Here is a 72,089-nt window from a genome sequence, read left to right as displayed (position 1 = left end):
AAAAATGTTTCCCCGAATAGTGCTTTCAAACAAAAGTTTTGCCAAAAATTAATGATAGATAATTAGAATATGGCTAATAATGTACCATTTAAGCAAATAAATTCTACTTTTTGTGAAAAATATTTTTTCACCCTTATTTTTGGCTGGTATTTGCCTAAAATTGACGTAAGATTTACAATGGGGTAGGGGTAGGTAATGTCAAATATCTATTAAAGTAGATTAGGTATGGTTTTGAAATTTTACTGAATGATACATATAATAATGAGCTATAATTGAAATAAAAGTTTTGAAGATAGCACATTATAGTATCTAGAAAACATATATTAAAACAAAAAGAACAAAAAATATCAAAATTCACCAATTTTTAACAGTTTTTTCTTAATAAATCTCTTAGATGCACGGTGACCCCAACTTTTTTTTCTTTCCATTTTGAAGCATTTTTCTGGGTCATTAAAGCTGCAAAATATTTTGAAAATCTAAACGTCAGAAATATTTTTGTAGATCTAAATACGTTTTTTCCATTGACAATAAAGTGGGTGGGGTAATTATGTCAATATGTGAAAATGAAAAGAATTGTTAGTGACATTTATGCTTATATAATACTGGCTTCACCTTGTATTCATATTAACCTGTAACACCTGAAATCCCTATAACATTAAGTGAGATATTATATGTTTCATAAAGTATCACCATTTTTCTAATTTTACAAAATTTCAGAAATGCTTAAGCAGTGGGTGAAGAAAATGCCCTATAAAATGAAAACGAGTTCGGTGACCTATGTTTTTTCTTCTCATGTTTGTCTTGGAAACTACTGTTCTTCAAGCTCACAGAGTATGAAAAAATTCTTTACGTTAGAAAAAATTCGCTCCTACATCCTTAACATATTGTTCTTGATATGCATTAATAAAAAATAACTTTCACGTTCAGAAACTATAAACCCTTTAAGTTAGATTCTGCTTGCATATATTCAACATGTTGAAAATTCTTAGCAGAGATATTGTTGCATTTTATTTGCAGTTAAAATAACGTATAAACAGTTCAGAAAAATAGCACTTCAAGTGAGCAAGACAGATAATGAAAGACTTGTAGCAGCTTTTCAGTGTTTTGATAAAGACAATAGTGGATATTTGAGTGAAGAAAAACTACGGCAAATTTTACGTCCAGCATTATGCAATGACTTTACAAAAAAGGACTTAGAGGAGCTTATTTCTGATTTTAGCGCCGACGGGAAAATCGATTTGGAAGGTAAATTATGCGGAAGTATTCGCTCTTTATTTCATCCATTCGCATGACAAATCAAACCGTATGCTATTCAGTTGATTGATTGTGTCCAAAACATTTTAAAAGTTCGAGGATCATATTGCTGTTTGATATCGTTCTGAAAACAAACCCCTGAAAAAATAAAAAAGAAGGTAAATATTGTATTTGCATTTTTCATATCTCACTAATTTATCATTATTACTTTTAGCTTTTTTCATAGCCTAAATATTGTGTAACGTGTACAAAGATAAACTTTACCAAGAATTCTTAAAAAGCTCTTTTAAGATGTTACACGAAATTGACACGGAAAGGATCTTCCATGGTTCGCCTTATCTCTGATTTAGTTTATTTACAGCATTGTGTAAACAAGTTCTATAAATTATAGAACATTTACTCATACTGTTATAACATTTTCAGTTTTTGTGGCATACCTGACGGGACAGGAGCAATATTTATCTACAGCAAAACGACCTAATATACACAAGACAGCTTTACAATTACCCTCGATATCAGAGGAGTTCTCGGTGTCTTCGGGACCAACAAAACTGAAACTGAAAAAAAAGTTAAAGTGATACAGGCGATATAATAATGTGCATTCAACATCCCGATGGACAGACCTAATGTAATAACTAGCACCCGCACATTCCTTCTCAACAAACTGACTGCTTTTTGTGTCTTTGTCAGGACTGTGTATACGTACAGCCAAAACAGTTGCATATGATGTTACATGTACTTAGACACCAATGAACATAAGACAGTAGTTTAATACAAATTACCTTCTTCTTTAAGGTAGCAGACTTCGAATAATTTGCCTCTCACCGATGATGGTTCGAAGCCACGCTTGGTGTATAAAATACTTCATGTGAAGAAATCATTCAGAGGGCTTACAGAGGATTTATTGTTGGACCATGAATAACCTTCCCTAAATATTTCTATAAACGGTGACGGAAACATAATATACGTGTAATATCTCAGCAATAAGATTCATTGAGAAAATATGACTGATGCACGGTGGAAGACAATTTATCATTTATTCAATATGCATAGTACCCGTTTGCCGAACTACGCGTTCAAGTGAGAAATGTGCAGTTGACACGGGCTAGAAAAATTTTCCCGTTGGTTACCAAGGCTTTCATAGTATAACTAGGGGTTGGGTGTAACATGTACAATGGCAATTTCTTTCTGGCCGGGTGTATCGGTTATATATCGTTTATTACATGTGTAGAAAGGCACTATATTTCGATTAGATAACACAATGTTATGATCTCAAATAGTGATGTAAATTGAGAATGGGTTCTGAACATCGTCTTTGTGAGTGAAACAGTTTAACTAAAATTCCTTCAAGTTGTTTAGAAGTTATGGAATGGACACAATATTCAAAACTCACTTGTTGCCTTGATATTGGGCTGTCGCAGGAACGGACACAATATTCAAAACTAACTTGTTGCCTTGATATTGGGCTGTCGCAATTATAACAATCATACTATATTTTATTAGATTATTTTGCACCCATCGCTTTAAATTAAAGGTGTCAGATACAGAACCATCAGACCGGAGGGATAGAGCGAGACAAATCCCATGAGAGAGAGAGAGAGAGAGAGAGAGAGAGAGAGAGAGATATGGGGGCTAACCCTACTTACTTATTACAGCTCTTTGTAAACAGACAGCCTGGTTCTTTAACGTTTCCGGTGTAGAGCATCGATATACGCGAAGCCTTTATTCCCTGGAAGAACCAGTGATGGCCTCTATGTTGGCTGGGAGACAATCAGGAGTATGCTAGAAATTACCAGTGCTTGGGCCGGGAATGAAACGCCGGACCTCTAGATTGACTATGTAACCAGTATACCACCGGGACAGTCATAACAACTCAACTATTGTCTTCATAATGTCACAGTCACACATACGGCTACGTCTAGCCACGGATAGAAACGTAGTAATCCGTATCGATCCGTAACGATCGATACCTGAGCCGTACCTTAAAGTAGTAACCCGTATTAGTCCGTAACAATCCGTACGGTTCAGGTACGGGCCAATACGAATTACTACGTTTCTATCCGTGGCTAGACGTAGCTATCCGCGCCGTATGAGTGACTGGGGTATAACGTCGTCTTGATGAGATATGCACATGTCATGTCTTATTCTTCCTTTGAGGTTAGATGAAATATTCACCAGACACAAAACTTGAAACTACGTCCTGTCGCCTTTGACAATAAATTATTGAATACACTAAGGGGTGAAAAACAATATCCATGAAATATATTTTTAAATAGTTTTTTTTTAACCTTTTTTAATACAGATAGAATCATTTGCATGACTGCAATAGAGAAACAGACTTCTAAAATATTCAATAATTCTATTTCGGTTTAGATTCATTTCTGTCAAACTATGATTGCGTTGCACTGTCTGCTTTTCGTGTCATGAGAATAGTTTATTGACGTGTAAATATGGAAATAATATTTTGAATTGTGGTTGTAGAAAGTGTAAATTTATTATTCGTTTGAGCACATATTGTTCATGTTGAAAATGTGTTTAAACATGAAAACACCGCGCAGTCTGGTCAGGATCCATGCTGTTCGCTTTTAAAGCCTATTGGAATTGGAGAAACTATTAGCGAACAGCATGGATCCTGACCAGACTGCGCGGATGCGCAGGCTGGTCTGGATCCATGCTGGTCGCAAACCCACTATGTTGGTTTTCTCATGGCACGGCTCATTTTAAGTCTATTCGTTGTCTAAAGCCGGTAAGCATTTTCTCACAAACAGCCACTCATAGTCACGGGCTCTTGAACATTTTAATTAGGCCTACTGTTTTTATAATCTTCGTCTTTATATTACTTTACATCTTTCACTAAATAACTTAAATGGTAAACTAATACGATGCGTGTTAATTATATAAGATCAAAATTTTATATATTTTATATAATTATACTGGACAACGTGCAAGAAAAACTTATTTTAGCATGCTTTTCAGAGTGTGACTTCCAGCTGTGTTCCTTAATTTCTTTGTTTTGTCCTCGTGTGTTTGCTTTGTATGTGAGTGCGTGTGTACATGTGTTAGAAGTGTGCACGTCTGCGTGCTGTGGGTTTTATGAATTGTCAGACTTATTCTTGCGCAAGTATATCGGAATTTCTTAGCCCGACTTCTGAAAATTTTCATGGGGAGAGTTTACCTAGGACTATTTAACATAAAAATTGTAAAGAGTTTTATAGGAGCTCATGCAAACTTTGTCAGGATGCGCAGGCTGATTTGGGCCCACACTGGTCGCAAAGCCTCATAGATTCCCGAAGGCCTATTTTCTCATGATGCGGCTGAAATAATTGACGTCACTGACGTCGACGACGACGACGCTAACTTGTGATGGTGCTTTTGGCAGTCATTTAATGATGTTGCGATGACAACCAACTGATTGAACATTTGCAGTATAAAACTCGACATGATACATATGTGATTCTCATGTCAACCTCCATGTTGGACAAACACATTCGTGACACATTTTACCTGTTACGAATGCGATTGCATACGTACGAAATTTGTTACAAATGCGAATGTGGTCCTACAGTGCATACTATGTCGCATTCAATGCTTTCACAAGATCTTTTCACATATTTCATCAGCAATTGTTTTCAAAGACACGATATGGCGCCATTTTGAAATAAAAGTCAGGAAATATGTCCAGCAACAGTTTATTTTAAAACTTACGTAATAAGCAAAATGTACTACATCCTAGATTTTGCCCTTTATTTCGCATTAAGACATGAGAAAACGTATAAGACAGAAAGTGTACGTGCTGAACATCTTGTAAAATCCGATTAGAATTATAATGCTATCAGTAAATGATATTTGTTATCCATAATTATTTAAGTAATAAGCTTATCATATGACCTAAATTATAGCTTATGGTAGATATTTCAATAATAAGATGGCTTAATCGGCCAGTCAAGCTAAAATCGACTTATTGTACACGTACATCCTATTGAATATCTAATTGTAAGTGGTAAAGGTTAAGTACTCAGTCAACAATTAACTGTTCTATTTTGTCTCGATTAGATTTCTACTTATTAAAAATACAAAGCTATGTATATTCTGCGAAAATAACGGTTGGCGCGCGGACCAGTAAGAGAACATTATGACGACAATAAATGACGTCAAATTGTCCTATGACGTCCGATTTAATTCTTCTCGGATTAATGAAGTGTAGCATAATTCTTATCAAAATAAATCAATGAGCGATTAAGTCAAAAACCGTTCTTATGGTTGAATGTCTAATTACCGCGGTTCATCGATCAGGCACTTAGATATTCAACTGCTCGGGCTAACGCCTACATGGTTCAATTCCTGTGCATCTGAACTCTGAATAAATCAGGAACCATTAGACCGACCATTAGACAGTTTTGTGTGCTTTACCGCGGCCGTAAAATATATTCCCGTTCTTAGGCCAAGTGTTGCCATATTATTTGGTTCTTTAGGCACACGAAGTCTTATCTTTTCAAAGGATCAATATTATAAATAGAATTCTGTTGAATTTGGTGATAGGGGCTTTAATAAAGGGTGAAGCATATTTTATTGTCTGTCCTGAAAGACAAAGTCGGGCCGAGTCTGTTGTTGTTATGCCTGATTTTATCTTATACTTCCAAAAATATTTTTGTTTTATTTTAATTACAAAACTGAATCAATGTAGCCTACCTGACAAAACAAAAACAATTTTTATCAAGGATACAGTGTACACAAAAATGCAAGACAGTTTTGTTTTGTGTTCTGGAGTGTTGTTCCGGTGGCTGCGTTTTGCGAGTGTTTTCCACTCAGGTAGTGGAATTAATTGAATATTCAGTTATAATAAATAATAATGAATTAAACAGAAGCAAACTAACGGACATCAAGAGAATGTCAACGAAAATGGCAATGAAATAACTAAACTAACATATATCGCCGTTTAAATTTTGGCCGAAATGGGTTGCATTTCTCATACAACACTTGAGAATTTTAGAACGCTAATTTTATTATTTCTACAACACAACTTACTCAATCGATACAGAAGACGTCTTTTTTGGTGCGTTTGAAATAATGTCCATAATATCCGAGTACTAAAACTGCTCATAACGAAGGTTATAACAGTTTTAAGCCAATATGACTGTGACTTTGTCCTTGAAAGGAGGGATTTGCAAAGAAGAATTTTAGCATGACAATGTATATGCTCTTTAATTTTCAGATTAGTTGGAGAAGAAAGTAGACCGCATTTCGCAAAAAAGTTTCAAACGTTGCTAAATGAAACCTCATCTGTACTCCCAATTACGATATATATCAATCTATCTGAGTAATGTACATCCAGTAACTGATAAACTTACTTGAACCCTAAGCTAGACGTTGCATATTGATGTCCAGCGATCGAATTAGGAATTTATTAGCGAAATACATAGTTTACAAATTGTATACAATGTAACAAGTCCTAAAATACGCTTAGGAAAGTATCGAAAGCCAAAGGCTTATATAGATCTTTTCCTGTAGTAAACAGTTAAACATTCAGGGTAGTATATAAGATTACTAATGTCAACTTTACATAAATTTCATGAAGTAAAATTATTGATTATAGATGCAGAAAAGAGAAAATAATAAGAGTGGTACACAATGGGCAGATGGTTGATATCAAGTATTATTCAAAACGTTTGGAAGACTCAATGAATCTGTAGACTGTTTATAGCGCATCTGTTAGGTATAGGGATTACCAAAGAGTAATAAATCAGTAGTGATATCAATATCCGAAGCAGCTGAATTTAACCCTCCAATAGAACATTTCTCTCATTAATGTAAAACGGACATGAGTAAAGGTAATGAAGATTTATTTCCTCACTAAGGATTTCTTCACAAATTCACTAGAAAGGAACATGTCTGTACACTCTTGCTAAAGCAACCTGTCCTGTTTTTGTTTTTGAATGGAAATCACCGGGAGTCACACTGACTGAAAACTGTGGTATGCTGTTTAATATTTATACAAAACAACGCTTTCAATATATTATTTGGTGATACTCGATTACATTTGATAAAAACGTCCATCTAAGTAAGTACAGTAGAAAGACACCATGGTCTATGTTCAAGTTCAGTCAAGTTCAGTCAAACACTTGTTCCACATGTAAAACTCAATCGTATTAATAGTCATGTTAGAAATGTTATAAGAAATGTAGTTCTTAAACAGCTTATTGGGCCAGGATCTTTTAGTTTATTGTTAATTTTTACGGACATTACACTGATATGTGCCATTTGTAGACAGTAAGCCCAAGAATAGCATGTTTTATGAAAACGGTTGATCAATTGGTTCATATCATGGCTTTTAAACGACTTTGGGCACTAGTATATATATATTTCTGCGTCAAGTCGCATTCTGAGAAGAAAAACGTAATAAAATACACTTACTGAAGTTCGATCAAATGTGAAGTAAGTTTTATGTCATGTTTCAAAATATCTGTTATATAAATGTAATAACTTAGCTATCTGATTGCAATATAATAGGTATAACCTTATTGTATGGTAGCTTATAAAAAGTTTAATGTACTTGAGTTTATAACCTTTTATCTTTTATATAGTAAGAAAATAAGTAAAAATGACAGACAAAAGCGAAAAATTTTAGCAGTCATAAAGGTCAAGGTTTTTAAATTACAGTTTGCCAAGTGTTTCTTTGTCATTTAAACTATAGACAGGTTAAAGACCGAGCATTCATGTTAAAATACTATTTCTGAACAAATAAGATTACCATGTTATTACGCGCAATTCGTGATTCTGTTACATTAATACCATATTATGTGTTTTTCTTCCTCTCCTCTCCCCCATGCAGTTTGTATTTGGTAGGCGCTTTATACAAAGAAATAGTCTGAATAACAAAGCCTTGAAAACTTCAACATTAAAACAAAATCGCATTACTTAAATGTCCATTACTAAGGGAAAGTGAGTTGGCAATTTTTTTCATAGCCAGTGTATAGACTTCTGCAAGACACTAAATAATGAAGATTGGCAGGTCAAAATTTACAGAAGGTCTTTGGAACTCAAAGAAATGTATGTGTATTATGTTGAAATTTCAATGAATCGACAGAATGACCCCCAGGTCTTTTTAACTTTCTTCATACTTCATAGAAAAATAATTGTACATATACTGCGATTTATTTCGAATTTCTACATACCAACTTTCATTTTCCAATAAAATGAAATAGTTTCTGTGCTTTTTAAAAGAAATTTAAAATGTTCACTTTCCTTAGTATTGGACCTTTAATTCGAGAATAGCAAACTTGTTTGTTTCAAAAGTATGGCCGACTAATTGAGCCTGAACTTGACATTTATCATACGAAGAAAACAAAAAGACGCGGATCGTTCAGAAAGGAAAGGAATCAGGACTGCTGGGGCCACTGGCACCAGACAAGAAAGAAATGCCAAATGTTGTACATGTTATACCTACCCTTAGCTAAACTACGAGAACCATAAATCGGGTCGTGTATATCTAAACGTACAGTCCGGCAAAGGGGTACTATGCACTTTGAACAATTGATAGAACAGCAATACCAATCAAAATATCTTCCGTTAAGGTCATTTTATTGCACATCTGTACCCTAAAACCTGTGCAAAAGACTACATGTGCATAGAAACAACCCTAGTCATAAGACTTTGCAGTACATTGTATATTCTAACGTTTGAATATTTAGGGTGCTCTGTTCTTCCGGTAAACCTACCCTTACCATTTATCTTTGGCATTTATTGACAGGTTTGACTGTATATGTTTCTGAATCTTTCATGCAAAATATGTCACTCACTATTAAGTCCATTTCGTGACGACAGTTTTTCTTCTTTTGTCTTTATATATTATAATATATAGGATCCAGTGGAAGCTGATTATATTCCATATTACATGTACTGTATTTGTAGTGTGATGATATAAGTACACGACCAACATTACATCTAGATGAATCCATTTATGAAGTCTGAGAATGGTTTTAACACCGGGTGTCTCTCTTGTTCTTTTGCTTGTTTGGGGTCCATGCTTCCAAAGGATCTAATGACGATTTATTAATGAACAAGATAATCACCAAATATGCCAGAATAAAGCATAAAAATCCAACAGTAAAAATTACATTGAAAGAAAAAGCCGTCCATGTAGCATTAACCATGGAAGTAAATAAGTAAGTAAGTAAATTTTTCATTATAGTGACATGTGCAATAATATACACACAAAAAAATATAGATGAAAGCATCCGGCCCAGTCGGCCTATATGTCACCTATGAGCCGCGCCATGAGAAAACCAACATAGTGGGTTTGCGACCAGCATGGATCCAGACCAGCCTGCGCATCCGCGCAGTCTGGTCAGGCTCCATGCTGTTCGCTTTTAAAGCCTATTGGAATTGGAGAAACTGTTAGCGAACAGCATGGAGCCTGACCAGACTGCGCGGATGCGCAGGCTGGTCTGGATCCATGCTGGTCGCAAACCCACTATGTTGGTTTTCTCATGGCACGGCTCATATATAGATAAATAAAAAGATGAGACCGTACATTTTACAAAAATGAATAACATTTACATTTATGTAATGAAATGGTTAAACATTTATGATATATCGGATTAATATTATCAATAATGCATTTAAAGTCACAGACTATTACAGATGTATTATGGCAGATTACTGTTCATTAAGATTAGGGGTTACCGTGAATTATACGGTTACTATTCAAATTGTAACAGTATATTATAATGTAACATTTTAATGTTTCTTCGATGCAAATAGCATGTCAATACACACTTAGCAGCTTTTCTAGGGTATGAATTCAGTAACTGTATATGCGCTACTATTGCCTCAAACCTCCATTCAGCTGATGTGTCAAGCCTGTCGTGTCTGTCACTGGCCATAGAAATGTTCAAAGGCTGGCATCATACATTAGGCCATCAGAAGAGGATCACAAGAGAATCAGTGGACATCTGTTAAATTTTGTCTGGTCATATAACCATAATCCAGAACAATTAATGTTATTATATACCGTGCGTTTTTTAACAGTTTATACTGCCAAAACGCCACAAAATGTACGATTTAAATCCCTATAGTTTCACGTGTTGTAACTTTACACGTAATGACTTGTTGTTCCAATATTTACATTCACTTTAAATTTTGTATGGAAAGAAAAAAGCATTTTTCGTATTAACAACATAATATCAAGGACGGCTGCTTGCGCGATCGGAGGTCATTCATAAAATAACAAAATGGCGTCGTTAGAAATATTCTTTCAAAATAGGTTGCCAAACTTTTCGAAAAGATCATTACTTTAAAGCTGAAACAAATTTTTCTGCCGGTAAAGATCAAAAGTAAATCGACATGACAGTATGATCTTTTATTAGAAATAACGATATTTTATTAAAACCAAGAACTGTATTTTTATCGGAAGGCGAATGACAATTAAACATTGGCGGGTCTTTTTGATTGTTCTACTTAGATGTAAAAATAGAACGCTATCCTGACAGTAATTTTGATTTTCTGATACAAATGGAAAGAAAAACACTTATTTTGTAGCCAGCTACCGTATAAATGTAAATAAATACGAACTGAATGCTCTTTTGTGTCTTTATACGGGTAAAAACCGCATTGGGCCTTCTTGCAAATACGTCAAGAATTATAACGCGATTTATGGATTTGCAAGAAATCCCAGTGTGGTTAATACCCGCAGAAACGCATAAAATAGCACTTAATTCTTAAAATAACGTCGTTCTAGTCACCCGTGTTTGGTTGTATTATTTCTGTAGTATTTCTTTTAGGGTATCAAAATGGACAATAACATATTTTTAAGATCTTCATTATTTTTATCTAAAACTATACAATTTTCCTAAAGCCATAGCACAAATTAAGTGCACATAGAGTTGCTGTTACGCAAGGGGTTAAAGCCATTTTTTAAATTCTAAACTGAAGGCTTACTTTTTATTTTTTTGTTAACGGAAAAATGATAAATAGTCGCACAAGAAGATCACAAGTGTCTCTGTTAATTAGAAAATTTTATAAAAATAAAATAAGACATACATTTCTAATATGGATCTTACGATATGAAATGTCTCCTTTCGGTCCGTAAATAAATCTCTAACAAAAATACTAAAAATGAAAAATGTCACAAAATGTTGCTCACGTGCGATTGACCACCTTTAAACAAAATCTTGTTTTGTGTGTGTTTGTTTCTTGTTCGTGCTAAGGACGTAATCTGTACGCTTCTGCTCGGTGCTCTAGCGGTTTGGGGTTTTCACTGCTTAATACGGCCACGCATCCTCGTGCTTGTCTTTATTTCCTCTGTTATATCCTCCTGTATATACTAGTATAGACTACAAGGGCTATCTATACAGCATGCATTAACCTAGTACATGTATTTCGTGTTTTTATCAACGCGGTTTCGACTTTTCATCGTTTTTTCTTTATTTTGACGTTTCGGCATCGTAATATCTTACTTTTGCTGTTTCGAACTTACAATATGCTGCGGTTGCCCTAACACCACATTGCAGTCCTAATATTAAAGCTTTTTTACTGCAATTCTTGAATTAGAACTGTACTAATTTACGTTTTACGTGACGTAATGACGGCTACAAGCAATGTTGGTTTGTTTTAACGATTTTATGTCATTTTATAGAATTAATGAAATGATAAAAAAAAATATTTCATGAGTGTCATTGTCTCAATAGTTTCCACAAATATATAAAATCAAAATAAGATTTGTACTTACGAAAGACTTTAACAACTAAATATGTAGCACTTGGTTTCTAAAACAAATTCAAGTTTGATGTAAAGAAGGCCTTTAAATATAAGTCGACAAAAATATGACAGTACGCAATTCACGATTTCATCTTCTTAAATTAATGCCCATTAACGTTCATCAAAACAGAAAATACACGTAATGAGTGCCGCGACCTTAGCAAGTTCTCTGTATTATCACGCTATTGCGTTCTTTGTTCCCAGCCTTGCTATTATTGATCCAGACAGTAATATCGTTTTTCCTTTTTTCTTAAAATAGCTCCATCGCAGCCAATGAAATCGCGGCGTGTTGCAAGCACACTCTGTTTAATGTGACAATAAACTTATATAAATAAATGGACGGTCGGAAATTACATGAAAACGCCAGAATGCCTTGGTAAGTAAATTGCATATGAAGAGCATTATTTTCAACTCTGCTTGTCATTTTGTAATTTAACGTTGGTTCGTTTTGTGCAAGGAAATATAGCGGATTGTCAGTTATTTAATTGCAATTTAATTCAATTCAGTTCAATATAATACAAGAAGAAATGCATTATGGACATGAAAGGTAAGATATATGCGCTACTTTCGTTAGCTAGTAGTATTTGGCTAGAATAGAAATTCAATATATTGAATAGATATATTAAATGAGTTTGATACGGAATTGTCTGCTGTGTAATCCACCATTTTGCCGAACAGTACATCGATATGACAAGACATTACGTAATGTCTATTGTTTCGCAACATTAAACACATTGTGGGTCAAGCTTAAGTGTTTAGGTCAAAATCGGAGAATGCTTTATGATGTTAAACTACACTTTGGCTGTTTTACAATGTTAAATGAAAGTTACAAGAGGTCGCACTATGAACTCATACAGCTGAGAACATACATTTCGTGAAATAAGAGATTAAACTTCTTACATTGTAGCTCAAGATCTCTGTTAAGTACGGTGCTGCAGGATAAAGCCCTCCGGGAGAAGGCGGAAGATGAATTACACGAAACAGCTGAATCCCGAGGGGAAGAATCACGTGATCTCATTTCTTGGATTGAAAAGGGGGAAGAGAAAGTACCAAAACTGACCGGTATGTTCAATTTGAAATGTTCTATTTTATAACCCTGCATTTTTTTTTATCTTATATGTCACAGTTATGTAAAAGTAAATATTTTATGTAACAGATTTAATGCTACGGCTTTTACGAGAGCTACTCTCCCGCATTAAATTCGCTTTATCTATTATTTTACCATTACTGCTTCACATTATTTTATTATTTGCGCTTTTATGAACCTTTGTAAGTAGATATTCTGGGATATATATATGTGCAGATTCTCACACTTAACGTAACAATTAAGATTTGTGTTACAAAACATCATATACAGATCAATGATTGTATAAGCAATACGAAATTTATACTTGTTGATGTACGAGTTGGTACAGTTTCACTATTTTGTGATTTGTCTTTCAATAAAACACCCGGGCTATTTTCAATTTTTATTCAAATAAATACCTGTACTGCAACAGAGTGTATGTTGTGCTAAGTAGGAAGCAGAGATGCAGCCTCCAATCAATGAACCGTGTCACACTACTTGCATTCTCTATAATGCGATGTCAATGAAGAAAGGTCCATTATAAGACAACGAATTTCCATATGTATTTGGAATGTGTCCATTTTAATGAGATCCTATTTTTTCAAAGAATTTTTTTGACTAATGCAGCTGAAATATTTAGTAAACACCAACGTCAGTTTATAAAGTTAAACCTATATTATAAAATTGAGTTTACGAGAAAAAGACCATAAAGTTTCTGTAAGCGTACTATAGCTGTATGAATATGTAAACAAGTCATTTCTGCTTTCGATCATGTACTTTTATCTAGCTCTATGAATCTGTAAACAAGACATATCTGCTTTAGATCATGTACTTCTATCTAGCTCTATGAATCTGTAAACGAGACAGTTCTGCTTTAGATCATGTACTTTTATCTAGCTCTATGAATATGTAAACAAGTCACTTCTGCTTTAGATCATGCCGGCATGTAATTTCATCTAGCTCCATGAATATGTAAACAATTCATTTCTGCTTTCGATCATGTACTTTTATCCAACTCTATGAATCTGTAAACAAGGCAGTTCTGCTATTGTTCATTAATTGAGCTCTTACTTGTAGTTAGGACAAGTCATTTCTGCTTTAGATTATGTAGCTTTATCTAGGCGCATGAATCTGTAAACACGACATTTTTGTGCTATAAAAGATCAGTAGCTCCTTTTTCTTTTTTGTTGTTAGAACATGTAAACAAGGTATTTCTGCTTTAGAACATGCATCTTTTCCTAATAGTGTGAATCTGTATACAAGACATTGTAGCTCTTCTGTATGTATATATCTAAGGAAAAAAAATTTCTACTTTAATTGATCATTTTTTTCTTGTTGTACGAACATATAAACAATACATTTATGCTGAAGAACGTTTAGCTTCTTGTTTTGTATGAATCTGTAAAAAGGACATCCTGCTTTAGGTAATTTAGTGTTTTCTGATTGTGTAAGACGTTTTGTTTTAAATAAATACGGTTTTGTCTATGCGTAGATATCTGTAAACAGGACTTTCTGCTCTAGGTAATTTAGCTTTCTTACTTGTACGAATCTGAAACAAGACATTCCTGATTTAGATATTTCATCCTGTTCTACTAATAGGAATCTGTAAACAAGACATTTTCATCGTTTTCTGTTTGTAGGAATCTGTAAACAAGACATTTCTGCTTTAGATATTTCATCCCTTTCTGTTAATAGGAACCTGTTAACATGACATTTTCATCGCTTAAGAAAGCTTATTCCAGTTGTTTGCATCAAGACATTTCTGCGCTGGAAACTGTACTTTTTTTCTAGTTCTATGAATCTGTTAACAAGACATTTTTGCTTTTGATCATGTAGCTTTATCTAGGCGTATGAATCTGTAAATAAGTCAGTTCTGCTATAGATCGTTAATTTAGCTCTTTCTTTTAGTAAGGACATGTAAACAACGCATTTCTGCTTTACTTTTCGTTAAGATTCTTACAAATGTATTTAACCGTGTATCCCTTTCTATTTTTTATGAATCTGTAAACGAGACATTTCTGCGCGAGATCATATACCATTTTCTATCTGTATGAATCTGTAAACAAAACATTTCTGTTAGATCATATCTCTTTTTCTATTTTGTGTGAAACTGTAAACAAGAACGTTTTTGCGCAAAATCTATGTACCTTCTTTCTAATTGTATGACTCTGTAAACAAGACATTTCTCTGCGATATCAAATATCTTTTTGTAGTATGAAATTGCCAATGGATCATACTTGGTTGAGATAATATAGCTTCTTCTGTTTGTACGAATCTGTGAAAAAGGCATCATTTAGCTTTTTCGTGTTGTAAAAACATGTAAACTGTTCGGCTTTAGATAATTCTATAAAGCTGTGAACAAGACATTTCTGCTTATGATTATTTAGCCTTTTCTATTTGTATAACAAGACATTTCTGCTTTAGGTCTTGCTGTATGAATCTGTTCACAAGAGATTACTGCTTCAGATAAATGCTATTCCATATTTAGCATTTTGTGTTTGTAGACACCATGTGGTCCATCCTATATTTGTAATTTTTAGAAGTATTGTTGTTTCCATGACAACGTGTCAATTTCTCCATTGAATCACAAACAATCAGTTAATGTCTGCGTTGAAAAGGAAATAGTTTGTTTAAGAGGACACTGTCTGCTATTACAAACGCAAATTACATCCTTTTTCTATATTATGAAGGACTCGCCAATAACAACTGTTTTTCCCCGCAGAATTCATTATTTATGTAGTGAACATCATAGTATCGTTACATGTAAAACGTTCAAACTTCTAGCTCGGAAAAAAATATTTATCATCAATGTTTTCGTGTCTATATCTAAATGGAATATTAACTTGTTTATTTCTAGATTCCTGTTACCTCTGGTCATTTTTGCGAACTTCCAAATTCCGCCAAGATGCGACACGTCAGCGGATGAGAAATTACTGGTATTCTAGGCGCAAGGCAATCATGCAGGTCATGAATGACATTGACCCGGCGTCCCCTGATATACTTAATATACTTAAAGGCCCAAAGTAAGTGATTTTCATGAAGTGTAAGCTATATTTACACTCTAGGCTGTACCTTTTGCATGCATACAAACGTGAAATGCCCAGTCAATCAGATCAAGACAAGCACAAATAAACTTATTAACCAAAATGTAGAATAGAATAAAACGATTTTCTAGTCGATAGCAAGGCTAAATGAAATTTAACAGGGAAAATTTTACATTAATCTTTATCTTTTTTATGTTTTTTGGTAATATTTGTTTAATATTTTGTTGTTTCAGCGCTGTTTACATACCATTGCCAGGATATGACAAAGAAGGCCGGAAAGTTATACTTGCACGATGGAGTGAGTATTTGGCTTTTGTTATTGCTAAGCCCGCCCACTTAGCTCAGTAGGGAGAGCGCTGATCTACGGATCGCGGGGTCGTGAGTTCGAGCCCTGGGCGAGGCGTATGTTCTCCGTGACGATTTGATGAAAGACAGTGTGTCTGAAATCATTCGTCCTCTACCTCTGATTCATGTTGGGAAGTTGGCAGTTACTTGCGGAGAATAGGTTTGTACTGGTACAGAATCCAGGGACACTGGTAAGGTTAACTGCCCGTCGTTACATAACTGAAATACTGTTGAAAAACGGCGTTAAACCCAAAACCAAACAAAAATGCTATTTCTAAGAATTATAGTTTTGCTGTATATTGCTCGGAATATTGGTATCGAACCAAGCTAAGAAGAACAATTTTGTTATAAAAGTATCTAGATATCAAGTAAATACATAGAACTTATGAGCATAAATCCCAACAAGAAACGCGGTGTTGCATTGACAGATTCAAATATCTCGTATTTCTTATATCATTGTACTTGGCATATGTCGTTATGATTCACAGTACATAGACGACTAAATCAGAATGACAAAGAACATAGAAACAAAGTTCTTACACACGATTGAAACTAAAGATTTCCTTGTAATTAAACGTTTAAGCAACAGATACATATATTCAGTTTTAAGCATCCTTAATTGCTGAATTGTTTTGAAACTGCTTTAGAAATGCATTATATTTGTTTACATGTAAACCATATCGTTGCACAAATTGATATAGAAGTAATTGCGGCGAACGGTTTAACTGAAGAAAAGTCTTTTGTGTTCTTCAAGTGAATAAACCACGATCATTGGTCTTTTCGCGAAAATCCCGCGAGGTAGTATCCAATCTGTTGAACCATGTTCGCGGCTAGTCGCAAATATCCCGTACAGACTTCCCAAATTCATATGTTCTCGGCGTCGTTTCGGCCATTTCAGAAGGGTACTAAAACTTGTGAACAAAATTGACTATATAATTTAGATAGTGTGAAAAATCGCACAGCTGGTGTAATATTTATTCTCTACTAAAATATTATAAATTATAAACGTATTAAAAGCAATATGTTTTTATTTCAGATCAGCTGGATGTAAGTGGCAGTGCGTACAGTTTTAACGACTGGTTTCGGGCAATTACTCTCGTGTTCGATGCCTTATGCTTCTTGGACGAAAAGGTTATGGTGAATGGAGTTACTTTCCTAATGGATGCTAAAGGTGTTGCTATGAAACACCTCATGTTTTTTGGTTTCAACAACTGTCGAAAACAATTTGCTGTGATGCAGGTAAGCGTCTACGCATTGTTGCAATTCTCTTTCTCAATTTAATATTGTTTCGTTTTTCAATGTTATTGACTTAAACCTAAGTCGTATTATTATTTGAAAGTGATTTTCAAACATATTAATAAAATTAGGGATTAATTTCGCTAATTAACTAATTAGTTGTAAAACGAATAAAACTTAAGTTTTGAACACTATACAAAATCTTAATTAGTTGGTGATTTGATGTTTTGATCGGACATTATGTGGCTGCATGCATGCACAGACTAAGGATTATTTTGGATATTTTTTTCAGAATGGATACCCCATTCGCATCAAGCAGGTCCATTACATAAACAATAATCGAGTTATAGCGTTCTTTCTTGGGGTTGTCAAATCAGTCGTCACGGCAAAACTTGCCAACAGGGTAAGAGGTCTTGCAAATCTCTATGTTAGTTTCAGAATGTCTAAAGTTCAGAAATTGTGATGTTTTACACTTGTTAACACGTTAAAAATGAACTTTTGTAAACGATATAAGACATTTTCCTTGAGTTTATTGTCGATAAAATTTCCTTTTCATTTCGTTCATTTCATCATAAACTTAACACGTTAAAAATGAACTTTTGTAAACGATATAAGACATTTTCCTTGAGTGTATTTTCGATAAAATTTCCTTTTCATTTCGTTCATTTCATCATAAACATTACCCTTATATCAGAATTTGTAGGAAACAATCGTCATAGAAAGCAGCAAAATATCGATCGTGTTTTGTCTGAGAACTGCAACGACAAAACGTCTTTCGGAAAACAATTAATTTTCACAAATAAATCTTGTTTTTAGATTCAACTGCATGGCTACCAATACGACACTGTATTTGATTATATTGACCAGTCAAGTCTTCCGGATGAGTACCTAGCGGCTGATTATTCCGGAGAAAGGGCGGGTACTTCACAAGAAATAATGGGTAACGATTATCTTTCTTTGATAGCTAATTTACATCTTAGCATAGAAAAGCTGCATAATGCTTGTTGGAGCATCAACAAATTTTACAGCCTGAAAACTTTTTAACGTAATTGTTCTAGAATTATATTACGCAGATATAGACAAATTCCTCGAGTAAGCGAAATCCTGCAGTAAAAGCATTTCCCGCAATGCAGATCAACATGTATCATTGTGTAAAGCTGATGAACCTGAATTTTGCATTTCATCGTTAATGTTTTTTATCAGTACCCTAGGAAATGAATCTCAGTTCCGTTTGTAGAATTAGTAAAATATATGTCATAAATTTTATTTCAGAACGGTTTATAAGGGAAAACATCTTAGAGCCTACAAAGCTTGACTTTCTACGAAGATTATACAGTGCCAACAACATTTCTGAAGACAGTGACACGGCGTCGAGTGAGGAAGACTTTGACGATGCCGTCGCCGAAGACAGTGATCACTTTTTTGAAGACGCGATGAATGAAGAAGAAGCCGAATCTTTCTTTGAAGAAAGCGTCACACAAAACACTGCTGCAAAAGAAGAATGAATTAAACGCGACTGAACTTGAAAATACTTTGAAAGAATTGATCTTTCTGAAGAAAGGTAAAAATATGTGAAGAAACAGAAAATCTGTCTTCATGAACAACGTCGATTGAAATGTACAGTCGTTACAGAATTGAGTGTTCCTCCTCCCAGTAAACACGTAATCAAATTGTTATAAGTAGCCGCAATAACATATCGATGTGTCGTGGGTTACGGCCACTCTAGAAGAAACATAAGTAATTTTCTTGCATGGTCTATACTTTTTCTTTACACTAACGGATATCACTATAAGTTGAAAAAAAACTTTCGCTACAGCAAGGCAAACTGTTTCGAATCCTTCGAGGTATTTGTCTTCATTGAATTTTTTTTTTTTGACTGTTTATAACTTTTTCCAACACAGATATGTTTGTACGAGAATGTTGTCGTACGCGGTGGGATCGGCACAAATGACTATCATAACACGGCACAGAACACGCATGTTATTTTATGACTTCACATCATATATCGCGGACATTCGAGTCATCTGCACACAATTCTATTTACAAATTTATTTTCAGAATTCATACATGTGCTGCTTTTTTCTAGCATACTCGCATGCATTTCATTGACATGTGTACATGTTCATTTTCGCATCATGACACCGACATGTTATATCATTACATAAACACTAGAATGATTGAATGTTTCATTTATTTCCAACATTTTTCCTTTTCAGTCTAATTGTTTTGGATGACATTTGCTGTTTACTAAGTGATACTTGCTGAAACCCTGTTGATGTACTCATTTACCATAATTGTTTAGTGTAATGATATTTAACCGGTGAGAAAGTATATTTGAGCCGTGCCATGGGAAAACCAACATAGTGGGTATGCGACCAGCATGGATCCAGACCAGCCTGCGCATCCGCGCAGTCTGGTCAGGCTCCATGCTGTTCGCTAACAGTTTCTCCAATTCCAATAGGCTTTAAAAGCGAACAGCATGGAGCCTGACCAGACTGCGCGGATGCGCAGGCTGGTCTGGATCCATGCTGGTCGCACACCCACTATGTTGGTTTTCTCACGGCACGGCTCATTTGTATGTTTGCGACAGTGAGAACAGTGCCATTAATTTTGTAGTAGTATATTTGCTTCCAGATTCGAAATTGTGTCTCCATTAAAACATTCTTCGCATGTATAAATGTTTCTTACAATCAGGAATCAGAGATGACGTGTGAAAGTACAGTATGTTGCTTTGGTTCGTGATGTGTGTTATAGCGTTGTACGACATAGTTATACTGACCATTGTTATATGTATGTTACGCTAACTTATTTTTATTTTTTAATAAATTTTGAAATCGAATGTCTTTGATTATTTCAGCTTGTAAGTTTCATCGTGAAGTTCTTTTTATCTGGTATCGATGTAACAAAATGCTGCTAATCCGTTGGGAGAAACACAATAGCTGCCATATTAAATGGACCAAAAGTCTATTTTTAACGATAAACTTTAAAGACCCTCCACGACCTAGTGCAAATCATTCTGATAATACTGGTATAATACAGCTATTCTATAAGATGACAGGTGGACAATTTAGGCCCTTCCGGAATTAATGTGTTTTTACAACTTCATCTGCAAATTTATTCAGTCATTCTCTTATAAACATAGAACAATAACTATCTTACACTGTAGGAACAAAATGTGGTCTATACTCGCCTTAATACACCAAGTACTGTGCATACTACAACATTAATTTAACAATATATTTAGACATTAAACACATTGTCTTGGCCATATATATGTCACTGTCAATTTGTAGCTAGACACTTGTCATTTCTCAGTTTCTTCATGCAAAGCATGTATTATTACCATCATTGAAATACAAAAGAATACAGTTATTTTGTGGCGCGTCATTAACCGCTTGAAAAGGTAGGCGCGACTCGAACTTTAAGCGTTGAGGCACTGGATATCGTGAGTTCGAGACCTAGCTGCTTTAACTAAATCTATCGGATTTGACGTAAACTCGAGATCACGTGATCATGCTCAATACCAATCCAATGGAATGTTCTTGAATTTGAATATCCTCTGTATTCTGCAATATCCCAAAAGCATGAAGATGCCCCCAAGGCTTATACATAACCAGCGGCAAGTACAAATAAACGTGGATCATGTAATATTAAGCATTACTAAATGGTGTTTCTTCTGTTGTCCTGCTTTCCGCAAAGGAAAAATAAAACGCACAGTAAACGGATGGACTGGTCGTCAAAATCAGGTATTACTGGTAGGTAAATATGAAGACGGACTTGGATAGGGATTTTTATCAGTCCTTGATAGCGACAGCCCTTGTTTGCTTGCTGATCTATCTGATCAAACCAATGATAATATATCTTGAAAAAGGACAAAGACACAGAGGAAGCTGCCACATTCAAAGAATGCATCTTACTAAAAACAAAACCTAACAAAGGTGTATATATTCACATGATGCAAACAACCATAATGAATACGTAAACAAAAACAAATCGACCTAGTGGAAATGGAGCGGATTATAACAGACGAATTGCGGTAAATGTGTGTAATAACTTGCACTAAAGTTTTGTCTGAAAGAGTTTATTCAGTTTGACTGCCACATACAATGATGTACAACAAATGAACACATACAATTATGTACAAATACTGAAGATATCAAAAGACAATTGAAAAGGTAGTGGTTCTTGGGCACTGCGCAACTCCTCACTGCTATCTAAAGTTGTATCAAGTTACACTAAATGTCCTATAGTGCAATCAAAGTTCTCGTTTAAAATATAAATTTTAAAAGTACGTTTATAATGGGAAGAACTGTAATAAATCTAAAATAAAGTTGTGCTCTCTGTACTTGAATTGCAATTTATCGTTACTTGAAGTTAAAGTCCCTTTTGCGGATTAAAAGAAATTGTCTTGTCCTACAAGTTAATAATATGGTCAGAAAAGGAAGGCAATTGTGTAAAATTAACAGTCATAGTTACGGGACCTGCTTTAATGTCAACTTGTTTCAGAGATATTCAATGAAACTTCCAGTGTTGTCACATTTCTTAAAACGGGCAATGATTTTGACAAAATTAGTTGCAGAGCTATTATACTTGATGTACGTTATAATCCGAAATGTTTGAGCTGATTTCCAAGTCAATGTATGAATTAAATTCAAGAAATTGTCAAGTTTAGGTTTGGAAAAAAAAAAACACAAGATAACTTCATTAACAGTCAATGATGTGGTTTATGCGCAGTTTCAATATAATGCCTTGATTGGTTTTAGAAATATTCACGATCTTATGCCATAGTTTGGAACAATTCTCCATTGAAAATGAAAGGAAGGAAATAATTTTGTTAGAACTGGAGCCCTAGACACAGAATTCAGTGTGTGAACCTGTCTTCTGATCCTTGAAACCCATCTTAGACAAAGTGATATACTTTACTAATTTGTAGTTGGAGGAGCGGGTGCTCAAACGCACGACCCCTTGCTTCCGGTAGTCAGACAGCGTTTCTACTGGATATAGAGAATCTGTCATTGGTCTTCGGTTAAGATCAGAAAATCCCAACTCGAGGGCGCACCCGGCTCAAGTCTTAAACGAGGCTGTGCCGAGTTTAAGACTTGAGCGGTGCGCCCGAGGGTTGGGATTTCCGATCTTCACCGAACACCAATGATGGATTCTATTTCTCACTTACCACAACAGAAACAATAAAAAAAGCATGAAAATATGAAACTATTTAAAACGCGGGAAATTGACGTCCGTAAGCAGAAGTGACGTCATGACATTTCAGTGACGCACAATAACAAAGTTCTGCTTTAGTTTTATCGTTTGTAGCGTAACGGTACGCTCTTATCATAAACTTATGAATTTTGAATCGAGAAATACACTATAAGGAACGGAGAGAAAAGATAAAGGTACCTGAACTTTAATTTTTTTACATAAATAGTATGTATATTCAGTGCATGAAGAAGTCCGTCACAGGAGTGTGGGATAACCCATACGTCGTACGTCGCACGCTATTTTGCACAAATGCGTAACGTTATTTTGACGTCAGTTTGACGTACAAATTACTAATTGAGAAAATAAATAGCTAAACATGCGTTGAGATAAATCTGCATATTCTTTAATGGTATCGTAATTTACAGTTATTGCTTTGAACACATTGTTATTGTTATTTATCTTTTTGTTTTGTTATATATGTTTTTATCATTAATTATTTCCGCCCGTTTCTTCAAATTAAATATATATGCATTTTGAACTGCAATTAATTTTATCATGTTGTACCGTGTTGATCGCAAACATAAATATCAACTTCCGGACGTTAACAAACCTAGCATCAACAGTGATCAGGATGATTATAACCGACAAAGAGGCAGTGCTGTCGCACGAAAATATTTGAAAAAAAATATTTTCATTAAACCGTAAAGCAGTTAATTTTAGATTTTTTTTTATGCATTTAAGAATATAATAGGTCCTGTGGATTTAAAACATTTTTCATGCAAAATTCAGTTTTGTTTTGTACTCTGATTTTTGTTTAAAAAACACCAAAAATTTAATTCTAACACGACCAACAAATAACCCTACAAATAGAAGAAAATCAGACAACGGTTATTTTGCGATAATCCTGTGCGTGCAGTGACGTCATCCGATCCAGGTGCGTAGCACAGTCGTAAAACGTAGTTACCATTTTTTTCTAACACTGTTAATACTAGTATGTCTTGTTAGAATCGAAATAACAAATTCGCAAGTGTGATTTATCATAGGATAACCTGATTTTTTCTTTCTTATGCGAAACAATATATCACTTAGTATGAACTGTGCCATGAGAAAACCAGCATAGTGCGTTTGCGACCAGCATGAATCCAGACCAGCCTGCACCTCCGCTCAGTCTGGTCGGGATCCATACTCTTCGCTTTCAAAGCCTATTGGAATTAGAGAAACTGTTAGCGAACAGAATGGATCCTGATGCGCAGGCTGGTCTGGATTCATGCTGGTTGCAACCGCTCTATGTTTGTTTTTCTCGTGGCGCGGCTCATATATTCGTATGCATAAGAAATCAAAAGACGTGTTATCTTACGTTAAACAACGACTGGGAAGTTATTATTTCATAAAGAAATTATTTAGGCCCTATAACCAGTTCTGAACCAGCTTAAGTACCGTTTAAATAACACCCTTTTTTATTCACATCATGTGCAACACTACAAATGAAAAATGTTTCGTGCTCAAAATGAAATAAACTGTTAAAAAAAAGTTTAATTATCTCAGTGCTTTGGACAAACTTACATAGGTCTATAGACATTGTGTGCACTATCATAATAAATTAATAAATAACGGCGTTATCGATTAAATTTTGTTCATTGTCTTTATTAAAGACCGCGTATTATCAGCAGGAAAAAAACATAGTTCGGTATCTAAGTTTGATGATTTCTTTATATCTATTCAAAATACATGTAAAGCATCAAAATGTCAAATCAGCTTTTTATATTTTATATTTGTGCGGAAAACCTTGAAACTTCACATCCGATACTATTCACAGTTCTGCATCTAGCGTTCACGTTTCTGTTCAAGTGGCCGTTTTCTTTTTCTTTTGGCGGTACCACTCTCGCCTCTCCGCAATGCTCAGGCAAGGGTTGGGTGGCGGATGTGGGGAGGGGGTATCACACTTCTTTTGTGGAAATATCAATAAGATAGAGTAATCATTGACAAAATTCATAACATTTGTATATCAATTACGTATAGATACTGACCGACATAATATCTAGTAAGACAGACAGATAAACGGACATACTGAAGGAACAAATCTTTCAGGCTGACTAAATGAATGATCGAGTAAATAATTACCAACTGGTCATGAATTCGTGCATACACATCGGCTATTCGACTGCCAAAAGACACACGGATGGATTGAATGGTCAATTGAATGTTGCGTTTCATTATTTGTTATGTATATTCATTTATATTTTTCGTAAGTATTGACCTGGCACTCATGAATATTCCGTATGTTTCCGTAAATTAATTTTCGGTGTCCGAACCCAAACAACGATATAACTATTGAAAAGCCGCCAGGTAATGTGCAGATATAGCTGTGCGGACAAAGCGTTTTGCCAGTAAACTCAGGGTTGAGTGTTCGAGCCCTCTGTCTGCCCATTTTTTTATCTGTAAAAGATTTTCCAGCATTTCTAAAAATAGAGATTTTTCTGTCTGATATGTGAGAAAACAGCGTCCGCTCTTATTTCATAAATCTTGTAAACCTTATAAACAATTTAAAGTACGCATGGTAATGTCACAGTGCTGGACATGATAATCAAAAGTGTAAGCAAACCTGATAGCTCATTAGGAAGAGCATCGAATCGTATTCCGGTCACGGTTCGGGTTCCAGGCTAACCAAACATTTTGTCTCACCTGGTTTCTGTAATACTGTAGTTAAAACCTTTGCACCATGACAAATAAAGCCTTATAGAAATAATTTTCAAATGATCATTGCTCAAATGCTAGGTGGTGTAAATTGCGTTTGTTTGCCTTTGAAAGTCTTACACACGTAAGGAAATGTCAAGAAGTTACATCCTGCATATTTCAATTCCATTCTAGTTTGATCTATTATATATTTCATTTATCAGTTCAATTAGTGTTCATCTACAAAATTTCGCAGTTGTTCACAAACACTTTGGGTTCAGACGGGCCATGTGAGCGGCTCTACACCTTATGAAACATCTTTTTTTCTTTAAAATTATATCATGGGACAAGTTTAATCAGTGTAGGACAATACTTGAAAAAATCAGACTATTCCTTTAAGTAACTTCAATTTAACATATAGTAATTTCTATACTAATGTCAAATACATATCTGAGCTTAGAAACAAACGGAAGTAACTCAGACTATCACGAACCAAAGTACAAGTACTATGTTGTGCACGGTCCTGTATTTATAAACGTATTTATACGTTGGCGCGTTTGAGATATCGCCGCATATTTCAAGCTCGAAACCACGATGGTGAAAACACGAAACTTCGATAATGATAAATCAAGAAAACAAATCTACGATGGTGAAAAGTCAAAACTTTTATTTCACCATCGTGGTTTCGTTGTGTTGACTTTTAAACGTCTCGACTTTTCACCATCCTAGCTTCGACTTTTCACCAACTCTTCACCATCGTGCTTCTGACTTTTCACCGTCGTATTATCGCGTTACGGTTTCTTGTGAGCAAAGGATTCAAACAACAGACAAATGCAGAGTAACAAAGTCCCTGCGTCTTCTGACGACATAATTAATTTCTACCGAAAAGTCTGAGAAGTAATGGATGCGAGTGCGAAATTCACGAATATAAAATTTACGAATACAACAATCTGTATTTATTTTAATTTACGTCTTTCGCTCAGTAGATGTTTCCAGTATTACTAAAATATAATTATATTCAATCGTGTGAATTATAAATTTGTGTACTTTTTATGTGGTGGAATAGAATGACAGGTACATAATTTTCAGTACGGAATATGTCGATCTTATTTTGCAATCAAATTTTCTTACAAAAGCTATTACTGTAACAGTACTTAATGTTTGTCGCAATGTACTTTTAAAAATCAAAAGATACAATATTGCAAGATGTCAAAATTGTGATGAACTATAGCTATCAGCTTGTAAATAATATGCTGTATATCTTTATAGCCTTATTTAACACATGTTATAATATGCATAACCCATTGAAATGTTACTTTGTACAAGGTTGAATATATCTTTCTCCGGTTTCATATCTAACCAGATCGTATTGTTACAAGGTATTTGACATTAGACAAGCTTGTCATTGTACATCCGCTTTATGTAAATTAGATTTATGTGATTGGAAGTGGAGGTCGATAGGTTATGCGATAATGTTGTCACATTACAAACTAGCACATCAAACTATTTAATTCGGTTTTGAGGCCATCTATGTTGTTGTACTTTCAATAATAATGAAACGGTCCGTTATTTAGGTAATGCTATTCAGTAAATAGCGCTTCTTACTTAAATAAGGCAAAGTAAACCATGCTGAATTCCCTAATCGTCAGACGAGTCTATAAATTGAACACTCAACTATACTTACACTTTTTGTATTTATTTTGAATAAAAAAATATTATCTTGTCCAACATTAACTTTAAAAAAGACAGCAAATTTATATCGGGACAACGAACCAAGGAATAAGCATACACATGAACCGAAATGTTAAACATGTATAAGATATTCGTAAAATTTCATTTTTATTACAGTTGCAAACTGACACTGGTATTTTAGTGGCTAAGACGAAATGTTCATTTTAACTAAGATTATATCAATGTCACAACATTTTTTTTTTGTAATTAAATATTGTTCCTACAAGTTCGAATTTATTTCACTCAAAACATAAACAGCTGGAAAAGTTGCCAGATCACATAAATTGTGTCGATGTGACACCAAACCAAACAAAAACAAAAAGAAAATATATTGTCAGTCATAACTATATTTTTTAACAGTGATTTTCATGCATAAAAGGTATGTTGTCCTATGTCTTTAATTCCACGAGCAAATGTATATGTACGTACTCTGATGATAGTGTCTCATTTCCTCTGACATTAATAAAAATACGAACATTTAACCTATCTGTACTGAAAGTATTAATAGCACTATGGGAACTGTACACTGCATCTCACCTGTCTTGCCGTCATAATGACATTATAAAAGGTACTATATGTACTGCAAGCAGCAGAGATGAGTAAGCCGAATGTCCTTTACGTTATTTTCTAGTCACTATTTGCACTTAGCAGAAATAGTATTGACATTGACACACAGCATTTAAACAATTTTCAAGTAATTAGGGAATTTTATAACCAAGCATAAAATTAATGAAATGAAGAGTTACTAAGTTTGGTTTCCAGTTACAATGTTTTACACCCCTATAAAGGTTTTTTCGCTAATAATTCCAAATCGTTGCAACAGTAAAACCACAAACAGTGTACATAACGTGCATCATCATCACAGGCGAGTCATTTGTATGTTGTATCGTTTCCGTGTTCGGGTCTTGGAATTGTACACTCACTTCCAGTATGTTTGCAGCTACAACAACGTTATCTTTCTCTTTGGCTGCGTTTTCTTCGTTGTATTTTACATCACTTGACTGCTTCTCCTGAAATGAACCATTTAGCTACATAAAATGAGCCGCGCCATGAGAAAACCAACATAGTGCATTTGCGACCAGCATAGATCCAGACCAGCCTGCGCGGTCAGGATCCATGCTGTTCGCTAACGGTTTCTCCAACTGCAATAGGTTTTGAAAGCGAGCAGCATGGATCCTGGATCCATGCTGGTCGCAAATGCACTATGTTGGTTTTCTCATGGTGCGGCTCATTTATATTCAAATTGTTTGTTTAAAATATTCATATACTGCATCTGAGACTAACTATTAAAACACTGATCTTTAACTTTATTTTACTGTCATAGCAGCAATTCTATATCAGATTATGGTATACTAGCATAAGATATTAATTATAAACACCTCACTGAAATGGTTCCTTCACACCTACAGTATTTTACTCCAATAGTTATAGAATAATATTTATTTTCAAATATACATGTACTTACGTTATGTAATTGTCTACACGTCAAACAGCAAACCGTATCTTCTGATTCGCACAAGGAGCTTCTCAAATTATACAGGTCTGAATTTGCATTGCCCAGTTCACTGCAGTCGTATGCCCTTTTGTCAACCATAATGTGAGAATCTGTGCAGTCTGAAGAAATCATTAACTGTCTGTGTAACAAAAGCTTAACGGCGAAGATTGTTTCAATTGAAAGTCCAGTACAATAAGGCAGAAAAAGAAAATTTAATAAGCATTAACTATACCATTCAGGTATAACATAACTATTTGTTAAAATTTTAAACGTAGTTATTATTAATAATTTAAAGTTTTAAGTATTTCTGATTAAAGCATTCTAAATGTTGAAAATAGCTTTACTGACATTAAAATTAACAAAAAAATCCCGAATTCCAACACCGATTATGAGAATGTTTCAGACAAACCCAAGTGAGATGTGTTTACTCAACAGAATATTTATTTCTTGCTTGAAGAAAGAAGCTCTAAATTAATGTCAAAAAACTATGGCAATGTTTAATGTCTACTGTTGTGTTATTTCATTATACAATAATGTTATCTATCGTCAGTTGACTATCTAAGGCTAATTTAGACGAAACGTTACGACAGTTTTCAATGAAGTCGCCAATACATAACGATCTCTTTTAAAGACATTCTGCCAGTTAGTTGCACTATGCGACGTACGCCGTTTCGCCGCTGGCAATCGGTTAGGCAATAGCACTGCCCGTGTCTATCCGACGTAAGCCGATATGCACCGCTCTTGCGAAACAGGCTAAACGGCAAATCATGAATATTTAGAAAGCGGTTAATACTAGTTAGACAGAAACAGATCATATGAAAAATTTTGCTCACTTATTCGGTGCAGAACACAGAAGAAAATCATAACAAATTAGAAATGTGCTACTTTTCGCTTGCAGCTAAAGTGGCCAGCGTACGCCGCGGGGCGTTCCGGGTTGAAGCTCACGTGACCGATGAATTCCGGGTTGAGTGAAATAAAAGGGTACACTATCGCAAACATTTTGTGCATATTCATGATATCTTTATGTTATAACAGTTGTGACCTGATTTTTATCTGTTTATCTTTAAATGTATTTTTAAGTGCCATGATGTCAAATAAACCTGGAAATCGTGTCTACAATCTTTCTAGTTAATAGTTTTTACTGTTCTTTCCTAAAATATTACGAAAAATGTATAATTCTTTACTATAAACTTGAAGAAAAAGCTCATTACCAAAGCAGAATATCTTTTTGCATGGAAATTTGATGAGCTCATAAACCTTATGAAATAGTAAAATAATATCTTGCATATTTAATAAGATTTAACCTATTTGTCCAAAAATTGACTTTTTGTAAAGAAAGTAAAACTTTGTTGGTGTATTATCATGATTATATTATAACAGATCTGGTGATGATTTCAGTCGCTTTTTTAATAAAACTGGGTATATATGTGTTGGATATACGTTTGAAATACCCGATACTTTAAAAATGTCACACTACGTTTCAAAATGTTTTGTGAAACAAAATGAAATAATTGTATTACTTTAGAGAAACACTGGTGGGCAATTTGTTCATTGTACCGTGAGTTTTTATGATAATGCATGGTACATTATTATTGAAAGTTAAATGTTTTCTTTACCTCTGTTAATTCCCTCTATAAAAAACTGGGATCATTTGATATAGAATTTCGAAAATAATCGACAGGAATAGAATTTCTTCTCATTTACCTAGCATGTGGATTGATTACTACGGTCATATCGTGCTACATGTGTCACGGCACGAGTTTTGTCAAAATTAGCAGTCACTTCAGGGCTCGAACCCATGACCCATCGCATACTGGGTGAGTGCTCTATCGACTGAGCTAACCGGCTGCTTGTCATATATACTACCAACTGTGACAAGTTTGTGCCGGATATACTCCATCGCTATCAGTGAAATCCGTCCTCTATAGTTATTTATGGGAAAGAGAACATAGCGAACGTGATCTCAGAGTATATACAGTCATGGCACCAGGTTTGGCGCCAAATGTTACAGGGCAAAATAATGTACAATCAGTCCGGGGCTCGAACCCGCAACCCCTCGCAGACAGGGCGAGATCTACCGACTTAGCTTACAGGCCGCCTGTGACTAAGTTCTTATCGTTACATAGGGTAGACTGCTTTTCATATCAATATTAATTTACGAACTTTAAAATTTTCATTTGATTTCTAAAACCACATTCAGCCAAAGCATGTGCGATTTTGATAAAGTTACATACCAGCCTCTGTTACAGCAGCCTTTTCGACAGTCGTTATTGTCGTGTCCGTAACGCCCTGGATACATACAAACAATTATATCGTTATACGTTTCTGTTCACTTTTATTTATATGACAACATGTAAAGTATCATAGGAAATAAAAAAAAATACTCCAGCGGTTACATGCATCTTCAAAATAAAATCTTTAGATGTCCCGAGAAAACTTGGTTTATTATCTGATAATTATGACAACTTCGCCGCACTGTTTGAAATAGAATAACAAATACTGTGTTAGACAAGTTACCCTTAGAATAGCTCCGCATGTTCGTTTGCATCCCTCAGCAAAACCTTGGGTACAGATATATACTCTGACATTGTATTCTGACCGCTTCGGATCCAGTAACCACTCACATCTTCCATGCAGTCCATCAACCAACCAGATACAGTTATTTTTACAGTCATCTAAAGGAAGACCAGCATTTAGTTGGTTAAATTAATATTGTTAAAATCAAGTTTTGTGAAAATATTAAAAAAAATATATATAGGCAGGGCATTCTGTATTTTCAGCATATATTTAAATCATGAAAGAAGTTGAGAAAACACAACTGCCAGTACTCGAACCTTTGACCGAAGATGTTAGAATTCAACTTTGTACTAATACACCAATCTTCCAGCAAAACATTGAGGCTTGAACTGTGTGTGCATACGTCAAGACCATTTTATACTATATCTCAATATCATGATAAAAGAACATTAAATACACACTTTAAGGCGGACCTTTTAAAAGTTCTTGAAGGAGAGATTCATTAATTCATTAAACTGTCTCTCCGAAACACAAACCTTGCAGTTCTTCGGGGTGCGTTATTTCTGTGACGACATTGGCAGATGTTGTTGTTGTCCTTGTTGTTGTTGTTGTTGTGTCAGTTGTATCTGGTGTACCTTCTGGTGTAAACATGGCAGGTGACGTGGTTCCTTTGAACTGAAATACAGAACATTTGGTCATTTCCTAATTATCATACTTTCATATCTATGAGACATTCTTTCAAATGACAAAAAAAGCCCACTGCGACTATCAAACAATTCACTATGTTTCCTTTGTTGTTGGCCCTTTATTTTTTATGGTTCAGTTTTCAGCTACATACAGGATAAAATAGACACACGAACATAACTCCGGAATATTAAATGCTCATAACGGATGGCATAGGCTATAACGCATCAATATAATACCAGTTGATATTGTACTTTGGCATGATTACTATGCAGATAATTATTTGCTGTCGTTCCATTCTAAATTTCGGACATTTTGAATACCAAAATCTTAGCATAAAAGCAACATTTTCTTGCAAAAGTGTTGTAAAATTTCAAAAAAAAAAAAAAAAAAAAAAAAAAAAAAAAAAAATCGAAATTGCAATTTTGTTCGAGTTTTACGGTGTGAAAACATTCACCTTTTACCATAAAATTGACATTCCCAAAGATATTCTAAAAATATCTTACGTTCGGAGACCTTTAGAATGATATATAAATAGTTTATGTCTGGATCTTGCAAAATAAAGTTCTACGGATTAGGTGGATAAAACAATAGTAGGTATAGTCTAATCAATTTACCTTACTGTTTACTACCTTGCAGCTCTCACAACATTGTGTTGTTGTCATCTTGCAGATCCATTCCCGGTTTGAGTAAATCCCTAAACCTGCATCCTCTGAACCATTAAGCAAATGCGAACATTCGTATTGCCCATCACCTAGCCATATACTAACGTCTTGGCACTCGTTTTCGTGTTGTTGAATTCTTGAAAACAAATCATTAAAATTCTTAAGGGTAATTAACTCTCGAAAGAAAGGTATTCATAAAGTAAAATTTTTCATAGCTCTTCTTTCGTAAAGACTTATATGGTGAATACTGCATAATTTTGTAACAAATTACAGTGGGCCCGTCTTATCAACATACTTACGAGAATTCTATTTCTAAGACTGGCCCAATGATATCCAATATAGGCTACAGTATCTTAATTCCGCTGTTCCGAAAATCAAGTTTATGTTAACGTGTTTAGGATTAACAAAACTAAATATAGTGTAGAAATTCTTGCATAAATAGAATCCGCATCATTATTTGGTTTCCTTTAGAATCGAGTTGAAGGACATAGATACTCGTTTAAGACCGAAACGAGCAAACAAATTTTGAACATTTTAGCTCGTGGTAATATCCGTTACATTTAATTCAGTCTCGCTTCTGTTGGCCATTTGGACAAGTTAATCCTTTATTTCAAAATAGTATGTAAATTTTTATATTTGTAAACTGATGTCTTCACATGATTTATCATATTTTTCACATACGCTTCCTTTTAACAGGTGTAAACAAATAGAAAACCTAATTTTGACAGTAAAATTCCATTCGTACTAAGTTCAATCCTCTCACCTTAAAATTGATGCACACGTTTCGCAGCAGTCAGTCGTTAGACGCTTGCAGTATTCCTCTTTGTCGGCATAAATTCCAAGGTATTCAGCCCCAGGATACGTCTTATTCTTTAGATACTCGCATTCATAATATGTCTGTACTGCGCTGATAAACACACCCTTCCCGTCGGTAAGTTTATCATCGTCACATGTAACTATATCTGGAAGACAAAAAAGAAACGATTAAATTCATTCGCTCCAGTTGCACCACATTGCTAAGTGCCTGGTGAATACGGTATTTTAAACCGATTATGAATAAAATAATTATATTACTGCAATCTGTTTTTTTTTATTTATTTAATAGATGCAGAATGGTCAGCAACTGCATTGAAGTTATCTGCCATAATAACTGATGTTGTGCGATAGGTATACATGTATCTGGGTAATACGTTTTCATATTACCACAACATTAGCGTTCAAGCCCCCACTGGCGGCCGTTAAAATCTCTCCGCACTTTGATTCGGTTTTTGCTATACTTTCGATCCTTTTAGATCATGCTGTCCATTCAATGTATCTGAATAATATATGAGTATCGCCAAGCCGGTGCGAGGGGGTGATACTCCGCAATTCCTTACCTCTCGTGGACAGATTCAGTTAAACCAAGTCTACATTTAATTTGCTTCGTTTGGTTCTGTGCTTGAGAATAATCTTCCAAGTTTTATTAGTTTTATTCGTTTATTTTAGTCTCATCCAATACATTACAAATACATGAATATATATTTTAAAAACATATAGTACAAATACTACAAATAGTTCTAAAGCTTTGGAATGCCCTCCCAGCAAGCATCAGAGATTCAAGCTCACTGTCCGCATTTAAAAAATCTTTGAAAACGCATCTCTTTCACACATGTTATATAAATAACAGAATCTGAAATACTGTTGAAAATGGCGTTAAACCCAAAACAAACCATTGTGTTGAGAAGGGGACTGCTCTCGTATGGTGGCTGATTTCTGCCATTTCGTGTTTTCGTGTCGGCGGGGCGAAAACACGACAACACGAAAACTCGACAAAAACCTAATTTGTCGAGTCTTCGTGTTTTCTTGTTGTCGTGTCGGCGGGGCGAAAACACAAAAACACGACAAATTATTTATCTGTCGAGTTTTCGTGCTGGCGGGTATAAATTTGTCGTGTCAGCGCCCTTTATTTGTCGTGTTTTCGTGTCGGCGGGGCGAAAACACGACAACATGAAAACTCGACAAATTAGGTATTTGTTGTGTTTCGTGTTTTCGCCCCGCCGACACGAAAACACGACAACGACACGAAAACACAACAAATACATTATTTGTCGAGTTTTCGTGTTGTCGTGTTTTCGGCCCGCAGACACGACAACACGACAAATTCTTTTCAGACATCTCTTATAAAATGTAGAGTAAATCCATTTATGTTGCAATCTTGCTTAATAAATTTTGTTATTTTTCATGGACCCACTATTCTACGTGAAAGTCGTGATGATAACGATATAACGATATTAAGCTTTCGTCAATAATTACTCCCCTTGATTTGTCTCGTACAAAAAAATCTGTCATTTCATTCTTTGACAGCGTGTGAACAACATCATGTCTCTTCAAATAATTCTTAACCCGCCCACCCACCACTTTGTTATATATTTTGCGTATGGGTACGTTTGCTGCGTTTGCTTGCATATTTCAGATATTTCATCACCCTATTAAAGAGATGATATGGCTCACAGATCATAATATGACATTCAGGTGACAGGGCCAAGACGGAATGTTCCGTGGAAACAGCCGTTGTCGTTAAAAGACAGTCAATGTAAATTATGAGTGTGCGTGTGTGTAATTCCTTTCTAAATGAACTGCACTAAGGTGCCGAATAGTTTGATGTGAATTCAGTATTGTTTTATTTATATTGTGTATTGTTATGAAGACATTTTCTTGAGCAATGTGTGTAATGAATATTGCCTAATGAGTGACTAAGTCACATGACAGTCAGCTGACTTATACATTGTACGTCGCGGCTTTAAAGTATCATGGCTTTCAATTGATTTTATGTCATGCATGCCACGTGAACGCTTGGTTGGGAATTTATGCGGCCATATGTAACTGACAAATTCTGCCGCTCGTTGGTAATGGCAGCTTTTAAAATATGTAATACAAATAACGTAAGTTGATTATAAGCGTGTGTTTGGCAGAAATAATGCCTGCGGTCATGACTTCATAATGTGTACAGCTATGTACTTCTGTTGTGGGGGCACAAGTACATGCTTTATATTGGTTTAAGGGGTAAAATAAATAAAAGGAAATCCCTTTAACTGTTAGAGGTAGCCTTGACTATAAAAAATGTCGGCTAGTGCCGTCTCTTACGGCTCCCTTTTCACAGGCCTGCACTTATATACTTCAAGGTAAAGTAAGCTTCTCATCGGCCGTCCCCAACGTCCAACGTCGAGAGTTGCAAAGTATAAAAAAAATCAAACAAACATGTCTTTGCTGTTCCTCTAACAACCTGGGTCCCACAAAAGTGGACCCCCTTGAAGAGTTCCCGTCTATTTGGTTAGTGCAGGTTTGTGCTTAGGATATAACTCTATTTACAGTGCAAAAACGTACTGTTTTCCTTTTGTCTTGAACAATTAATTTGTTTAAAAGTAGCCGATTACAAAATCAACATTTTTGTTTTTGTTTTAACAATTCGGATTCATCTTTGAATAGTTATACGTTTTAGTAAAAAAAAAAAAAAAAAAAAAAAAAAAAAAAAATATATAATAATAAAAGTAAATGAATAAATGAATTTTGATGGGTTCTTGACTTGGCGTTCATGTGCGTTGTGTAGTATATTGTATATACTTGTACGGAACTACTGTTGTATTTTCTCCGAAACTTAAGTAATATATTAAGTTTTCAAATGATTTCATACTTAGTTAAATTGTCGGAGAAAGTTCCGCTTCTTTTGGAATTTAAATTTTTGCTATTAATTTGTACCTTTACAGTGTCGTTTGGGCAAATTGTTAGCATCAATTTTTGTTCTCTGTTTTTATGTGAAACTTGATAATTTCATAATATTTTGATATGATTATAGGATATTATGACATGATGATAATTTCCATTCTTGCCATATGCCATGATTTATAGTATTCACGTTAAAATAAAGTCGCGGCCTTATTCCATTTTATAATGTCTTATAGTTGGTTTTTAGTAAAGCATCCAGTGCCTACTAAGAAGTTGGCGGTAGCGATGCGTTTGCGGGAAGTCTATTCATGAGCTACTATTATAAATCCAGAAAGTTTATTAAATGAATTTTACCAAGTAATGGCTCATGCGTTGGCAATCCGCTATCATCTTCGCTAATTCTTACCTGCTGTCCGTCTATGGCTTCGGCCAGTTAATGATTACCAATGTGAGGAATTGAATAGTCTGGTACTGGTGTGGAATCCAGGAACAGTCGGGTTGTCTGAATGCAGTTTGCAGTAAGAAATAATATACTTACATGTCCTTGATAAAATAATATGAATTGTATGTATAATTGACATGGTTCCAGAAATATTTCATTGGGTGCGGGGAGCGGCAACAGTTAGAGAATGAAGGCGGAATCGGCGAGTCGAGTGGGGTTAGGTACGGAAAGGGTTAAACCCTCAAGTTAGGTGGGTCAGGGCGTATCTGCCTTTAAATGTTTGAAATATATGTATAAAATGGTGGCCTCTGCTGCATTTTTGAATCCAAATTTTGAGGTACGGGGGTTGGGTATTTCAAAATTTGCAGCAGAAGCCAACATTTTATATATGTATTTCAAACATTTAAAAGTAGACACGCCCTGACCCACCTACACAACTCGGCTCGCCGATGCCGTTTTCATTCTTTAACTATTGCCGCTCCCCGCACCCCAATGAAATATTTCTGGAACCGGGTCAGTAATACATACACTTCGTATGCTTAAAACGATAACTGACATCTGACATATTATTGTACTGTTTTATAATCTCAAATCTCCTAATGCAGCTTTAAGGAATATAAATAAATTTCGAATTGGCGGTTCGTTCGAATAAAAAGAAAAATACTTCTAAAACCCTTTACCACTGGCTTCAGAATAACTCTACATTTTATAAGAGATGTCTACAAAGAATTTGCCGTGTTTTCGTGTTGTCATGTCGGCGGGGTGAAAACACGACAACACGAAAACTCGACAGATACCTAATTTGTCAAGTTTTCGTGTCGGCGGGGCGAAAACACGACAACACGAAAACTCGACAATAATGTATTTGTCGTGTTTTCGTGTCGGTGGGGCGAAAACACGACAACACGACAAATACCTAATTTGTCGAGTTTTTGTGTTGTCGTATCGGCGGGGCGAAAACACGACAAATAAAGGGCGCCGACACGACAAATTTATACCCGCCAACACGAAAACTCGACAGATATATCTGTCGTGTCGGCGCCCTTTAAACGTCGAGTTTTCGCATAAAATTTGTCGTGTTTTCGTGTTTTCTCCCCGTCGACACGACAACTCGACAAATTAGGTATTTGTCGTGTTTTCGTGCTTCGTGTTGTCGTGTTTTTGCCCCGCCGACACGACAACATGAAATTGCAAAAATCAGCCACCATACTCTCGTAATGTAATTTAACGTTGAACATAATTTATGGATGATCTTGTTTTAATTCCTATTCCTTTTAATCTTTTACCAATATATTTACATGTATGTATATGTATGTATGTGTTCTTTATGTTTTTGTAAAGCACTTTTGAACGTACATATTTTGTATGAAAAGAGTGCTATATAAGTGTGGTATAATAATAAAAATAAATAATAATACATAGTATTGGCCATTCTTGATATAGAATTATAAGAGACCATAATTATAACAATTAGCCTATCAATGAGAAAAGCCATAATCGTGTCGCTCACTCAAATGACAGACCAAGTCAATGATACTGACTGAGGTAAGAATGGCAAACAGTAGTCTATCCTGATCAAACCACACAGACATACAATTCTATCAGGATCCATGCAAGTGTTAAGCGTCACAAAGCTGGTATTCTCATGATGCTATCAATTTATGACATTATATAGACAGAAGTTACAATTTTTTTACACTGTTTTACACAACATCATCTTAAAAATCAGCTTACCATTGTTAACCTTTTTTAAACTGCAATAAGTATTAAAATACTGAAAACTGTAAATCGTGGCACTAGCGCGCGTAATAAGACATAATTGAGCCGTGCCACGAGAAAACCAACATAGTGGGTTTGCGACCAGCATGGATCCAGACCAGCCTGCGCATCCGCGCAGTCTGGTCAGGCTCCATGCTGTTCGCTTTTAAAGCCTATTGGAATTGGAGAAACTGTTAGCGAACAGCATGGATCCTGACCAGACTGCGCGGATGCGCAGGCTGGTCTGGATCCATGCTGGTCGCAAACCCACTATGTTGGTTTTCTCATGGCACGGCTCATATTTTAAAAGAGCTATTACCCTCCATGATCAGATCATGAGGAGACTGGTTAGCAATGATAATCTGCACTGTCATAAAAAAGTATACATTTGTATTTAGGTTACCATATAAGAATTTAACTTATAATATTTTTACATAGTAAAATTTGGTTTACTCTTTAAACAAGTAATGCTTTCATACACATGTAGTACCAGTTCATAAAAATTGCAAAATGAGACCAGTCGGACACACTCCAACACACAAGATTTACAAAGTTCCTAGACCGGACTCAAATATATTAGCACACAATTATTTGCCACAGCGCCTGTGTAGGAGTTTGCCAGACATGGCTCACCCTGTATAACATACAGAAACCACCACTTGTAAACCCATAACTCCTCAAAATATTAGTGCAACAGAAATGCTACTGTCGGCAAATGTATTAAGGAATGACTTTGCACAAAACAGTCAATGTTTTACCACTATCGCTCGACAAATGTACATGTCCACAATTAGTAACAAGTGAGCTATACCACGATTAGACCAGCACAAAAACATCCACGACAAGAACAGGCAACAATCAATGTGCCCCAGGATCCACACCGCTTACCGAACATTCAGCAAAACATGCGCCAAATGTCCAACAAACGGTACAGTTACCCAATCAGTCCTATATCACAGTAAAAGTATTTATGACCATCCCTATCCCTTCCCCCGTGTTTCCCTGTACCGGGTACCAGTAATGTTATGTTTTAAGTGTCTGATCAGGATGTTGATAGCTTACGTTTAAATGTAATTATCATCGCTTAAGATTTCTCCTTCATTAGTTTTATACTTTATGTATTTAGGCGTTTTTGTTTTGTTTTTGTTTTTGATTTAAATTTACCGTGGTAACAAGACAACCTTTCTCCTACCCTGAACTCAAGGTTGTCAGTAAACGCAGTTTAGGCGGACCCTCCCTCCAAGTTATATAGAATTACTTGGAACATTTGCAAGATGATTTCTATAAGAAAGAACCGTTTTTATCTTACTTATTCATTTATTTCAGAAATGATATCTAGCGGAACCATGTTTCAACATATCGAAATAATACGAAAAGGTTTTGCGCCTGCGGAATAATTTCTCAAGGGCCTAGACCACAAGTACCTTCCCTGTTATACGTGAGAACTTTTCAATACAAGGGAAACGAAAAACATGACCTGTTCCATTGTCCACTATGTTTTCAATTTAAGAAGGGATAGAACTATTTCTTGTAATTTTGACAGTTCAAAATAACTGTAGACGCTCTTTACAAATCATTGCACGAGTAAGTTTACAGACAAAACTTGTTTTAGAAGTTTTGAGCTTATCGTTTTACATAATTCGAATTTCCGTTGAAAACGACGTACTGTACTTTTATATGATTTTATTTTGTTATCTTTATTTATTTATCTATTTATTTTGGTTTTGTTTACGAATATTTAACTATATGAATTTTAAATAAAACTTAATTATTTCCTGAAAATTAGTCTTTGCATAAAGTTTAATCAAATTGAACTAGAAAATGCTTTTGTAAAAAAGCGCATGTCTCCCCCAATGCAAAGTCCTATAGGCAAGAAGTCAATAGGGGTCAGGAGCGAAAGTCAAAGAGACACTGATGGTTGGCTGCAATAGGGATCATCTACTTGGCATGTCCAGTCATCCCGCTAAATTTCAACACTCTTGGCCTAGTGGTTCTCAAGTCACTGTTCAGGCTCCTGTGACCTTGACCTTTGATCAAGTGACCTCAAAATAAATAGGGGTCATCTACTCTGCATGTCCAATCATCCTATGAAGTTTCAACATTGTAGGTCAAGTGGTTCTCAAGTTATTTCCAAAAAATTATTTTACATGAACAGACCACTGTGACCTTGACCTTTAATTGACTGACCCCAAAATCAATAGGGGTCATCTACTCTGCATGTTCAATCATCCTATGAAGTTTCAACATTCTGGGTCAAGTGGTTCTCAAGTTATTGATCGGAACTGGTTATCAATGTTCAGGCCCCTGTGACCTTGACCTTTAACGGACTGACCCCAAAAACAATAGGGGTCATTTACTCTGCATGAACAATCATCCTATGAAGTTTCAACATTCTGGGTCGAGAGGTTCTCAAGTTATTGATTGGAAATGGTTTTCCATGTTCAGGCCCCTGTGGCCTTGACCTTTAACAGAGTAATCCCAAAATCGTTAGAGGTCATCTACTCTGCATGACCAATCATCCTATGAAGTTTCATCATTCTGGGTCAAGTGGTTCTCAAGTTACTGACCGAAAATGGTTTTCAATGTTCAGGCCCCTGTGACCTTGACCTTTGATGGAGTGACCCCAAAATTGATAGGAGTCATCTACTTTGCATGTACAATCATCCTATGAAGTTTCAACATTCTTGGTCAAGTGGTTCTCTAGTTATTTTTCGAAAATGGTTTTTCATGTTCAGACCCCTGTGACCTTGACCTTTGACGGAGTGACCTCAAAATCAATAGGGGTCATCTACTCTTCATGACCAATCATCGTATGAAGTTTCACCATTCTGGGTCAAGTGGTTCTCTAGTTATTGATCGGAAATGGTTTTCAATGTTCAGGCCCCTTTGACCTTGACCTTTGACGGAGTGACCCCAAAATCAATAGGGGTCGTCTACTCTAGCAGCCCTACAACTCTATAAAGTTTGAAGGTTCTAGGTCAAATGGTTCTCCAGTTATTGCTCGGAAATGAAGTGTGACGTACCGACGGACGGACGGACGGACGGACGGACAGGGCAAAAACAATATGTCTCCTGGGGGAGACATAATTATTAAATAATTTCAATTACTTTTTACGGACTTTGCGGCCTTTAAGCGAGTGTTGAACATCGCGTTATTGGAGCGCTTTTCTTTATTGCGCGAAAATATATCTATATGCTAAAATCAACCATATATTATTTAGTTAGTATAATGCATTTTTGCAATTTTTTGAAATGAATCTACGTATTTCAACCACTAGCAGCTTGACATAAATAATTTAATTCATTTGATTTAAATAAATTCAATTTGCTTAAGTTTCAACATGTTTATATTTCATAAATATCTTAATTAAAAATATAAAAAAGGGAAAATGCCCACTTACCCGGAGATGCATGACACCTATATAATACAGTAAGAATTACTACGCTAGTGAGTATATAACCATCCCTCGAAATATCCATCTTTAAATCAGAACGTAGATTATTTATCAAATGATCAGGTTCTGTTTAGGTTGCATTATATTATAGGTCTGTTGTACTTAATTCAAATAACATCGTCACATATAAACGGGTCACTGACCGCACTATATTAAATTTTTTAAAGATCAAATAACCACCTATTTGCTTAATTTTAAGTAGGTAAAATGTTAAATAGGTATCTTTATGGTCCACTAGCGAAAGTAACCGTTTGAGGACATTCATATCAAACTGAAATATATTTCATATAAATATCAATCTGCTGATGGCAATAAAATGTTAGTTTATAAAAATGTTATATCTTTTCCTACCGACTGATTTCGGCAATGATAAACGCCGGACCAAATTTCAGGCTTTTTTTATATTTATTCATTATAGTAGTAACTGTGCCTGTTTCATTGTCAAGTATATATGAGCCGTGCCATGGGAAAACCAACATAGTGGCTTTGCGACCAGCATGGATCCAGACCAGCCTGCGCATCCGCGCAGTCTGGTCAGGATCCATGCTGTTCGCTTTCAAAGCCTATTGGAATTGGAGAAACTGTAAGCGAACAGCATGGATCCTGACCAGACTGCGCGGATGCGCAGGCTGGTCTGGATCCATGCTGGTCGCACACCCATTATGTTGGTTCTCTCATGGCACGGCTCATATATAATCTTCTGATACAGACCCCATGACCATGGTTTCAGCTTAATTAAGGCATCGTCGTAATATCACATATCATACACAAGCTTATTATTCGACGCCGCCTTTTATTTTGGACAATGTAAAGATGGTTATGAATAGTTTCGAAACGATAAATAGAACACAGGGATTTTTGGTACGGCCGGAATGCAGAGACAGCTTCAAGAAACAATATAGTAACTCCATTACATAAATGTATTCTTTGGTATGTTTTTTTCCTCTCTTGTGTTATTGTATTTTTTTTGTTCATTATTTTTTCTCTCAAGTAACTTGCTCACATTAAATCGGTTTAGTAGAGTATAACATCACTAAACTTACCGAACACAGTGTGCTGATGTGAATAAGATGCTAAAACAAACTCGTGCTGAATATTATACAAACAAAATTGACTCATGTGGGAGTGACCATAGAAGTCTACCTAAGAATGGGGTGATTTTGTCACCACATTCGTCTCCACAGTATCTCGCACAAGATATCGGTGACTTCTTTATTGGAAAGACCGAAACAATCAGAAACAATATAACATCGCAAACACAATATGTATCTGATTTAGATAATATAGAAACTGAATACACAGCTGTCAATTATGTTGAGTTTTTTCAAACCTCAGAAGACGAAGTGAAATAAGTAATTAAAAAGTCAGCAAACAAATCTTGAGAACTACATCCAGTCCCAACATGGTTATTAAAAAGATGTCTTGACGAACTAACACCAGTGATAACAATTGTAAATGCATCTCTAGACGCTGCGTATGTGCACAAAGCGTTCACATATCCACGAATAAGACCTCTTCTAAAAAAGCCAAGCCTAGATGCTAATATCTGCCTTTTCTGTCTAAAATCTTAGAAATAGTGGTAGATGTTCAAATTGAAAATCATGTAAGGAACAATGAACTCTATGAAGTCAACCAATCTGCGTATAAGAAATTCCACTCAACCGAAACCGCCCCATTAAAAGTCCAAAATGACATTCTTCAATCGTTGCATAAGCAAAATGTGACTATTCTTGTGATGCCCGATCTCTCTGCAGCATTTGACACTATCGACCACGCGACGTTGATTCATCGTCTAGAACGTCACTTTGGTATTACAGGCAATCCACTCGCATGGATGATGTCATACCTTAGTGACCGGTACCAGACCGTATGCTTAGACCACGATAATCCGTAAATAGCCAATCGCAAAGCAGTGTTGTACCCGTCTATGTATAGGGTAGACAACGAGTGACCGTGTCTATTCGATATATGCCCGAGCGCAGCGAGGGTATATATCGAATAGACACGGTCACGAGTTTGTCTATCCGACTTAGACCACGTGACATAAAAGCTGTAATCACAAAACTGTGCCGTATAGCTTCTATTTCCGTAAGAGTAATATTATGTTTGTACCGTTAGCGCTTACTTACCAGTTGCCTATATGAATGTATGCATGTTAGTTTTCAAAAATTCTGTGTTCTCCAAATACATGTACCGGATTTACTAAAATCTGACGCTCATATACACTTTGAGTCAGCTGCAGTCGTTAGTGATGAGCACTTAAAATGTGAAAATACTCTAAATTAAAACTGCTAGACAATATTTTTTGTTAGGTGTGGGCATATTTGCGAAAATTATATAATTTTCACACGTACAATGTATTAGTTATTCTAAGTTTCGTATTTCTGTCATGTCACCTCTTTTTATTGATATAAAGTAACCTGAGCCGTTTTAACAATATTATTTTATTTTACCCTCAGGTCATATGTTTTTATGAGACGTTTATGCTAATCTTCTTTTTAAACCCATAAATAACTAGTGAGAATATTGCAAAGTCTTTTTACCCATTAACCTGTATTGTTAGATAGCAAACTGACACGTAACCTGCGCGTTTAATGCTCCAGGTTCGCCCATTTCCTTTTCAATTTAATGTAATAATGCGAATAATTGTAATGACGCTCCGTACAGCCGAACTCAAATAAAATGGAATGATGACCTACGTGATAGTTTTAGACGTGGTTTGATTTCAAAATTGCCTGCTTTGAATGATATTACTCGAGATGTTAACTTTACATGTAGAAATGAAGCAAATTTATGTATTGTCAATTTTACAAATATTATAAAATGTGTTGCTGAACCATTATTTTGCAAACATGTAGTAGTTTCAAACAGGCCAAGGCCGAGTGTTTCTTTATGTAAAAAAGCTGAATGGTTTGACAACGAGTGTCTAAATGCAAAAACAGATTTATGTGTCGTCTGTTAATAAATATAATATGTGTAAAAACGATGCCAATAGGATAGAAATGTGTACTTATAAAACAACTTATAAAAATCTTATTAAGACTAAGAAACGGAGATATAAATTAAATAAAATGAGAAATATTGAAAGATTACGCCATTGCAATCCGAGAGAATTCTGGAAACATTTTTCACGTAAAAATACGTCTAATATAAACAGCAGTATTAGTATAGATGAATTTTACAATTTTTTTTCGGGTCTAAATGCACAGTTGCCTAACGATAGAAATATTGATGCTGAGCAATTCTGCGATAATCATGACTTTGGAGGTAATGACTGTGTATATGATGAATTAGATATGCCAATTACTGCGTCCGAGATACAGGCGGTGATAAGTAATCTAAAAAGGAATAAGTCGTTTGCTGGTGACCAGTTATTGAATGAATATTTTATTGAATCTTGCGACATTTTGTTGTCTCATCTTGCTGACATATTTAACGGTATTTTAGGCAGTGGCTTTTTCCCAGACAGTTGGATGGAAGGTATTATTGTGCCATTATTTAAGAAGAATGATCCTTCAGATGTTAATAATTATTGGGGTATTACCTTAGTTAATTGTTTCTCTAAAATATTCACAGGTGTTTTAAACAAAAGAATAATCAATTGGATTGAAAGTAATAATATAATTAGTGATGCGCAGTTTGGTTTCAGAAAAGGGTGTTCAACTGTTGACGCAATTTTTGTATTGAATGCTATAATAAGTAAAGTTCTTAGTGAAAATGGACGATTAGCATGTGCATTTATTGATTTTAGTAAAGCGTTTGACAGTATCTATCGCAATGGTTTATGGTACAAACTACATCAGTTAGGTATTACTGGTAACACTTTAAGATTATCCGTATATGATTCCAAGGTGAAAGCTTGTATAGAGGTTGTAAGTCATACTCAGATTTTTTTGAATGTTCAATGGGCTTTTAACAAGGGAGGTAATTTCTCCTCTATTATTTTCACTCTTCCTTGAGGATTTAGAGTTTATTTACTTGAGGGTGTAACAGTGGTTTAACCTTGGATGACATATCATTTATTTGATGCTGTTTGCTGACGATATGGTTATCCTTGGTAAAACTCCATCTGATCTCCAACGAAGTTTAGATCTTTTAAATGTGTATTGTAAAAATTGGAATCTACAAGTCAATCCAGAGAAAAGTAAGATTGTTGTATTTAGGAAGAGGGGTCCATTGAAATTAACCGAACAATGGAAAGTATAATAATATGCCCTTAGAAATTGTCGATAACTTCAATTATTTAGGGACCGTATTTAATTACACTGGTACGTTTTTATTAAATCAAGAAACGCTAGCAGGAAGGATTAAAGCTTTAAATGTTTGTTAGCGAATAAAAGTAAATTTTCCTTAGAACCTAAACTCTATGTCATGTTATTTGACGCTTTGTTGGGTCTACCTAAACTATGCATGCGAAGTCTGGGGTTTTGGTAAATTCAAGAGATTGAACGAATACATCTTAAGTTTTGCAAAACTATTGTTACATGTTAAAACATCATCTTGCAATATGGGTGTATATGGGAACTGGGAAGGGATCCGCTATTTATTAATAGATATGTACGCATAATTAAATATTGTGCAAAATTATTCATTCTAAAAACATTATTGTTAAGTATTTATATGAAGCAAATGTTGGATGGTTGTAATAGAGGAGTTAAAAATTGGGCTAGTAATGTTAAGATGCTGTTAGATACCTATGGTTTTTCATATATTTGGAATAATCCATTATATTATAACTTGAAATCTTTCTACTTACAGTTTAAACAACGAATAATCGACCTTTTTGTTCAAAATTGGAACAATAGCCTTTCCAACAGTCGTTCTTTTTTGCATATAGAACTTTAAATGTGTTTTGAGTTTGAAAAATATTTAGATCTATTACCTAATAAATATAGATTGCTATGTCAAGATTGAGATTATCTTCCCATCAATTACGTATTGAATCTGGACGTTATGGTGCTGATAGAATGACCGCAATTTACGTATTGTAACTTTTGTCTACTGGTTGATATTGAAGATGAATATCATTTATAATAATTGTCCTTTTTACAGAGATATCAGAAAGATGTATATCAAACCATATTTCTATGTAAGACCAAGTGTTTTGAAATTTACTGAACTTATGAGCACTACACAACATTCAGCGCTCTTGAAACTTGGAAAGTTTGTATATCATGCCTTCTTATTACGTCAGTCGAAGGTACTAGCTGTTTCATAGTTTCTTAGCATTATGTACGATATTGTCTTTATATAATATAACAATAACCAATAAGGATACCTATACAATGATTATTTCTTAGTTCACAATATTGTCAATCATATATCTTGTTCCATGTTATGTTATTCCAGTTCAAGAAATGCTTAATTACTTACATCAATATATAATTAAATATTTTGAGTTTCAACCTCACGTATTGTTAGCTTCAGCATATTTTGAAGGTTTACGATATTTATGATGTTCTATGTGTAAACTTGTCACTATAATTATGTTTATATGTTTTCATGTATGTAACTAGAAACAGTATCTGTTTACGTTACAAATAATAAAACAAATTGAATTAAATTGAATTGAATATATATACGACGTTACTGTTGTATATGAAATATAGACGGTGAGCTATCACAACCAGTGCTCATGAAGTACAGTGTACCCCAAGGGTCTGTCCTGGGGCCAAAGAACTACACAATGTACACAAAACCAGTCGGAGCTATCTGCAGAAACACGGACTGAACAATAATTTCTATGCGGAGGATTCGCAGTTATATCAATCCTTCAAACCGATAAACAGAATGTCTGTTGAAGAGACCATTCATCTGTCTGCGAGCTCCTGTCACCAAATCGCACTGTCCGACATTTGGGCACCACTAGGCTTAATGCATTATTTTGGGATCTCAGATTTCTGGATGGCGTATGTATTTCTAACATGTTCACTGCATAAGCTGGTGATTGACCATCAATATGTTGATATTTTGTAACCAGTCAGTCTTATACAGTGATTAGGTAATTTCTCATATTGCAGTAAATGTACTTCTGACACAACAATTTGCGGCGTCTTTGATGCTTGCATCAGTGAGTTTCCTTGTTTACTAGATTATATCATTCATTCTGATTAGTATTTTTTGTTTACCGTGTACGTCTAAATTTGTTCATTATTACATACTCGTTTCTAAATTCCGTTGACTTACAATGGGACCTAAAACGATGATAGTTTTCGATATCGGAAAGGTCTAGATGTAAAATCTTTGATAAGATCCTGTTGAAGCACAGAACGCAACCAAAACGCTCGGTTTGAGCAAGTCTTATTATGAGAGGAAATGAAATATGCAAGACACTTCACAACCCCAAGAAAATGCTTAAGCGGAATTCTATTATAGTAAAAATGAATGTACTCCATGATCTAAAAGAACCTGAAAATATAATAACACCGGTCCAAGTACTGGGAAACTTTACAACCGCCACACGGCACATAAAGACTGCTGTTGTGATACTGAAATCTGTGAAAAGATCCTTTGGAAGACTAGAATGCAACAATGCAACACAATAGCTGAGTCTGTTCATAAGAGGTAGAGGTAATGAAATGTAACAGCCTTCACGCCGCCTAGCATCGGCTTCAGCAGAATTCTGTTATTATAGTAAAAGTAAAATAAGTTTAATTTACGTCGTCATGTTAATTAAACAGTTCATTATAACACGACCCGAGTATTTAAACAAAGAAGTTATTGTGTTATTATGCAACACATGCACCAGTTGTACGTCACAATTATTACGTCATAGCGTATAATGGAAAAAAGCACACCAAGTAGACAAATTATCGTCCAATGCGCAGGTGCCCTCAGGACGGATATTTCTATTTGATTCGTAAACACATGACTGATATTTTTTCTTGCATATCGTATACATGCTAGCATTTCATTCTGCCAGATTATTTTTCTTGCATACCGTATTTTACAAATAATAGGTAGAAGTATTTAAGTAGCACTCTTTCTTATAGTAGAGAATGAACACAAAGCGCGGGAAATTAACGTCCGTAAGCAGAAGTGACGTCATGATGTTTTGCGTTACGCACAATAACAAAGTTCCACATTAGTTTTATCGTTTGTAGCGTAAAGTTATGTTCTTATTGTAAACTAAAGTATTTTGAATCGAGAAATAAAGTATAATGAACGGAGAGAAACTATCAAGGTACCTGCTTTTTTCGTATTTTACATAAACAATATATTATCAGTGCATGAATCACTAGTTGTCATTAACAGCACGAGAGTCACCTGGCATGGGGGTGCCGGATGGGTTTTGCCGGCATGGGTAAAATCACCGAAAACGCCAGTCCGGTGTGCAAGAAATGGCGAATATCTTCCAACCTGTAAAAAAAAAATATAAGAAAAAATGTATAGAAAAATCGTGTGTTAACGTTATTAATATTATTGAAAACGAGGTTATACCTCCGCGGAATAATTTCACGAGGGTGTAGCCCGAGAAAATTATTCTGGCGACGTATAACCGATGTTGAGGGTATTATTTTAAAGTGAAACACGATTTTGGTATACATTTTTTCTATTCTACTTTATTATAAAAGCACTTAAAATAAGAAATAACCTGATTAATGTTGATGTTTAAAGTGTATGATATGTGCCTTCTATGTAAACTTAGATATTTTGCCATTTTCATGTGCATGCCACTGTAATATATTTTCATGTCAAAATAAATATTCTGTTCTGAAGATAAAGTATATTTGTTACCATTAGGAATATTGACAAATTCTAAATTATATGTTTCCTTTAACTAGCTTATATGATGGCAAATGTTGATTGTTAGTTACCGTCTTTCTTCACATGAATAAGAATGCTTTCAAGACTGTACGTGGATTTAAATATGCTCACTTCTTTGATTTGTGTGAAACTTTATTTGTACGTTATATATGTTATTTCATAATTTGTCCATAGAATTCTTCTCAATCTTAACGTAGTGCCGAAACAGCATTCGCTTCAGCAATAACACTGCGACCAGATAATAAGTCTGAATAAAATTGTTCTTACCATTTTACCAAAACGACGTTTTCAAGGGGGCCTGCTTTCAATACTAGAGTTTTCCCTCATTGATAACATTTCATCTACTACTTCTTCATAAATATGCTTCTATTTTTCTGTACACTTTTTCTTACTTGCCTCAGGTACATAACTCCTGTCACATGCTTCCTTATCCTTTATGTCTCTTTCGGGGTTGTAAGCTATAAAAGTTATCCTGATTTCATCCACATTTCTATGACGGCTTTTCTTGAATTCATACTATCCACCCTTTCAATCACATGACCACGAAATCATTGCCAAAACACGCCGTCACGTACACGTATCGATACCACGGTTTCCTACCAGTTTTATCCCACTTCCTTCTATTCGTAAGTATTTATAGTTGTCCGGAGTACGTCCTGTCACTGCACAACTCTTTGCTAGCGAATGCTTTTATTTGCAACGATATAAAATATCCTCGAAGAACCATGCAGCCGAACATGAACCGACTACTTGATAATCGCTTGTTTATTATGCGTATTTTGAGTTCCTTATTTGTTGTCACATTCTCATTATGGCTTACATGCCTCCTACTTACCGCTGGAGATGTCCACAGGAATCCAGGTCCAGAATCAACTTCTTCTGTATCATCTCAGTCAAATACATCACTGTATGCACAAGCGATATCAAACCATCTTTCTTTCATACATTTAAACGTTCAGAGTATACAACACAAACTCGATATCTTACAGCAGAACTTTCTGAATTTGATATCTTAGCCTTTTCTGAGACTTGGTTAAATCGTTCAGTTACTTCTGAAGACTTAGTGCTGCACTCTTATCATAAACCTGAACGAAAAGATCGTGATGGCGATTCTCATGGAGGAGTTATTTTGTATGTTAGAGAGAATATGCATTACTTGCGTAGATCAGATTTTGTGATCAATCGTCTCGGATGTCTATGGGTGGAAATAGTTCTTTGTAATAATAAACATATACTTTTTGGAGTCTTCTACCGACCTCCTAGTTCTGACACCATATACAATAACCTGACTGAGGATTCTATTGGTCTTGCAGTTGATACAAACATCTCGGATAAATAATCACTGGAGATTTCAACTACAATGCTCTATGTCCAACTCCACACAGAAACATTCTTTCCATCACGCAACAGTTTAATCTAGAACAGCTTATTGAAGAACCAACCCATTTCACTGAACACTCGGCATCCATTTTAGACCTTATTTTCGCGACAAACAGAAATAACATTCTTCTTTCAGGTGTTGGGGAACACTTTCTTGAACAAGGTCAACGGTACCACGTTCCAGTCTTCAGGCTTCTCAAATTTAATAAACTGAAACAAAAATGCTTTGACAGACTGATATGGAAATATGATCGGGGTGACTGACAGCCTAAGAGCAGAAATCAACAATTTTAATTGGAATAGCTGTATCGATCCAGACATCAATATATACGCCTCCAATATAACCAATCAAATCACAGTCATTTCAAAACATAACATTCCTAATAAAAATGTCACAATTAGACCCTCAGACGTCCCTTGGATGAACAATAATATAAGGAAGAACATACGAAAGCGTAAGCGTATCTACAGAAAAGTTAAGAGAACAAATTCACCTCATCACTGGCAAAAGTTTCGACAAGTCCGAAATGAAACTGTTTTGCTTACGTCAAGCTAAATCACAATACTTCATCAAACTTTCAGACAAACTTAAAAACGGATCACTCTCTTCAAAAGATTGGTGGACTACCTTAGAATCCTTCATATCTAGAACGAACAACAATGTTATTCCTCCACTATATAACTCCAACACTCGACAAACTACATCTTCTGATTTTGAAAAAGCTAACCTTTTAAATGATTACTTCCAAGAGCAGGCATACATTGATGACGAAAATATAGAGATACCTAATCTTGGTCCAACGAATTCTACCACTATTTTAAATGAAATTCATCTTTCTCCGGCAGAAACTGAAGATGTCTTGAAGTCTCTACCAGTTCACAAGGCTGCAGGTCCTGATGGTATAAGTAACAGAATTCTGCTTGAGGCTTCTCATGAACTATCTTTTCCTCTTTGTGACCATTTCAATGCTGCACTTCAATCTTCTACTGTTCCAGTCACATGGAAAGAAGCCCATGTTAGCGCAATCTTCAAGAAGGATGATGCCACTCTTCCAAATAACTATCGACCAATATCACTCTTAAATACTATTGAAAAAGTTCTTGAACGCCTTATTTTCAAGCATGTTTATAAACATCTTCATGATTCTCGCTTTCTAACTCCTGTACAGTCTGGTTTCATACCGAGTGACTCCACAGTTAATCAACTTGTTTTCATATACTATACTCTCCGTAAGGCTCTGGATAACGGTCTAGAGGTTTGTGCGGTATTTTTTGACATAAGTAAGGCCTTTGACAAAGTTATTATCTCTTACATAGACGTCAACGTGTTGTACTGCCAGGTGTCAAATCGAACTGGGCTTTTCTCAAAGCTGGAGTTTCACAGGGTTCAATTCACGGGCCTCTTCTTTTCCTTATCTTTATCAATGACATCGTTGATGAAATCAGATCATGTATCAACCTGTTTGCTGATGATACAAGTCTTTACATTATAGTTCAGCAACCGGACATTACGGCAAATCTTCTCCAGTCTGATATCCAAACAATTTCATCTTAGGCAGATAAATGGCTTGTCAAATTTAATCCCTCCAAATCAGAAGCAAGAAATTTCCAACTACACCCTCCTCTTCGAATGTTTAACCAGATTATTCCAGAGGTACTCAATCATAAACATCTCGGTGTATTCCTGTCAAATGATTGTTGCTGGCATTCTCATATCAACTACATTGTAGCAAAGGCTTGGAAGAGGGTTAATATAATGCGTAAATTGAAATTCTCACTTGACCGCCGCACTCTTGAAACTATTAATATTTCTTTCATAAGGCCAATACTCGAATATGCAGACGTGGTGTGGGGTAACTGTACAAAGTATGAAATGGATAAACTCGACAAAATTCAAAATGAATGTGCGCGAATAGTCTCCGGAGCTACCAAACTTGTTTCCTTGGAAAACCTAAAGAGAGAAGTACCCTGGGAGCCACTCTCCGATAGACGTTACAAACATCGACTTCTTATGTTCTTTAAAATGAAATCTAACCAGACTCCAGCATATCTATCCTCTCTAGTTCCTGACTCAGGTGATACTCGCTACAACCTAAGAAACTCTGAAAATATTCATGCTGTACCTGCAAGAACATTTTTTATATTTCATTTCGTTTTTGCCTTCCGTTGTACGTGATTGGAATTTATTGAGACCAGATATCCGTAATTCTGAAACACTTTCATCATTCAAAAGTATTCTAAATAAAAACAAGCAGCGTACTCCAGCCTATTACTGCACCGGAATCAGAAAACTCCAGGTGCTCCATACACGGCTAAGAAATAAGTGCAGTGCATTGAATCAACATCTTTACCTAAAAATTTAAAGTATTTCTCCCACACCATTATGTGTGGACAGATGGAAACTAATTTCCATTTCTTTTTTGAATGCAGAAACTTTGATCTTTGTCGGAAAGATCTTCTTAGTAATCTGCGGAATTTCGAAATTGACTTGGATACTATTCTGTTTGGAAACCCAGCCCTATCTGATCAGGATAACATGACTATATTTACTCATGTACAGTCATATATTTCCGAAAGTAAGAGATTTGGTTAGCAACCCTAAGACATTCTCATTTCTTCCCACTTTCTATCTTCTATTCTACCTTTGACTTGTTTTAATCTCTACATTTATATGAATAATTTCCTTCTACCATATACATTGTCCCCTTTCCATTTTTTACATTCACAGCGATTTATTATTTCTTTTTGTTCATATATCTTTTTTTTCATATTTTTTATTTTTTTTCATATCTTTAGACCATATTTCTAGCCCCATTACAGATTAAAGCTCGATATGCCCATACAGTTATATTTTGTCCGCAAAGGAGAAGAATTCTATAAGACTTGTCTTTCATTCTTATCCTTTCCTGTTTTGTCTTCACTACAGTATGTCATATGTATAAATACATGTACTCTATTTTGGGAATAAATATGTTTAAAAAAAAAAAAAAAAAAAAAATATGTATATATATATATATATATATATATATATATATATATATATATTATATATATATATATATATATTTATATATATATATATATATATATATATATAGAAGCACGCATTCTTGGTCGTAACAAAAACATTGATATCATCACCCGTTAACGTGATGTCAGTTTAGCGCAAGCGTGTTATAACAAAAAATCTAGCATAAAACTGCTGTTATTGTCACTTTTTTTTTTGGGGGGGGGGGGGGGGGGGGTGTTTTAACAGGAGAGAAAACGTGTGTTAACAAAGAGATTCTCGCGCTCACGTGCTGTTATAACACCTTTTTATATATGCACATTCCGTGGCAAAGCGTAAAATTCATGTGGGGAAGTTGGCAGTTACTTGCGGAGAACAGGTTTGTACTGGTACAGAATCCAGGAACACTGGTTAGGTTAACTGCCCGCCGTTACATGACTGAAATACTGTTGAAAAACGGCGTTAATCCCAAAACAAACAAAAAAGCAAAGCGTAAACGTATTACGGCTCCTAAACGGATAATTAAAAAGGAAATGACGTCAACTGTAGCCATTTTGAAAAATGAGCGCCATATTTGTTATCTGAGGTTGCCTACATGGCTTATGTTCTTATTATCAATTGTATTTATCAATCTTGATACTGCAATAAACTACATTAAAACATATGTAAACGCTCATATATATGCCTACTTTTGAACATCTCACCTTTAGTGGTCATCTTGGGCGCCATTTTGAAAAATGGCAGCCATATTGGCTGTGTGACATAGGTTCACATTTTGAAATAGCCGGCAGATATGTACCTAATACAAAAGAAATGGCTTGCTTTTGTGAAAACAAATACACAATTATGCTAAAGATAACTGTTGGTCAGAAGTCAACTCACCCCACCCACCTCAAGCAGTATCTACACATAAAACACACATGATGGCGATATGAACAGTTGCGTTTATCAAGAGATAAGTATCCCACATATCATTTGTTACCTTTCTGTTTTTCAAATCATGAAAATTATATATAAAACAATAAATATTGTACAGCTGTACATGCTTGCCAATTTTGATCGTAATTTTATACGATTTTGCCACTATCATTGATATTAATTAATATGCAAATGAGCTAATTTATATATAGTGATTTTATTTCATAGGTAAATACATTGGCTTCAATTAAATACCAGTTTTGCTCACTTATTTCATTAAATGGCGAAGATATGATGCCATATAAGTGAAATTTGTAAAAACTGCATTTAATGACCTTTGGCCTAATTTCTTGACCTTAATTTGACCTTAAGATTGTGACTACCGGCATCAATGAACTACTTCTATCATATACTTTACATATAACACATAAAAGTTGCATCTTCACGAAATGCCTACGTAGGTGTATACCGGCACATATATGAAAATAACTGGTAAACTAGTATGAAAGTAGATGATAATCATTGATATTTTGTCAGAATCGATGTAATATAATATGAATTTAGGTGCTACCTAGAAGGCAGAGCTCCCTTGAAAAATCACCAATGCCGCTTGAAAATTAAAGGAGTGCTGCTGGAATTATCTGGAATTATGGATCCATTTTAAAAGTTTATGTTCTTTAAGATCTATTAAAATTTTAAGAATTAATGATAATTCATGATATCTGACTGAATGTCTTAGAATGCATTAAGATTAAATCTTGACATGCGAAAACTCTACAAATATGCTATATACGAACTAATGAAAGTTACGGTTCCTTTTAGAAGGAAGAATGTGTCCAACTTTAAGGCAAAAATACTGCTATGATAGACGTCTGGTATGGGAATATGAAAATCATTTACATGTACAAAGCTTGTTTAAAACCCAAAAGACTAGCCATCTTTAAAAGTTAGTGATGAGAATTTTACTCAGAGAAAATCAATGTTTGCCGAAATTCTCGAAAACTACTGTTTTATTTACTGAACTGCTAAGTTAACAGTCTATGACATTTTTATGGTTAATCTTTTAGCACAACTGGTATAGAATAGGAATGGTAGTAGGAGCCTTTTTGATGTTTATTGGTAATTCATAGCCAATAGTTTTTTCCCTAGTAATAAACTCTGGTCAGTTATTTTTAAGCTTGTGGATGAAATACATGTGAACGGGGAGAAGAGCATTATGTGCTTTTCACAGTTCAATGCCTGTATGTTTTGTTCCCAAAACCTTTTTAAAAAATAAGTTTTTTCTACAGACAGTACATTGGAACCTGACATCACTAACAAAACACTTGTTAAATTTCACATGAATGACTTTATTTTTTACAATGCTTTCAAAACTCATAAAAAATAACAACAAAAAACAACACTGAAATGAAAAAGAAATTAAAAAAAAATGGCTTCCGGTGAGGATCGAGCTCCTGACCTTCAACGCGAACTCGGTAACCACTACTGCACCAATGTGGAAGTATGGCATCATCATCACAAATATAAGTATACATAATAAATTTCAGTTACGGCAGCGTGACGAAAATGGTTTCCCACTGAAAATATTTTATTTTATCTTTTTTTTTCTTCGTAGAAAATGTATTTAGCACTAAATTCGTATTATCAGACGCTCATTTACATTTTTATTCAACGTTCAAAGCAGAAAGCGAAACGCTTTTGTCAACCGTAAACAGCAAGCGTCTATTGACGTCCTACTGATTAATTACTATAAAAGTCGCAACTTGACCGCGATGGTTGACCTTAGGCTGATTATTCATATCGATTATTTCATTATAGAAATCAAGGGTGCTTGGGGTAGCCTTGTATATTTATATGGAATAAGTTTGTATACACTGCAGTATCAAAGTATATATATTTTCATTGATCAGTTAAAAGTTTCCAATACATTAATTTATATTAACACAAATTTATATTTCCTTTTCCTCGTGCAGCTCGTGTTTTACGTACACTCCTTTTCAATAATATGTTGTGCCTCATTACGTATTATAATGCAAAGGTCAACCATCGGGGTCAAGTTGCGTCCACTATATGAGCAGTCTGTACTGGAAGAAACCCGAACAACACCGATTCCAAAAAAGTACCACGAATTTTCAACTCGATAGTAATTCTATACACAGTTTTATTCATTTTTCTTTTTCACACGTTTAACCGTAATGCGACGCTGTCGGCGCCGATTCGCGGCGCCGGTAGCTCTGCTATTATTATTATTATTATTATATACCACATTTATATCGCACTCTTTCCATGTAAAAAATACGTCCAAAAGTGCTTTACATAAAAGCATCTATATAATGTTCAATGAAAAATGGTAATTGAACTAATATGAACTTAGGTGCTACCTAGAAGGCAGAGCTCCCTTGAAAAATCACCAGTGCCCATTATTTTATTCAAGGACAAATCACTGTTTGGGATATGTCATTTCTTATTACAGGTTATTGGCGATGAACATCATTGAATACTTGTCTATATATAAATATGTATTAAAAAACATATTTAAACCGGAATATCCTCTCTCCAAAGGCTGTAAGTTTCAATTGTAGCGTATTTTAATATTAAAAATATTCTTATTTTTATTCATGTTTATCGGGAGATCGTGTGTTCGATCCCCGACATCGCGTCATACCATTTACGTGAAAATAATACCAGTAGCCCCCTTGCTTGGCGTTCAGCATTTAAAAGTAAAACTGCTTTTTTTTACCAATGGAGAATTTTCATGACAAATAAAAAAAATATCACTGTCGGACAAGGAGAAATCGAGTTCAAAGAGAAAAACTGCCCAAAAGTGATGGTCAACAGATTTATTTCTTGCAGTTTTATGATAGCTTGGATAGTTCTTTCATCCTGAGTAGGTGGCATCTAAAGTTTAAATGTTAGGAAAGGCCAATGACACAAAACGTTACAATGTGGATCTATGGAAAAATGAGTTAGTTCCCTCTGATCTAAATAGTATCAGACTATAAGGTTAAAGAATTATTATGGGCTTAAAATTTAAATTTGCCCATTGGGTAACCTAATTAGTATTATGACTTGCCCTCCTACTTCTTTATCCGTTTCTGGACTTAAAATGTGGCAAAATTTGAATTCTTTGAAAGCAATTAAGGTATTCTCTTTGAAGCCATTTAAATTATTGCATTGGACATTCAAACGAGGCATGTATCATCATATTGGCAAGTTTACGTTCCAGGTTCCATAACTCTGACTGATGTCTTGACATAATTATTTCCCTTCTCACTTTAGAATGACATTTCCTTAAGTATGTCTGAAACAAGTGCATGCACTGAATTGAAATTTCACTCAAAGTAAGTGAACATACTTTAGTCAAGTTCACAAATTTAGATCTATTGCCTTTTACTTCGACAAAATTATTCCGGTTTTGGTCCTAGAAAGTGTGAAAAAAAAAAATGATTTTCTTAAATACCACTGAAATCTATTAAGCTATTACCTGACGTAAAGTTTCATAAACCTGAATGCTATTTATTACAAAACATTATTATATAATTTACTATAAATTGTAACAAAAAACAATCTAAAAGAAAACGGTCACAGATCCATAATGGCCTCGGATAAACGGCACGTCAGTGCGTTATGATGTTGACGTCATGTAGTAACGACATTATAGTAGGCGTAATCGAGCTGAATCAAATTCAAAACGATTGTCGAGCACTGATAGCATTATTGACGAAAATGCAAAACAATGATGCTTATAAATGTGTAAAATGAACATTTTTTGTTGTTGTTTTTAACGTCGCACCAACACCATTATACGTCATATATGGTGAAAAAAAAACCCAGGTGTCCCTGCATTATTTCATCACGAGCGGGCTCCTGGGTAGAACCACGGACCTTCCGTACGCTAGCTAGATGGCTTCCTCAGATGAAGAATTCAGCGTTTTGAGTGGGGCTCGAACCTACATTGGTTAGGGGCAAGTGATTAGAAGTCAGAGACCTTAACCACCCGGCTATGGAGGCCCCTGTAGAATTAACACACCAAGATAGATATGAAGTGACTGATAAAATAAAAAAGTCGACGGCTAATTGTGCCTACTGGCCATAATAGCACACCTAGTTTCATAATGGCCCTTTGTGTGCCATTATGGCAGGCAGGCACAGGCAAGACGTATATTAACCTCTTAGTCCTTTCTGAATTCTGTTTCATTTTGAAGAGAATAATGTTTAATATTTTAACTTATATCAGTAAAATGTCAATATTTGCACACCTGTTGACATATATAGATATTAACTTGTACAAATAAATGAAAGAAGAAATTTATGTGTATTTTGTGAGTTTTAAATATGTCGATCAAAACCTATACATAGCCTATGTTTATAATGTTATATTATCTATCGACAATAAATAAATATTGACTTGACTTGACTTGAAAATGGCTATTGACCGTAAAATGAATGAATATAAACTAACTATATTTATGTTCACAATGTCACATATACCACAATGTTTAGGTGTGAAAGTCACTGACTAATGAAATGCATTTATCAAAAAGCGTTTTACTCCATATTTTTAAATTGCTGTCGTTTTTCTATTTTTGTGCTGCACTGTAGCGCTATAATAGTATATTGTACATAACGTAATAACAAAACATAAGCTGATATTGGAAGAAAATATTATAATAGCGTTTCTTTATACGTGCACAAATGTAAAAGTTTGCTTTAATCTAATAATGATATGTTTTATGACACCGACTATGCTAATTTTTAAAAAGAGAGTTAATATATTCCTTCGGTCTATTTTCATGTACACTTTTTAAATTGTATATGCTAATTCAATACCCAGTTATTGCAAGGTCATGATTAAATGAATTGTGTCCTTGTGAAATTGTGTTTGCTGCTAAATATGAATAAAGATCTATGATTAACAAGTTTGATACCTTTTTGCGTGACGATTTGTCAGAGTTGTCATTTGTTCTCCACTCGTCCTCCACATATGATGTATGAGTGGAAGTTGTCATTGATTTAAATTTTGAGGGAACTATTTAATTATGATCAAAATGATGTTATTACGTATTTTTCTATTGCAGCGAGCCCAGTATCTTTGTTGTTTTACAATAAACGAAAGCCTAAAGGCTCACTGTTTATCTTTTTAAATACTTAAGCTATTCTAAGTAAATACTCAAGCTTACTTGCAAAGTAGTTGTGGAGTCGATTGAAAGCTGTTGCTTATATAGAACGATCATTGCCACTTGGTATTATACGAACAGCCAACTAATTATGAACCATTAACATTTTAAAGTCTTATGTAGTATTTGTAATTAAAAATCTTTAGGTACAACATGAATACAAATCAATATATAATGAATACCTGTGTAAGTTAGCAAACACAATACAACAATATTCCCTGCTGTCTCTGTTATACATTGGGGATTACAGTGAGCAACTGTTAAAACACCAGAAAACACACCTGAATGGAGATAAAACATTTGCTAAACTGAACAATTTTGATAGCAAATATATGTAGCATAAGACTGACAGCAGCAAAGGGTTTGCTATTGTAGTGGCCGAAACGCATTCCCTACAAGTAATTGCCGACTGGGGTAGACAGATTGAGAGGACGGACAATGGGCTCGGTGTAACGGAATGTTATGTTCAGTCCATGAGACTTTCTTAACTTAATTGTACTGCATCTTTTTGTATCAAAGGAACATCTATTTCCATTACACGTGTTGGCTATAGACTTGTTATAATTTTGCAAACATTTAAAGATGTAATAATTTGTTAATTCAGATCTTTTTCACAATTATAACAAATGATACTGCATATTAGTGTACAAAGCGTTTTAGTAACAATCACCGGTCATTTTTTTTGTACTGCTTAAATTAATAAACTGTATCTATTACAATGTCAAGACAGTGGGACTTACAGATTACAAAACAAGGGAGTTATCACTAGCAATTATTACAGTATCATTTTATAAAGTGGTTACGGCTGAGACTAGTAACGCATTAATGACATGCTTATTAGCATATTGGTTTTTGTTTACAGTTTAATTATTTCCTATTGTGTGCGATGCTTATTTAATTACATGAGAAAACTATTACTGTATGCGATACTTATTTAATTACACGAGAAAATTATTAATGTATGCGATGCTTATTTAAACACATGATGTTTTATTAGCAAACATCGGCAAGAACTTGCCTTTGGCTAATGAGCAGAAAACACACAGATAAAATAAAGATGTAATAATACATGACATATTATATTATGCATATGTTATTATACATTTACACCTCTGCATTTCTCATACTATATGCCTCTTTAAGGTATTTACAAATATTTAAAATAGTTTTTCTTTTATTTGAATTCATCAGACAGTTAAATAAATTGACATTTGGCCACGAAATGAGGGGCAAAAATTTGGTACGAATATTAGAATATTTTTGACATGTCATTAAGAAGTGATACCCCAACTCCACTATATAATTATAATTTCGACGTTAGCGTATTTCGATATGATAATTGATCATCCACGAAACTGATCTTACTACGATAATAATTTCATTAGTTGCCATTCAAAGCGCAACAAATAATAATAAACCCGATAATGCAAGTCTAAATGATAAAGAAATTACGTTTGTTTCTAAAGTTTCAAATTGGTCTGACCTACTAGCAAGCGATCATTACTCTCTTGTGTTGGGAATCAGAGTAATAGCAGTTCAATGGCTTTTATGATAAACAGTGTGATTTAATTAAGTGTTTAACCGAGATATATTATCCGCTGAATCATAAATACATTTACTTCCTGTCAAACTGTTTTAAGGTGGTTTTTAAGTGATTTTCATTTTTAAATAAATTATCCGTCAGGGCCACCATGGTCGAGTGGTTAAGATCGTTTTAATTTATTTTATCTTTTTAATATTTTGTACTTTATTATACAGCACACTTTAAGTATATCATATAAATAAAAAAGATAATATAGAGAACTAAAACATATCAATACTGCCAATTCTAACACGACTCGATTTATTTTCGTATTTATTAAAGAACACTGAAACTGTGTGTTATCATGCAATACATACAGTTTTTACGTCACAATTATAACGTTATAGCGTCAAACGTCAAAGAGGCGCACTGAAAAAGAAACCCACACAAAACAGGGGAATATCTGATGAAGATTATAATCCTTGATAATATGGTAGAATCGAATTAATATATCTCAAACAGAGGTTTGCTTTTTAATACAGAAAGTGTGTGTCTTCAGATGCGTGGCATAGCTCCTCCGCATCTGATCTCCAAACAACTTTTATTCAACGACAAATCACTAATAGAGATATATTACTCCTTAAATTACACAAGTAGGTAAAAGTTTAATATTTAAGATCACATTATTTATATTTTTTCTCAACAAGATTGACAATCATTCGTCTATATTTTAAGATAATTAAATGTATTTTCCTAGATTAAAGTCATATATTTGTGTCAATGTAAGGACAAAAGGTCAGATTATTGTGTCTGCCGAACTGTTTAACCAGCATTGAACACTGATATAACTAAAATCTTGAACACTGCTTAGTCTGCTTATTAAAATGTTATAAAATAAAGGCTAATAAAGCATGCTTGCGTATAAGGAAATGTTGTATTAGTAGCATCCCTTTCACTGTATACTGCCATTTATGCTTTAGCTTACAAACGGTAAGGGCCGCAACACATAAGTTGATATAAAGCAGTTATTTCAAGAATAGTTTCCCCTCATTCGTTTCCCACCAAAAATGGACTGTTTCGTCGGGCCCTTAAGGGTGTTTCTCTTGATGTTCTGTGTTCTGCAAAGGCACATGCGTTTTGTTTTATTCTTGAAGTTGCTTATTTTAATAATAATACTCAAGCATCTTGTATGGAACAGAATAAGGGCAAAAACTGCACTGTGCTTTTGTATATCTAATCTTGAGATTTACATGTATGCATCTGTGAATCTCATGTTCACATGTTTCCTTCTGACATCCCATTTTGCTTTGTTACATTACCATGTATGCATCCTCTGTTTGCGTGTTTCTTTCTGATATTCATAAATGCTTAATTCTGAGAAATGATTTTGCTTGCTTCATTTTCTAAAATATCCGTGTTGCTTTCGGACATGCTATAATCTGACAAACTACACCCATCATTCATCTTATTTACTAGCGGTTACTTGCATTGTGTCAAAATTGGAGCGTCAATGGTGTATGCTAATTGATGAAAAGGACATAAGTGGTTCCTTAAATATTTAAATGCAAGGGGTTTTGATGCTTACATATAAATTTAGCTGTGGGTTATGATACGTTGTGACAACATACATTTTTACATTCTCAAATTCTTGTTCAAGTGGAGATAACCCCCTTGTACTAAAATACGGAAAGACACGTCCTATATCGAGAGTGTTAAGACTACACGTCCGGAAACCGGACAAACAACAAAATTATATTCTTATCTGAATCCAAGTGAAATAAGCATTGTTTTCGAAACACTACCTTTACTATTGTGTAGTTAGCAGATATTTATAGCTCGCTTTAAATAGCCTACACAACAAAATTATGTCAACTGAATTAACTGTCTCCCCACACACGCAGACGAGCGTACATTTGATAGCTTATGAACTTATGACTAAAATTTTACTCGACCAGCGCGGTATCACTCGCAGCACCGAAACTTTTATTAGTTCAACACTCTTATGTTACATAATTAACAATTAAAATGGAGATTTTCAATGGATAGTCAACGTAGCTGCCTGTCAAAAAATTGCTTTTAAATGCTGCTTTTAACAAGAGCTGTCCGTAAAACAGCCAATGCTCGACTATTCAAATTGTTGTCCCGGAAGCAGTAATATTACCCTAAATGTTAAAATATCTATAGAGTTTCAATCCAGTATTTGCATTTAAAGTTTGGAGGTAGTTACTTGTAAGCAAAATTTTAGCCAGGATTTTCTAAGTCTAAAAAGGGGCATAATTTGGCCAAAATGCATGTCAGAGTTACGGGACTTGATGATATCACCTAGTTTTAAAACTCCAAAGACACATAAAGTTTCAATTCAATATCTGCATTAGTTTTGGAGATAGAAACTTTCACGCAAAACTTTAACCAGAATTTTCTAACTTCAAAAAGGGGCATAATTTGGCCAAAATACATGTCAGAGTTATGGGACTTGATGCTATTACCTAGCTTTATAACCCCGAAGACACATGTGAAGTAACAATTCAATATCTGCATTAGTTTTGGACATAGTAACTTCCACGCAAAACTTTAACCAGGATTAACCAAGTCTAAACGGGGGCATAATTTAGCCAAAATACATGTCAGAGTTATGGCACTTGACCTAGTGAAGTTTGTAATTTACCTACAAAAAGAAAACATAAGTTTTAAAGCTATATGCTTTAAAGTAATAGCTATATGTACTTGCAATCAAAACTTTAACCAGGATTTTCTAAGACTAAAAAGGGGAATAATTTGGTCAAAATACATGTCAGAGTTATGAGACTTGGTGCTATCACCTAGTTTTATAACCCCGGAGACACATGTGAAGTTTCAATTCAATATCTGTATTAGTTTTTGAGATAGTAACTTGCCCGCCAGACTTTAACCAAGATTTTTTCTTAGTCCAAAAGGGGGCATAATTTGGCCAAAATGCATGTCAGAGTTATGGGACTTGATGCTGTCACCTAGTTTCATAACCATGAAGACACATGCGAAGTTTCAAGTCAATATATGCATTAGTTTTGAGATAGTAACTTGCATGTAAGACTTTAACCAGGATTTTCTAAGTCCAAAAGGGGGCTTAATTTGGCCAAAAACATGTCAGGGTTATAGGACTTGACCTAGTGAGGTTGGTAATTGACCTAGAAAAAGGAAAAATAAGCTTCAAAGATATATGCCTTTAAATGATGGCCTTATGTGCTTGCATGCAAAACTTTAACCGATGTGCGACGCTGACGCCAGGGTGAGTAGAATAGCTAGACTGTTCTTTAAATATTCGAGCTAAAAAACGTTTTGTATCTCAATTGACTTAATGCAATAAATAAGATGCGTACATGTTTGATGGCCTTTTCGAACTTGATTATCGGACGCCTAGACAAATCAAATAGGTTAGGTCCGGTCACCGGACACATAGCCAAAATGCGCAGTGTCGTATTATTTTTCACCCATTCAAAACTTTCATTTTAATAAATATTTACAAAACAGATATAATAATCTGCAAAACATATAATTAATTGCATCAAATAGTTAACGAAGTTCAACGTAATTGAGTTTGTAATTATCAAACTGGCAAGCATTCAATTCAGTAGTAGTTGAGAATTATTGAGACCTAAATGATGGCCTTATGTGCTTGCATGCAAAACTTTAACCGATGTGTGACGCTGACGCCGACGCCAGGGTGAGTAGAATAGCTAGACTATTCTTTAAATAGTCGAGCTAAAATACATTTGATATCTCAATTGACGTAATGCAATAAATAAGATGCGTACATGTTTGATGGCCTTTTCGAACTTGAATAACGGACGCCTAGACAAATCAAATAGGTTTTAGGTCCGGTCACCGGACACATAGCCAAAATGCGCAGTGTCGTATTTTTTCCGTGCACTCTGGTATCTTAATGAGAAATGTACATTATGGTAACCTCATTATGCTTAGTGTTATGCTTCATTCTGCATTATGACAAGTGAGATTGTGTTTGTTTAAAACTTTGTTAGATGTTCATGCGTACGAGTAAGCTCATTCAACCTGTCCAGGAGCCACTTCAGTCCATATCATCAGCATATAGACAACATAAACACATGGGGCAGGTGTGTCTAGGTTAACCGCAAGCTAATATACCGAGTGATGCATGTCACATTGCAGCATGACCGAAAGCAAGATAATGCCATAGATTAATTAAGAAGTAACCATGATATTAAAATGAAACAATTTAGCATGAATGAATGTCAGAAAGGAATACGTAAACATAGGATGCACAAATGGTCATGTAACAATGCAAAATGGGATGTCCGAAGGAAGCATGTGAACCCGAGAATAACAAATGTATATATCTTAATCGCAAGCTTTGCCCTGATTCTGTTCCATATTTTTGTGTTTTACATGCCATGCCTTCTGTTGTCATTGCTCGAGTTAAAACATCGCCTGGTGTGGATTACTTTTATTTACACTGTCCCGTGACTTTAGAACATAGTGGGGGTAAGGGTGAGGATAGGTACGCACGATAGACCGGTTTAAGCTCCAGTGTTTTGCCGCTGACCGTTCCAAGGGGTGCCCCACTGTGTTTCTTTATTAGTTCGTTTTGTCTTCGTGTGTTTGCTTTGTGTGTGAGTGCGTGTATGTTGGTAGAGGGCACATCTGCGTGTTGTGAGTTGCGATTTGGGGAAGCTGCGTGTTTGGAACGTGGCATTCCCTGTTGGATATTTATCCTTGTTTTTCTTTAAACACTGTATCTTAAAGGTTGATTAAAATTGCTGTCTTGTAACCCTGTCATGGTCCTCAATGTAGCTTGCTGAAGGTTGGCTGTTTATCCGAAAGTTCTTCCTCGCCTGAAATAATGGTTTGGGTGGGGGAGGGGAGGGGGGGGGGGGAGGGGACGGGGCAAATTGACTTTTAAAAACTGACTATTTGGTTATACTAAAAAATCCTACCCGTTCAAACTTTCATTTTAATAAATATTTACAAAACAGATATAATAATCTGCAAAACATATAATTAATTGCATCAAATAGTTAACGAAGTTCAACGTCATTGAATTCGTAATTATCAAACTCTCAAGCATTCAATTCAGTAGTAGTTGAGAATTATTGGGACCTCACTTTGGATGAAGTTCCTCTCAATGAGGAAACTATTCAATTGGATAACAGAAGGCCTGTAATTCTACCAAAGTACCCACCTGGGCCTGAAATTATGCACTAAGGTCTTCTTTTCTACCATCGAAAGTTGGAAAATAACCATATTGTCAGTAATTGTTGTGTTGATGTGACGCTAAAACCCAACAAAAACTAAAACAAACTCTATTGGACAATTTATACCATTCTTGTCTTGAAACTGTACTTGAGCGGCCAAAATTATAAAACAGATTCACTTGAAAACAAGAGCTCCGCCAAGCGGGGCATTATACGTCCGAAGGAGGATGGGAGCAAAATTTAAATTATAACTTGGAGTGTGAAGCCCATGACAAGAACAACAAAGGGAAGAAATTCAAAAAAATTCTACGTCCACACAAAAGTCCTTACCAGGTAAAGGTATGTCAAAATACACCTAAAAATTGGAGGCATCATCCATGTTGTACCACAGAAAAGTGGTCTCGGTTTTTCCCTATGCCAATAATAATAAAAGTTTCAAAATAAGCTATTTATAGTAACATAAAAGTGAACAAAAGAGGGATCTGCCAAATAAAAACAAGAGCTCTGCAATGCAGAGCAATAAACACAAAGCAAAGTCATATATGACATTTGACCCCCAAGTGTGACCTTGACCTTGAAGCGAGTCATCCGGAACACGCGCTCCGCATATCGTCTCGGTGTGGTGAACTTCTTTGAAATCCTTCAAGCAGTTTAAGAGTTACAGAGCGGACACGAAACAAACTAATTTGACCTTTGAATCCTAAGTGTGACGTTGACCTTAAAGCGAGGCATCCAAAACATGCTATGCACACCGTCTCGGTGTGGTGAACATTTATGTCAAGTTTCTTTGAAATCCTTCAAGAGGTTCAAGAGCTACAGAGCGGACACGAAATTGCTAACGGACGGACGGACACCAGCGTCATAACATGATACGTCCCTTCGAGCGTATAAAAACAGCTCGGTAACAATCTATTTATCCCCGAGGTTTATTTTGCCTTTAGAGCAGTACATTCAGAATTGTCTAATCAATCATATAAAAGAATTCGTATCAATGAGTACTAGTACGCACAAGTTACCAATAATCATAAGTAACTTTTGACATGTTAATTCATCAACAGTCAATATTTAAAACCGCCATTTCCAGTGAAATCCTAAGAAATCAAGGCAAATAACTGATATAAGCCTTGTCATACTTGGCTTCTCTATACTTGATAAAAGTTTTTACGACGACTTTTATAAGATATTTGAATTAAACTAGAAACACTCGATTTATAGTACAGTGTTTAAAAAAAAACATCTACAGGTATGTTTAAATAAAGTCCAATGAAAATTAATGTCACGAAGTTTGGGAATGTTGAAGAATATGGTGTTCTTTTATCAACTAGTTTGGATAAATTTTATATAAGCAAATCTGCATTTAAGCGACAAATTAACAGCAGAATTGATTAACTCTGATCATGAGAGGTGATTTCATGTGCAACACCCCAACTGATCCCTGTCTTCAATCACAAAATATTTTTTCTAACATACTGGCAAGTTGTGTCTACAAACAATGCATTAATGTTATAAAATTAAGCCTGTTGTTAAATAAAAGGAAAGGCAGTTTACCAGAAAATGCGATACGAATGTGCTAGACATGTTGTTGTTTTGTTTCTTAAAATAGATTAGCGAGGCTCTTTGTACGGTCCCGTACGAAAAATAATCATTTAGCGTGGCTCGTATTACGGTACCGTACGTTTCACAATCAATTTGTCTACATCTGCACAGTAGTCCCTAGCTAAAAGTTCAGCTCAAAGATGTTTATATAATATGCTGTTACGGATCTCTGAGCTAAAAAGTCCCGTACTGACACCTAACCAGGAATCGTTCCAGAAGTCTGTCATACTATAATTTATCAAATGCAATGGACTCACCTTTTACTATACATTATTTCTAATCAATTTTCCTTTTGATCTGGCATAAATAGTCCATGCAACATAATTTGAACACAAGTTTCAAATTGGTACCCCTGTCTGCTGCAATATTTTATCCGTCATTGCAGTTGTCACCTGATCAGGGTACTCTTCATTTTGAAAAACCAATAGGCTGTAGAGAATCGTTATTTATTGACATTTTCTGAGAAATTGTATGTTGTTTTATAGATTTTATGTGATTATATTAAATTCATAAATAGGTAAAATTTTGATACTGATTTTCAAGAATAACCACATGCTCTGAACTGTTGCATGACATCATGAGTTTCTCACGAGAGACGGTGCGAGATGTTGCGGTTTGATACTGGTTAGTTATGGGGTTTCGCCATAACTAAATGAATGCGACCATCAGAAAATAAAAACAGTGTCAGTTAAGTTATGTTAGCCAGAACTAGATAGTCCCCATTGTCAATGACTGACTGTGACTGGGAGGCGACTGTCTGGTCGACACTGATGATTAAGCCTTCGTTGAAAACACAAATTAGTGTGCAATATTAAAATCAGCACTATTATATTACAAGTTACAGGTTAAAAGATGATAAAACAGATATTTCAGGTTTGAACAATCTAGGCCACTCCTGAACTCGTTAAGAGTAGCACTAGATGGTAGGTTGTTTCAGAGTCTAATGGTTCTTGGGGAAAAATTGAGTTCTTGTGATAATGGGTGCGAGAGGAGGGAATATAAAAGTGAAGGTCCTGAGAGTCTAGCCGGTACTGGCGATCTACATAAAAACCCCAATGGAATGACGGATTTTATACAAAAGAATCAGGGATGTAAGGATGTGAAATTTCTCCTTCTTTCTAATGTTTGCCAGTACAGTTAACATTTCTGTGATGCTTCATCTACAGACATACGTGATTTGAACATATCTGGCGGCAGGCTTTCGTACTCTTTCAATTCCATATGTTAGAGATTGTTGAATGCCAAACAGTTGAGCAATATTCCAATTATGGTTGAACATGTTTTATACGGAGTTTTTTTTAATTTTGTACATTTATCATTTGTTTGATCATTTCTTTTCATGTATTTTAGGGTCTTGTTTGTCTTTTTTTTGTGATCTAACACTGCTGGGTCGCCTAAATATTAAGCATTTTTATAGTTTTAAATTCATGGATATGTAGCTTATACCGAAAAGCAATGTTTTTTTTTTCTTTTTAAATACCCTAATCACTTCGCATTATCGGAATTCAACTCCTTTGACCGGGTCTTTTTCCAAAGCTCTAATTTATGGAGGTACTGCTAGAGAGTCTTACAATCATGCATGATATTTATAGTAAGATAAACTACTGTATCATCAACAACGAGTCTTACGGTGCTTTTAAGTGAGCCTGGCAGGTGACGGACATGTTAAGAAAAGGCAAGGCCTAAGGACATATCCTTGCGGTACCCTTGATACCAAATGTGGCATATCTGATTGAAGACCTTTTGTGTTCGTATTGTATTTAAAGGAAATATTTAACCCACATGGATGTTTTTCTATATATACCTTACTGAAATAGCTTGTAGACCAGACGATTGCGATCGACTTTGTCAAACGATTTGATAAAGTCCATTACTATTAGGTCTGTCTATTTACTAGCTTCAAGGTAATCAAAAATTTGATAAAAAATGAGATTCACAAATGTGCTTTGAGCGGAAGCCATGTTGGAAGGAATTAAGCAAATTTTATTATCTAGATGATTAATAATATTTGATACTAAAACATGCCCCATCAGTTGAAAGCAATTGCAAGTAAGAGAATAGGTTTGTGATTGTTGGCTTTGCTTCGTGGGCCCTTTATGTATACAGGGGCAACGATAGCCGTCCTCCAATCTTGTGGAACACTGCTGGTACCAAGTGAAGACATGTAAATGTTAATCTCATTTTTAGAGGAGCAGTGTTTAAGGTGTGGGCGGACATTGTGTGTTGTAAGCTGTTTTTTTTTGTTTATTCCCCTTCTGATGAATCTAAGTGAATTCTTTGCTTTTGATGTGATGTTATCAACATATTCTGACCAAATGAGATACATGTATTTACTTAGTGTGACGCTCAGATATTTAGCAGCGTCTCTAGTTTTCAGTGGGAGAGAGAGAGAGAGAGAGAGGGAGAGAGAGAGAGAGAGAGAAGACTTATTATTGTCAAAAATTAGTTCCAGTCTTATCAACCGAAATATAAAAGAAAAAGTAAGCATATTACATGATATTCAAACGATGATGTGAACTTTACAGATGAAATTTTTATTTTTCACACTTATTGCATATGTGTCATACGATGACAACAATATTGCATGCAGACATAAAATTAGCCTTTTTCTATATTCGAAATCATTTCCTGTTTATGTGCGACTGAAAATTAAAGAAAAGTAAAGAAATCGGTTGAAAACATATCAGTTGAATGACTTCAGTACAATGTAATACAAAACTGCCGTACGAATAACCGCCTGCGGTTTGTTTCACTATTCATACGGGACCGTACGATTAGCCACTTCCTTTAGCGTAGTCACGGACGTATCCGAATGATGGCGGTTGTGTCACAGAAACCGAAAGTAACATTTTTTATATCCGTCTCCATCGGCGGAATCTATCAATTTACAAGTAAATTTATCCAGCCAATTTCTTCGTGAACGGTTGTTTTGTGCGTTGCTGTAGAAAAATGTCCTTCCTGTAACTTTCGCTACGTAATCTTAGCTGGCCAGTATTATAACTTTAAGTAAGCACGTCCTAAATTCCTCATTTGAATAACGACACTAATATTATTGTGATATCAATAATATATTACAGTGACAACTGCAGTGGTGCATGTTTTACAATAAATTGAGAAAACATAATCTTCTTGAGGACTGCAATTCATATCGGCAAACCTTAAAATGACACCTATATTGCCATTTAATTAAGATCACGTAATGTAAGAAATGAACTATACAAATGTTTTAACAATTCGAACATTCACAGAAATGAGTACACTATGTTACTGTGTCGATCAATAGTACAACATGTTTCTATGTCTTTAATTTAGTACAAAATGTAACTGTGCCGCTCGGTTTTACATACCGTACTTTAGGATATTTTCGTGTCAGCAAATTTTCGCCCTTTTAACCCAAAAAATAGTGGTTTTATTTTGGCCTATGTATTTTTCGCCATCTTGCGTAAATTACAGTCCTTACAACTTTTTTCTACTATTAGAAGAACTTGGTCAGG

At 35.0% G+C, this 72,089-nt stretch overlaps 3 protein-coding genes across 4 annotated transcripts in view; 2 read left to right on the top strand and 1 right to left on the bottom strand.

The window, feature by feature from the left end:
* The window catches only part of LOC123545746 (uncharacterized), a 13,151-nt gene extending 9,408 nt beyond the window's left edge, over positions 1-3,743 (top strand). The window contains exons 6-7 of the mRNA XM_045332053.2: positions 1,018-1,245; positions 1,678-3,743. Of these exons, the coding sequence (XP_045187988.2) occupies positions 1,018-1,245; positions 1,678-1,832 (383 nt within the window). The 3' untranslated portion in view covers positions 1,833-3,743. The remainder of the gene's footprint in view (positions 1-1,017; positions 1,246-1,677) is intronic.
* Positions 3,744-12,271: 8,528 nt separating this feature from the next.
* On the top strand, positions 12,272-20,068 carry LOC123545747 (alpha-tocopherol transfer protein-like). Of its 2 annotated transcripts, none has more exons than XM_045332054.2 (8): positions 12,272-12,385; positions 12,917-13,071; positions 15,933-16,098; positions 16,353-16,417; positions 17,501-17,703; positions 17,993-18,103; positions 18,517-18,640; positions 18,973-20,068. In XM_045332054.2, exons 1-8 carry the CDS (start codon positions 12,345-12,347, stop codon positions 19,203-19,205), a joined length of 1,098 nt encoding a protein of 365 aa, XP_045187989.1. In that variant the 5' UTR covers positions 12,272-12,344; the 3' UTR covers positions 19,206-20,068. The 2 variants fall into 2 exon arrangements, with proteins under 2 accessions (XP_045187989.1, XP_045187990.1); XM_045332055.2 differs by lacking the exon at positions 12,272-12,385 and adding an exon at positions 12,395-12,556.
* Positions 20,069-25,081: 5,013 nt separating this feature from the next.
* LOC123545748 (uncharacterized) lies at positions 25,082-42,126 on the bottom strand. The gene is made up of 8 exons (XM_045332056.2): positions 41,968-42,126; positions 33,428-33,626; positions 32,617-32,800; positions 31,852-31,990; positions 31,316-31,473; positions 31,033-31,087; positions 28,769-28,917; positions 25,082-28,313 (listed from the first exon to the last, which is right to left on the bottom strand). Exons 1-8 carry the CDS (start codon positions 42,044-42,046, stop codon positions 28,101-28,103), a joined length of 1,176 nt encoding a protein of 391 aa, XP_045187991.2. The 5' UTR covers positions 42,047-42,126; the 3' UTR covers positions 25,082-28,100.
* Positions 42,127-72,089: the final 29,963 nt, after the last annotated feature.

Source organism: Mercenaria mercenaria, chromosome 1 (assembly GCF_021730395.1).
Source record: "Mercenaria mercenaria strain notata chromosome 1, MADL_Memer_1, whole genome shotgun sequence".
Lineage (NCBI taxonomy): Eukaryota > Metazoa > Mollusca > Bivalvia > Venerida > Veneridae > Mercenaria > Mercenaria mercenaria.
This window is presented reverse-complemented; position numbering and strand designations above follow the sequence as displayed.

Excerpts from the sequence above, each read along its gene's own strand:
- LOC123545748 (XM_045332056.2), bottom strand. The coding sequence starts at position 42,046 with ATGGATATTTCGAGGGATGGTTATATACTCACTAGCGTAGTAATTCTT. Across the intron at positions 31,991-32,616 it reads GCAAGGTAGTAAACAGTAAG|TTCAAAGGAACCACGTCACC; the intron begins GTAAATTGATTA and ends TCTGTATTTCAG. Across the intron at positions 28,918-31,032 it reads GGCTGCTGTAACAGAGGCTG|ACTGCACAGATTCTCACATT; the intron begins GTATGTAACTTT and ends TGATTTCTTCAG.
- LOC123545747 (XM_045332054.2), top strand. The coding sequence starts at position 12,345 with ATGGACGGTCGGAAATTACATGAAAACGCCAGAATGCCTTG. Across the intron at positions 12,386-12,916 it reads GAAAACGCCAGAATGCCTTG|CTCAAGATCTCTGTTAAGTA; the intron begins GTAAGTAAATTG and ends CTTACATTGTAG. Across the intron at positions 16,099-16,352 it reads AATATACTTAAAGGCCCAAA|CGCTGTTTACATACCATTGC; the intron begins GTAAGTGATTTT and ends TTGTTGTTTCAG.